General features: G+C 38.7%; 1 pseudogene; it reads right to left on the reverse strand.

The window, feature by feature from the left end:
• Positions 1 to 11,516: 11,516 nt before the first annotated feature.
• Positions 11,517 to 46,067, reverse strand: LOC132520796 (uncharacterized; annotated as a pseudogene).
• Between the last annotated feature and the right edge of the window lie 26,022 nt (positions 46,068 to 72,089).

The following is a 72,089-nucleotide window of genomic DNA, read 5'->3' on the forward strand; positions in this document are numbered from 1 at the left end:
AGAATGCTTTTATTCAAATGTAATTGTACATGGAGTTCAATTGATAAAGCACATAAAAATTCAGCTGCTCCAACAGAGTAAGGGGAGTCCAAGGGCACTGTACCTCTGCCTCTTTTTTCTCCTGCAGCTGCTCCTGTAGCCCTGCCAGGGAATCCTTGCACTCTGCAAAACGGAATTTGAAAAGCAAACATTGGAATGTTGCAGCTTCTATCCATTTCGTACTTTCATATATTTTAAATACAATACAGTATATTGAATACTATTAACTCCTTTTAAACTGCTAGACGTACACTAATAAGGTTGCCAATCTTTCTCTTTTCTTGTGTTCATGGTTTTGCCGACTGCAAATAGAGTTGAAAGACTAGCCAGTAAAAGTACAGGATTTGAACCAGCCCATCTCACACTTCCTGGTGTTCCTGCTGGGACTGGCAGGAGACAACTGTAAGTGAATGATGTGTAATATTCACACCAGTAATAAAATTCTTGCCTGACCTCATGCGCTGGTTTATTTGACCTTCTTATCACTTCTCAGATCCTTGACCCTGGGACAGTTGGTAATTTGCATTCCTTCTACTGAACAAGTCAGATACATTTAATATTTATCTTGAGGAGGTCAGAGACCTTAGGTGAATTCTGTATCTAGTTATCTGGAATGATTAATTCATACATCCCAAAGCGAAAGGGTGCTTTCTGTGCACTGTCTGCATCATTCTTTGAAACGCAGCAGGATGGTTTAATGGCTTAAATGCACTAGTGATGAAGGGGTGAGGAGGGCTCAGTGCTTCTGGTCCCATGAGGAAGTGTAGACACAGAATCAAAAAGGGCTATTTAAACCCTGCTTAAGCCATAACCAGAAAGGAAAGGTCCATGGCCCTGTAATTTAAATCATCATCAGTCTCCAGTGAGAAGAAGGTGGGTCTATGTCACTTCTGCGTGGATGATCTGAGAGGGGGAAAGCAGCCTATAATATACTTGGTGCTTAAAAAGAAACAGCTGTGGGAGTAAGTGTTGGGAGAAATACAGAAACTCAAACTCCTAAGCTTTTCGTGCCTGCAGCCTACTTTCTTATATGTAAAATGGGAACAAGAATAAGTATAAAGCTAGGTTAGGTTATTATTCAAGAATAGTCACACTTTTCCACCACTTTCGTGGGAGGAATAAACTTTCCCACCCCACTGATGATGGGTTTAGCGATGCAATTGGACAGGCCTCATCCTGGGCACAGTGTACTTCACCGTAATTTGGCTTTGTGCTTGGCCATGTAACTTGCATAGGCTCACAGGATATTGGTAGATGGGATGTAGTAGTAGTTTAATGTACGCTTGCCATGAGAAACACATGCTCTGGCTACTGGATAAGGAGGAGAGGCTCGTGGAGCAGACCTGGATCCAACTTGCAGCCTGTGCAACCAACCCCCAGCTGACCCACAGATATGTGTGCAAGAATAAATGTATTTTGAAGTCCCTGAGGTTTTGGGTGCTTTGTCACCCAGCAATAGCTAACTGATACACTTAGGTTATTTTAAGGATTAAGGGAGGTAACATATAAAAAATACCTAACATAAGGCCCATTAACCAATAAGCACTCAATAAAGTATTCTTGTTCTTATAAACAATGCTCACACTAGTATTTGGGTCAATATTTTTTCCTTCGAATGTTTGCTGATGAATAAGTGGGTAGCACAGTCTTCTGGCTGGAGTCCTATCCTGGTGGGGAGATTGATGATAGTAAGTTCTTTTCACATTGTAAGGCAAGCTCCCCTCTGTCCTGCCCTACCCTTGGGGTTCTTTCATATTCCGTGTGGAATGCTGAAAAGGTGACAGAATTAGACTCTCTTGGAGACTTTGTTTCTTTGGAAAAGAAACCTTTTCGTTGCAACCTACAAAAATGGTAGGCTTTCCACGAGCATTTTCGTGTGTTCAATGCTGAGGATATGAAAGATTGTGGCTCTGCCACTGGTTTTCCCATTGCCTGGGGAGCTTAACCTCCTGTATTACACTTCCCTGATTTACATAATGGGGCCGATTATAATTGCCAACCTCACAGGACTGTTGTGTGAATTAACTAATGTTTGTGAAGTGCTTAGAGGTCCATAGATGAAAGGTGCTCTATAAGCCTATTATTATGTCATCAAAAATGAAATTCCAATAAGATTACACTTTCATTTAAATTTCCATTAATTTTGTCATCATTCTAGATGAATTCTCACTGGTTTTCTAGAGCGAAAATAAATAAATAAGTAGGAGAAAAGGATGATATGTTAAAATACGAAGCATTCATATGGAAAGCAAATTAGCTAGAAAAAGCTAACACTTAAAAGTGATTTTTAAATTATTATCCTTTAATGAGCCCTGGTCATGTAATCAATATTATGTAAAACCTAGATATGGTCTCTGAGTTTACAAACTAAATTATGAACCTGACTAATTAAATAGCTAACATTTCCTATTTCAAGTGTGTGGGAATGAATGCTATATAAAGACCTCTAACTCAACGCATTTTTAAATTGGACTTCTTGTTATAGGAATAGCCTCAAAAGATTAAGCAAGATTATAAGTGTATATAGGGAGTACATTTATGAGGTTATCATGTGGTCTGCTTAATTCTATCTTGGGTCTGGTGTGAAATGGCACTGATACTCAGACTTCGTATGGTGACCTGTAGGTAATAAGTACCATAAAGTTTGAGTATAAACCCTCTCATCAGACCTGGAAACATTAGATCTCGAACTCTGGTTTAATGTCCTCATTTTACAGATACGAAAACAGAGCCGTTGAGTGTTTGAAGAATGAACACAAAGTCACATAGCTAAAGGTTGGCAGACATGAACCTCCAAAGACTCTGTCCAATCCTGTTTTCAGTACAGCTATTTATACCTATGAACAAGATGATTAGTTACTTATCCACGTTTTAATGTGAATTATTTCTTCCAGGCTTTCGGCATCCAGGGTACATTAGATGGATATTTCCAAACCTCATTGTTCATTGAATAAGTTTCTTGTATTAATACTAGTCAGATGTCTCCATTCATTGGCCAAGTGCTGATTTAAGAAAACTAGGCATTATTGGGTATCCCGAATATACACAAATGAGTCCTTTTTCCAGGATTCTTGGTAAGAGAAGGCAGACAGGACACTGGAATCTGTTTTCTTCTTTGGAAATCTAGGGAGTAGACTAAATACCATCCAGTCCCCCAACTCTAAATGTCTATGCATCTGAGATCCAGGTTCATTAGAAGCGGTGAATCCTGTGCTTGTAACAAGGAGAGTTCATTGGATTCCATTGAATTTTAATGGCAGTCGAAAGAGATGGATATTGTTGCTTCATTTTCCATTAGACAGAGGCTATGTAAAGATAATAAAGGAAAAGTCTATTTAGAGGCCTAACACACACTTATTTCTTAGGCTGTAGCATGCTGCTGACGTCTGAAGATGCAAATTTGCTTTTTTAAATTGGGAGTGAGAGTAGTGGCACCAAGTCCAAGTAAACTTCACTGGGTTATGGATGGGGGAGATTACGTTTCATAGGATGGCTGCAGAGCTGCCAAAAGAAACCTGAAAGACAAATGCCTGCCTTAAATGTTGAGACAGAGATGGATGGACTAGAGGAAGCACGTGAGGAAAATGGCAGCAAAGCCTTCTCGCTGGGAATCTCATTCCTTCTCTAGACTTGATTCATCTTTCTGCTCTGCTGCCAGTTTTATCTACGGTTTCATTTTCTGTCTCTAAGAAATTGAGAATGTTGGTTGCCTAACATTAAGGAGGACCATCATGGGAACTTACTCACTCATTCACCCGTTCATGCCTTTGGTCCATTTTGGGCACCTTCTCCTTGGTGGGAGACATTGTGAGAGGTGGTGTAGTGACAAATATTATTACTTATTTTACATCATGTTTCCTATATGTCACATACTGTTATATACACACATATATATACATACACTCACTATAACCTTTTGATGTTGTAATTATTATCCCCGTTTTACAAATGAGGAAAGTGGGACAAAGAAATTGAGTCACTGTATTAATCATGTTTTTTATTTTCTATATCTTACGATGTTTTGACATCTTTTTTTTTAAAGATTTTTTAAAAAAATTATTTTATTTTTTTTTGACATCTTTATTGGAGTATAATTGGTTTACAATGGTGTGTTAGTTTCTGCTTTATAACAAAGTGAATCAGTTATACATATACATATGTTCCCATATCTCTTCCTTCTTGCGTCTCCCTCCCCCCCACCCTCCCTATCCCACCCCTCCAGGCGGTCACAAAGCACGGAGCTGATCTCCCTGTGCTATGCGGCTGCTTCCCACTAGCTATCTATTTTACGTTTGGTAGTGTATATATGTCCATGTCACTAGCTGTGACAAAGACGTTTTGACATCTTACAAATCTTGCTGCCCCTCTCTGGGCTAGCCGGTTCTCAGAGAGAGCAAAGGCCTCAGCCAGGAGCAGGTTTTTCATATGCAAACCAACCAATCCAAGCCTCTCCTCCCAGGTCCCTGTTTATCTAATTCTCACACATCAAGCCCATATTTCCCCTGCCTTAAATCAACCCAGGGCCAGGTGTCAGGCAACTAGAGGCCATCCCCATAGCCTGAAAGCTAGTGGAATTATTCAAATTAGTCAATTCTAAAATGTTTATGCTGCCCTGCCTGGCCTTTCCCACAGAAACCCATGTGAAAGCTCTGATCAAGATTTACCCCTTTTTCCTCTTCTGCCTCCTGACTGAATCTGGTGTTTCCTCCTGTGGCCCTGAGGGGTGTGCCATGCTTCTCGTTTCTGTCAATGGCATTAACCTCTCCACTTCGGCACTCAGTCGCCTTTATAAATTAAGACCCAGGTACAATTCAATCATGAAGCTAATAAGGGGAAGCCGGGGGGTGGGCTTGGGACTCATTGGGCTGTTGGCTCCTGAGTCTGTGCTCTTAACACATGTGCTACATTGATATAAATAAGATACTCCCTGTAAAGGGTTCACCGCCTTGTAGGGAAACAGAGTCAGAAGCAAACAATGATAAGGTAATATGTATACACAATCATGAAGATACATGGTTACGGCTAGCTCACTCAATAATATTGTCAGTGTGAAAAGAAGGTATATCTTGGCTTTATTAGTATTTGGCTAGAGTTTGTGTGAACTTGCTGCCTGGTCCAATTCAAGACATATTTAAGCACCCACGGTGTGCAGGCGCTTTCTCAGTTACTGAAGATCCAGAAAGGGGCAGGGCTGGAACACACCTTTGAGTAGCAGAGTGGAGGAAATAGGCACCTAAACAAATAACCATAATGCAGTGCAGTAGGTGGAAAAGCAGTGGCAGTCAAGGGAGGGGGTCGTCAACTCTGTTCCTAAGAGGAAGTTGGGGCATGTGAGCTGCAAAATTACTGTGAAAAATTAGAAACTGGGGAAGTTTTGTGGGAGGTGACACAAGACAACGGGGTAGGAATACAGAATGTGGCGTCTCATTTAGTCGGAAGGAACAGAGTCGATGAGGACCTTGAGACAAGTCGTTAGGCAAGGCTGATGTACTGGTTTGTGTCTTTGAAGCTCTGGTTGTGTTGACCATGAAAAATGAGACCAGATTATATTCAGAATTTCAAGCCAGACCTTACTGTACGGCAGTAAGGAACAGTCAGAGTAGTAAATAGAGTGCTAGTTTGGGGAACTCAATAGGTCTGAGTTCAAATCCTGGCTTTCTAACTCACTAACCCTGTGATTTGGGGGTAAGCTACTTAACCTCTATGGACTTCAATGGGGGCAATTTCACCAACCTTAGATGTGCAAAATGCCTAGTACACAGTTAAGGAGAAAAAAGTTTTCTTCTATGTTCTGGACCCCTAATCAAAAGATATGTAGATATGTCAAACCCCCCAAAAGACTACATGAATTCTAAGAATATGGCAAAGGCTATGGTAGCAAAAACCTTGGTTTTTGTCAACACCCACTGCAGTGTGAGAGTGACAAAAATAAGCTGAACCAATCTTCTGTCTTCCTCATTCCCTTGACTAACCCTCTTAGCATCATTCCTTTCTTGGATGAGCCTTTGTGAATTCTTGGATTACAGGGGGCTAGGGTACATTGGTGAAGCACCACTTCTAAGAAGCAAGGATAATACATGAAAAGCAGAATTATGGATCAAATGGTCAGTGACTTGCTTTCATTTTCCAGTTCACGTTTTCCATTTGTTCTTCCTCAGCAAAAGATCAGATCCCAGCACGTCTTCTATGTCTTCCTTCTTGGTCGCTGTACCAGATTTTCCTAGAGAATGCAAATTCACCATTTTGTGAGTATCTACCATGTGACACGCTGTTTGGGACACTCAATATATACATATAGGTCTCAATGGCCTTGGTTCTCTGCTTGCTAACCACTGACTAATACATTTGAACTCAGCTCTTCTGGGCTTCCCTCTTGTCAACATTATGAACTAGATTGATCACTGGATAATCTTTACCAGTGATCAATATGGTAAATGATCATAATATGACACCTCCCTACATCATTCGCTCACTTGTCATTTGATCTCATGTTGTAGATCTACAGAGGTTGATTCATTGTGGATAAGCAGAGTGAATTCAACAGCATGTTTCCTGATGCCTCCTAAGGCAGAGTTTAATAGAGAAAGATCTGAAGTCATACTCTAAATTACATCCTGGGGCTTCCCTGGTGGCGCAGTTAAGAATCCGCCTGCTAATGCAGGATACACAGGTTCGAGCTCTGGCCCGGGAAGGTCCCACATTCCGCAGAGCAACTAAGCCCATGCGCCACAACTACTGAGCCTGCACTCTAGAGCCCACGAGGCACAACTACTGAAGCCCATGTGCTGCAACTACTGAAGCCCATGCACCTAGAGCCCATGCTCTGCAACAAGAGAAGCCACCGCAATGAGAAGCCCGTGCACCACAACGAAGAGCAGCCCCTCCTTGACGCAACTAAAGAAAGCCTGCACGCAGCAGCGAAGACCCAACACAGCCAAAAATAACTAAAATAAATTTATTAAAAATAAATAAATAAATAAATAATATCCTGACTCCCTCACATGCTAATCTGGTGACTTCAAGATAAGTAACTTAATTTCTGTGAACCTCAGCTTCCTCAGCCGTAATAGTGATGACCTCATGTAATTGTCACGGTAATTAAATAAGATAATGTTTAGCTCAGTGCCTGTCATATAGTAAGTACTCAAAAGACCTTAGTTATTATTTTATTGAATAGGACAACTCAACGAAATTGAATTGTCCTGTGATGTAGCAGGTTAGTCGCCACTAACCACATGTGGTTATTTAAATTTAAATTAATTAAAATTACATTTAAAACATCAGTTCCTTAGTTGCACCAGTCATAGTTTAAGTGCTCCATAGTCACCTGTGGCTAGCAGCTATTGGTACTGGAATGTGCAGATATGGAACATTTCTACCATCACCAAGTTCTGTTGGACTGCACTGACAGTGACATTGCTATCAAACTCTAAAAATATCATAAAAGAAAAAGGTACAATGCACCACATACATAAAAAAAAAACAACAAAAAACACCCACCTCATTTGTGTGCTCTGCAGAGGCTTTCAACTCAAAGAAATATCCCAAATACCCACCTACAGCATGTGTAAAGCTTTGGAAACAATTAGAGCATACACTGTTCCTTTTCACATTGTTTGGTGGTTGTTTCTCTCCGCCCCCTCCTCCATTTTCAATATCTGTCTGATGGAGTTACGTTCCATATGTAATATTGTTACAGGTGCAAAATTGTTTCTTTCAATCCTGAATGCAGTCGCACATGTGCGGCAATAGCTCTGAAGGCCAGCACACTATTACCGCCGATCCGGGCCTCTCTCACAGTGTGTGGGTCAACAGCGTTCTTCTTTGCTTGTTAATGCTTTATTGTCTCTTAGTATACATTGGAATAATAATGGTAATTTATGCAGATATTTTGTATGCATAGCAAATAATGAGAAACACCTGCAGAAATTTCCCTCCTTCTCTGAGTTCAGCAACTAATTATATTTTTAAATAATGGCTACCATTGAACACAATTATCCAAATCACTTTAAGTAATGGAATCTTTTTAAGGTGTTTTTGAAAATTTTAGCACAGTTTTTAAACACTCATTTTTATCTAGAAGACGGGAGGGGGGAAAAAAAAAGTTAGTGGGTGGCTTACTCACCCAAAAAAGCAGTTTCTGCCAAGAACAGATCCATCCTGGATTCTCGTCTGCATCCAGGTCTGGTTCCCAAGGCTATGCCTGGTGATGAAAACCAGATTTTCTCTAGGGTTCACCTTGCTGATTTTGGAGGCTTGCTCTGCCTTCCCTTCCCCCTTTCTTAATGCAATATAAAAATATTAGATTACCTCTAAACATTCTCTTTTAAAAAGCACAAGTTGCCACGTGATTTTTCCCCCCTCTGTCAATCCAATAGTTTGAGGGAAAAAGCACTGGCTATGGGGTCAGAAGAGTGGTTTGCTCTGCTCTTTGAGTCTCAATGTCCTCTTTTGGAAGATTGAAGCAGATAACTTCCAAAAGGCTTTCTAACTCTAAAGAACCACAAGCCCACGAGAGCCAAGGGCGTCTGAAATCTAGCCCTCAGCGATCAAGTTCACCAAAGACAATCTGAAAAATAGAAGTGGTCGGCCAAGAGCAAGACCCGTAAGAAATACATATTTCCTCCCCGTTTATAAACCACAGGTTGCCATCCTAATTAGAGCAAGTTTCCAGAAATTTTTTGATCTCTCTCTCTCTATAGATATACAGATACATACATATCTGTATCTGTATATAGATATCTATATAGATCTTATAAGTAGCCGGCCATTTTCAGTTACTATACTAGAACCTCTTAATGTAGACTTATCAGTACATTTGTAACTGGATTTCTTTCTCTTTTTTTGCGGTACTCGGGCCTCTCACTGATGTGGCCTCTCCCGTTGCGGAGCACAGGCTCCGGACGCACAGGCTCAGCGGCCATGGCTCATGGGCCCAGCCGCTCCGCGGCACGTGGGATCCTCCCGGACCAGGGCACGAACCCGTGTCCCCTGCATCGGCAGGCGGACTCTCAACCACTGCGCCATCAGGGAAGCCCCTGGATTTATTTCTTAATATACTGGAAGGTTTTGTTTCCTTAGACTAGTAAATTATCATACAGAGTTTTATTTTGAGTTTTTCTTTTTGTGCACTGTCCTCATGGCTATACTCTCCAGGGAACTTGTTCCTCTGGGAATCTTATTTAATGATGATATTTCCATATTGAAGTGAGGTAGGTGGGAATTAAAGTGAAAGGGAGGGAGATGATGCATTTATTCTGGATTATGTTTGACGTGTTAGATGGCTAAGTATTAAAAGCATCCAAATTAAATCCTTAGCAATCAGAACACTTGCTTTACTAGATTTTGCCAACTGCCAATCATGTTGGACTGAGCTAATCTGTTCCTCTTTCTGAAACTATTCAGGTAAATAATTAACAATAAAACTTCCTCTTATAAAGGCAAAAAAATATATAGATATCTATACAGATATCTATATATCCCATCATATATATGTACATATGGTGATGTCGTGATCAGGAGGTTGACCACAGAAAGAACAACTTGGGAAATTTACATCTTCTTGGGTACTTGCCCTCATTGCTAGCATGTGTGACTATGATCAGTTCTACCTCCTAACATTTCTAACCCTGTTTTAAGTGCTTGTAAGAAATTATTAGTCTTTCGGAGGAAAAATTGACTCTCGCATAAATCATATTTTCTTTTCCATTTGGGTTCACTTGACCAATTGAAATTTATGGAGTGCTTCTTAAAAAATATTTAAGTTATAGGAATTCCTGACTCCAAATACCAATCCAACTCGAAAGAAAATGAAGAAAATAAAACAAAGCATGGTGAGAGCTTAGATGCAGAGTTGTTCATTGTGATATGGGGAATTAAGGGGATCTCTTGGAAGAGGTGGCATTGGACCAGAGCTATGAGGGAAGAGGTAGGCGAGGCAGTGAGTCCTTGATGCTGGTCTGTGGACTAGCTCTACTCTAGGTTGAAGTTTAACTGATCTAATTGTTGAAAGCATAAAGGAGGAAAACAAGGAAAAGTAAAGTGATTGTTTTCTAAAGCTAAATATAGCCAGCATAAGAGGATGTCGTTTTCATTTTAAATAAGTGATGGTTAGACTAGATGGTTATTTTTAGCTTTTTAACAAAATTCTTTGGCAAAATTAAAAGCCAGAAAATATATTTTTGCCCCAAACGTTGAATATTTTGTTTGACATTTTCCTGAGCCTTTAAATCTAAAATCTGGGTGCCTCTGGGTTATAGTTCCCTCTATTTCCTTATTTGTTTTGTGAACTTTCAAGGACCTCTGTGTTCTCCTAAGACGAGGAAGGTGAAGAGGCAAATGGATTTTTATTTTGTACTTTTCCTGTGCTAATGAATTACACTGCTCATCTCAGAGACAGAGACAGAGAGTGAACAAGTACAGGGAGAGATTAAGAGTCTGAGGGAACATATTCTATAAAAACCAGTTGATGGTGATTTAAATATCAATCTGTCTATCTACAAGATGCAATAATTTTGCATTTGTAGGGGGAGATTGTCCCGGTGTTTCATTTAATTTTGTATTGTTATAGTGAACACAAAGGCGGAAAGAAAAGTCTAGGGCAAGCAGTGCTGGGCAACTGTTTGGGCACAAACTCCCTGGGGGACTCACATTGAACCTGGGGAGCGTGACAAAGGGTGTGTAAAAGGGGCACCTCCCAAGCCCAGTGAAAAGAGGAAGGGGGAGCAAAGAACCTCCATGGGAAACAGAAGTTTTCTTTTTGAAAGTTCACTATTGGAAGTCTTTTTTTTTTTAATTTTGGAATTTGGGCTAAACATTAAATCGATGCTCTCGTCTTATTTCCTGAATGTATAACTTTCCTCTGTTAGGTGAATTCTTATTTGACTCACTTCGCGGGTGGATAGTGAAAACGTCACTGCCTGAGCACGTCTACACTAGACGGGGGCGGGTGGTAAAACACGTGAGGTGGCCACTGGTCCTTGCTGCCTTGGACCAGGGAAGGGAAGAGACTTGTGAGGTGATGGCTGGGACTGGGGGGGCTGGGGGAGGGGAGGGAGGAGTTCACTGAGAATCATGTTCATGTTGTTAGTTATTATATGATCTCTAAGCCTTTGCTTCTAGGAAACTAGCTCTCTTTCGACCAGAAACAGTATCCATTTTCATCCTGAGCTTCAGTTCCTATGTTAAAACTTCTAAATAAATAAACTCTGTGGTGAATAAGAAGGACTGCGACTTGGAAATGGCTTGACAGATACGAATGCTTTCATCCTTTAAATAGGATCCTTGGAGTAGAATGGAAAGATGGCATTTTTATTACTGAGGATTTTGAAGTGTACTAAAAACGTCGCATGAACCTTGCGTGGACGGCTGCCATTCTTCCTAGATACTTACGCTCACGTGACCACAAGAGCAACTCCTTGTCTCTTGTTACCAGCAGCACTTTACTTTTACATTAAACGTGATCTGAAGGAAACAATCTACTTCAGGGACATCTCTTGTCTGTTGCCGTTCTGAGCATAGCCTAACACCGAAAGAAAGCATTCGTGGGCTGTTACAGTTGCTGTATCCGAAGAATGCTCTCTATCACAGTAATTTGGAGAGCGTAAGATGGTGGCCCCTGGGGAAATTTGACTCAAAAGAAATCTTTGAGAGCATATATCAAAGGTGCTTGGAAAGATCATCTTTGAGTAACTGGTTGTCAGGTTTTTGTTTTTGTTTTTTCTCTGCCTTTAGATGAACTTTGAGGATAAAACGCCTGAAAGAACAAGCAGAGTCTAGATTTAATTCTACACTTGTAATAATGTTCCCTCAGGAGATAATGAATAGAAATAAATAATAATAAAAATAATACATAAATAAATTTCCAGAGCCTTCAGTGAAAGCCGAAACTGTCTTTTTTCCCCAATATCCACATTATCATCTTGAACATTTTCCTAAAATGTGGCTACTACACCCCAAGGAAGGGTTGTTGCGTTTTCCTGTTTTTTGTTTTTCCTCATACTGCCAGCGGTAATCATCAAGCTGCTTGCCTGCTCTTCTCTCAGTAAATTCCAAAACTTGCACCTGGCTGAAAATAGGTAAGAAAGGCCTGGGAGACCTGGGAAGGCCTCCAAATACAATCTGCAAGTAGATTAATACTGTATGTTTCATCGTAATCCGTTTTAACATCTCAAGAGATTTTTAGCCCCCAACCCCGCCTTTCTCCAACCGCAGTACTCAAGCATCGCCACAAGAGGGAACCATTGCTTAAATGTTGGAAGGATTGGGTCTTTTGAGGAATTCATCCAGCTCAAATCTCGCTTTAGTGTTAAGAACTTGGTCAAAAGGGTTGAACAAAAAAGTAAAGGGACGGAAGCAATCATCGATGCAGTTCTATTTTTGATCGCTGAAGTGTTTCAGTTTTTTAACATTCAAATCATCAAAGGTGTTCCTAGGACTGTGACCTGGTTAACAGAAAGCAAGACTGGAGTCAAGCTTTTAATAGAAATTCATGTGATAAAGGAAGCACTGGTGTGTCTTCATTTTTTCCATTGGTCTCAGTTTGTCTAAGACCAAGGCAAACTTTTTTGGTTGTAAACAGAAAATATTGAAATATAAGGAGACAAAGACAAATCCAAATCCTTAGCTCAAAGTGGTGTCCATCAGATAGCAAATAACAGCAGTGACCAGTAACTGGAGAAGGGGACATGTGTTGTAAAGAATTTTTCCTCCCAGCCTTTTGAACCAGCACAGCTGTGGAATCCAGTTTTATGTGATAAAAGACATATAGAATGGCCTCTTGGAGGTTGCATGGTACCAGGCAGGCACAAGTCCAGTTTCTGCACTGAGAAACTACAGGGCAAACTGGAAAATACTTGATGCCAGTAGGGCGTTTATAGGCAAACAGATGACAGCTGAGATTATTAATCTTGACAGTTTCCTGATTTATTAGGATGTTGTCATCCTCTTCTTTTGTATCATTTGGCAAATGATCACAGTATTAGACTTCGTGGAGGAAGAACTAAGGCTCTCCCCTTCCGCAGCAGCGGGTAGGCAGCAGGTAGGAAGCAGTGAGGCTTGGGTTTAGGCAAGAGGTGGATGAAATGAATTTTCAGTTACATACTGTTGTTTCAGCAAGACTAAGTCAGTGTCTTCTTATGACTGTCAACCTAGATACAGCTGTGTAGCCAAAATGCATTATCTCAGAGAAATAAACCTTCTGTTTGTTTGATAAATCCAAAGCAAGTGTGACTAAATTTAAAACCAAGGTCTCTAGCAGTCAAGATTTGTTACTGTTTACCATGCAGGCAAGGTAAAACAAAGAAAACAATTAGAAAATAATAGTAATCTTTAAAAGCTAGTCCTCTGAATTGTTATACTCTGCAAAACAAAAATGTGTGAAATTTTTCCCCGTGAACGGTTCATGCAAAATCACTAAAACAATCTTGGGTGACTTCATAGTAGACTCAAAATTAGAAAGCATTTGACATATTTTATTAGTGTTCTCCTTCACCAAGATATTTTTATGTTCTATTTTTCATCATCCCTTGCATTTAAAATAGCTGCAACAGAAATTAAGCCTCAATAAAAATGTACAACAATTAAAAATATTTCCAACTAAATGGTTTTATCCTCAAGACAGTTTTATCAAAATATAAAATCCCAAACTTAAAGTGCTATAATTGAACACTTTTTTTAATTAAGAAAAGCCATGTCTTTACCTATGTTTCAAGACTGACATATTGTGCAATAAACAGCAATCAGCCTAAAGATGCTATATTAAACAAACCAAGTTTTGTTTTGCTAAACTAAGCAAAATTAGTTGAATGCCCTAAGTAATAGTTGCTGGTATTTTTTTTCTAAATTATTTCTCCACTTGTTTTTGTGTCTATGCATAAATTAAAAATCTGCTGAAATTTATTATTCATCTGAGATGTAATTAATATGCAAAATTATGCAAATTAAGATGCAATTAGGCTTCAATTCTCTAGTGGAATTTTCCATTATAATTTAATACAAAGTAATAGAGTAATTGGTGTCACGTGTAATTACGGTTACTCACGTGTACTTGCAGACGTGCAAATGATGTGGTATATGTTAGTTATCCTATGCAAATGGTTCCTGCAATCTCTTAATACTTGGGAATGAAGTAAACAAAGATGGTCTTCAGAAAAAGGGTGAGAGGGACCCTCTTTCTTCTCATGTGCTGCCATTTTGAAGAACTGTGTGAATAAGTGTAACTAATTTCTCTGCATTTATTTCCAAGAATTTTTAACTTGGTGTTATACAGTGCACTGTTTGTTACTTTAGAGAAATTATTGTTGGTAAAAAGGAATCTTTAAATAGAGACCTAACAGCAATTTAGATGCCACATGGGTGTACCCAGGATGAGAGCAAGCGAAGCAAAGCACTAACAGGGCAGAGGTGTTGTTGCGTCAGGCTCGAAAGGGTTCGTCTTCAAAAGAAATAAATAACATAGCGAGCTTTGCCAAATAAATCATTGTAACCGTATTGTGTTAAGTTCCTGATTGCAAAGTTGACCAATTTGCTTTGCCATCTCTTTAGAAGCCAGACAGTTTGATTTTCCAAATTCCTTCCCTCCTACTTTTCAGAATTCTGGAAGAATTCTGTGTCAATTCTTTCTGAATGGCTAGAGCACCGAGCGAATTAAACTATATAATTCTGTCCATCACTAACTCTGCCATTTGGTTCAAGGGACTCAGCCGCTAACTACGGTGTGTGTCTCCTTGTGTGTCCCTGGAGAAAGGGAGCTGGAGTCTCCCAGGCGCTTGTCCTGAGCCCGGAGCTGCAGCTTATAATTTCTCCATGAGAAATGATTACCGCTTGTTTTAAAACACCCATGCTGTGTTGAATGCTGCACAGAAAACATTATGATCTCGACACTTTCCTTCTCATAACTGAAGCACACACTTTAAGACGAGTATTTTATATTCTCAGCTCCAATTAACCTGAAGTGTTTCTCTTCCCTGTCTCCCCCTCAGCCCATCCCCTTCACCTGAATCTATCCTCCTACCCTTTTGTAACAGATTATTTTTCAGGGAGGGGATGTGTCATCCACTGCATGGTGATTAATAAGCGTGGGCAGGGAAGGAGCAGAAAGGGCGTGCTATAGAGTGGTGGATAATCGACTTCACGCTTCCCCCACTACATTCCCACTTGGTACCTCTCCTCCTCTACCTCCTCTGGCTGGTTGTTTGAGAGAACGGATGTAGACAAGAGAAAATAAACGTTGCATGTGCCCTGTCACAGCCCCACCCATCCATCCATATGTGGCTTTCCCATTCACTCCAGTAATAATACCAATTACTATGCAGCCAGGGGCATTCTTATTCACATTTGCAGCTCACTGTGGACGTTTATGCTACACTCTGAGCAACGTTCGGATCTTCAGTGATGTCTATTATACAGCTGTTGTACAATCACTGTAAGTGAAATATACAAAACCCTGTTCAGCTTGCAGAATCATTTGTAATCATGGAAGGTGGGATAGGAGAGGGCCGGCCTGATTTCTCCCCGGACACTGGCCTCATTCTCTAGGTTTTGACAGGTCCAGGGCTTAGGGTGGGGGGAGGCTGAACCAAAATGACGAAGAACCAAAAAGCTGAGGCAGTGTGGGTTTTCTCTCAGAGGAGGGACTTTGGGATCCAGGTTCAATGGACACATGGGGCCCCAGGACCTCAACATCTCAATGACTCTTCCTGGATTCTCAGTGGCCAGACCATCCTTGGTCAGACTTTGACTCAAACTTCCTGAGACCCCCCACCCGAGCTGCCAACTTACGGATATGTTGTCTTCGTTATCTTCTCTCTTCTCAGATCAAGATATCTTATTTGTTCTCAACTTCAACAGGTTACATCTGTGGCCAGAACAACAGTAAGGGTCTTTTGTTTTTACTTTTCTGAGGAGCTTTGCTGGTTCGACTTGCCCTTCCCCAAGAGACCCCGATCTTGACCCCTCCGTGCTGTGCCCCTTTCTTTCTGCAGGTTTGACTCTTCAACCCTCAGACTCTGATCGGCTGAACTGACATAAACACGACATTCTACAGGTGACTGTCCATTCGGCCAGGTGCTGTCACATGCACTCAATACAACCCAGGTTGTACCTATTTCACAGACAAAAAGATTAAGGAAGATTAAGGAAGATTAAGGAAGAACATACAGGTAATTCATGACAGAACTGAGACTTTAGACATGCTAACTTTTCCCCTCTATATAGATTTTATTTACCTTTATTTATCAAACCCTTTGATATTGCATTGCCTTCTAAGAGTTTTGCAAAGACTCTATTGGATGAAATTGAATGCACTATTTTATTTTTTTATTTTTTAATACGTAGGAAAATATCATACGATTGATGACATTTGGACCGCCACCCTCAGCCAAACAACAGTTACTATGTAGCTGCCAATGTTTGTATAGGCACAAACATTTTTTGTTGTTTTTCCTGGTGAATAACTGAAGACTGAAATCCTTTGAATGCTTAGCCAACAATCTTTAAATTGAGGACCATTTGGAAAAAGAATACAAGTCTTTCTGTTGCCTGGAAATTTTCCATTTGACATCTTCTGGTAAAATCAAGAAAGTGTTGGCATGAAAACTCTCACTAGGAGTGTCAGCAACTTGGGAGAAATTCCTGGAGACAATGGGGGAGCGCTTTTTAAAGAAATGCTACATCACCAATGTTTATAATAGCACCAAGAATAATATTGTGTGGAAAAACAGAGTTGAAAACTAATTCAGAGTTGTCAGACTCATAATGTAGAGAGGTTTTCAGAATACCAAACCACATTATTTCACTTATATTTTCTTTATATGTGTGCTCAGAGCAATATATGATAAAAAAATCTGTGCTAAAATAACTCTGAAAGAGCTCTTTCAGAAATTATAAGACAATAATGCTAAGTGATAAGACAGCATTGTGCTACGAGGTTAATTAGCCATCAACTTTTCTTTCTCTAATGGTCCATTTAACATTCAATAGTGTCTTAGAAACAAGGAAAGGTATTAGTAACTCATTTGAGCCTCAGACATCCTATGAAATGGGTGTTACTAGTCTCATTTTTCAGATGAAGGACGGAGGTATGGAAGTAACTTGCCTGAGGTTCCACGTCTCGTAAGTGATAGAGCTTGGATTTGAACCAAGGTAATTGGACTCTGGGGTACATGCCTAACCTGGGTTAAATCTGTCCTCTAGACAGGATTTGTTAGGTTTAAACCTTGATTTAAAAATAAAATACAAATTTAGATTTTGGTTTTGCTGTTGCTACAGACATTTAAAACTGGGAAATTTTGCACAGGAATGTGAATTTCCAGCTTTTCAGGAGAATTGAATCGAACGATGTTGGGTGTCCTTATTCTCACCTGGTAACAATGGCATGAGGGATTGATTGGCGGCCCCCCTCGCTGAGGCGTGCACTCTCCAGCTGCTACCATCCACTCCATTCATTTTTCTCACTTCCTTCCCCTCTGCAGGGATTTGGTGTTGTGATGTCAGCTGTGTTGCTGTGTTAACACTGAGACACCCCACCCCCAACAACCTTCTCATAAGCTGTCACTGCCACCCTAGTCTCCCCTTTCCCCACCCATATTCCACACAGCACAAGTGAAATCAGGCCAAGACAGGTTGCAACACCTCTGGCCCAAAGTCGTGAAACAGAAATCTTTGTTTTTGGCCATGGTGTCAGGTAGCATTTGATCAGAGGAGCAAATTCACTAGGAGTTACAGCGAATAATCGGCTTATCATAGGGCTGTGACCATTTTAGAATTCTGGTTGCTGGGGAAAGACTGTATGGAGGGCCACTGCTCTGGCATCTAGTTCTGGGCATGACATTGGCAGGGATGACAGTGGCAAAGGAAGATGGCTGTGAAATGGGGGAGGCAGGGGCACGTCGAGATCCTTGAGGACAAAGTAGAACCCACAGGGGTGTCATACATCCTCTAGGCCTCCAACTTTGTTAGCATGAGTGGTCTGCAGGAGAAGCCAGCTCCTGATCACAGAAGAAGACAGAATCCTGGCCCCGGCGTCAGAGAAGCCGAAAGGGAGACCTGGGGGATGTGTGGGGGGCTTCGGCTAGGCTGCTGGCCCCTGGCAACAAGGTGACCAGTGCACCTGCGATGGCGCTCGGGAGCTGCAGCTACCCCCGACCTCACACCAACTTTCCAGCAGACACACGACTGCTGTTTCTTCACTTCTGCTTTCCCAGCCCCTGCAGAATTTTCTGATGACCAGCCTTAGCCTAGAGCCAGGAACAGGATTCTGGGAAATGTAGCTCCAGCTCAGCTAAATGAACACAGTCCCAAACCACAATATACCGAAGTCGAGAAATTTCAGATCTCACAAAGCAGTTGCCTGAATAGCTTTGGTTTCCAATCTTTGAGTGACCAGGACAATCAGAAACATGCCAGGAATCAGGTCCCTTGGGTGCTGAGCTATTTAATAAGGTGCCTCTTTGTAGTCTACTAGTCTTACACGAAGTCTAGAAGACTCACCTGGCAAATCCAGCTTCCATCTTGACTGTCACAAACCAGTCCCTCTTCTTCCTGGACCAGTCTCACCTTAATCTAGTTCCTGCTCTGCTGCACTGACTCATGGGAATTCCAGGCCCATCCTTTGGGGTAAGGCTGATCCCAATCGCACAGCAGCCCCTCTGATCATACTGTTGCCACAGCCCGTTCTGTTCTCAGGCCCAGCTCTAGTTTCAAGAATTTTGGGCAGAGAGAACTGAAGAATCTTGTGCTGCACACAGCACAGGCCTCTGCCACAGACTGATGACATTGCTGTTCATCCCAGTGGCTCCCAGGGCAGGCAGGCAGCAGATCCCCTCCCCTCATGGACCACTCCACCATAAGACCGGGCTTCCATTTGTATAGCCACCTAAATCACACTCACGTGCTCCCCACGTCCAGGTTAGATGACAGTTCTAACTTTGCTTAACCCTGGTCTAGGTCAACAGCCGATACCTACCTCAAGCCTCATGATAAAATTCACTCTAGGGACCCTGAGTGTCTTCCATTTGCTTCCCAGCCTTACTTGGGGTCATCTTGATGCATGAGCCATTCTAATAATCTTGAACCCCTAAGGGAAGGACATTTCAATCTTGTCTCCTAAGGTCTTATTGGCCCCTTATCCAAACTTGCCCACTAAAAGGGTTCTGGTACCAATTCCAATTTTTGGGAGTGGGTTGCCCCAAACCACCAAGCAATTCTCTGACACCACCTGGGTGTCCTACAGTTTAACTCAATTCTGACACTACCTGGGGATATAGTCTACAAATTAAGATGTCAGTCCTACAAGACTATTCCCTACCCCCTAATTCAGACTCCAGTTGCAAGTCTAGGTTGTTACCACTGCTTCTGATCAACCAGCTATAAACTGGACGTTTTGATGACCCCCTCCAACTCAGGATGTCGGTTGCAGGTCCAGGTTGTTACCTGTACCTCTGACCAAGTGTCTATAAATCAGAGGTTCCAAAGACTCCCTCCTTGGGTTCGATTAATTTGCTAGAATGGCTCACAGAACTCAGAGAAACACTTTACTTACTAGATTACCCATTTATTATAAAAGGATATAATTCAGAAACAGCCAGATGGAAGAGATGTCTAGGGCAAGGTAGGGGGAAGGGGTATGAAACTTCCATACCCTCTCTGAGCACTCTGTTCTCCCCAAATCTCCAGGTGTTAACCAACCAGGAAGCTCTCGAACCCCACTCTTTTGGGTTTTTATGGAAGCTTCATTACATAGGCATAATTGATTAAATCATTGGCCTCTGGCCAACTGATTCAACCTCCAGCCCCTCTCCCCTCTCTGAGGTAGGGGGCAGGGCTTAAAGTTCCAACCCTCTAATCCCAAGGTTGGTTCTCTGGGTAACCAGCCCCCAACCTTAGGTGCGCTCCAAAAATCACCTCGTTAGCATAACAAAAGACATCTTCAACACTCAACACTTAGGAAATTCCAAAGGTTGTAGGAGTTCTGTGCCACACACTGGGCAAAGACCAAACATATATTCCTTATTATAAATTAAGATATCACATCCACCAGTCTACCATATTAAAAGTTTTGGAGTGGGAAGGAGTTTCAAGCTTTAAAAATTGTCCTGCTCTACTTAGACTTAGCCCAAGTTCCCCCCAGTGTAATATGAGGAAGCAGAAGTAAGGGACAGGCAGAGTGAAACAGGAAAGGTGGAAAAGCTAAGACAGGGATGAGTGTGCAAGCTGGCCACTGATCTGTGACTGCTGTTCATCCTGTGGGACTTTCTGAGAAGCCTTGTGAAATGCATCTCGGCCTATCTGCTTGGGGGATGGAAGAGGGAATAATTCATTTATTAATCCATTCACTCATTCACACTTTTGGTTCTGAGTGGGATTCTGTAGATGTCCCATGCTGCAGCATCAGAGAATCCCAGGGCATGAAGTGAGTGGTCATGACAAAACCCCAAAGTGAGACTACACCTGCATGAAGCTGATCAAAGCCCTTGTGGGACTGGTTATTGCAACAGGGACTAGAGAAAGAAGTCAGGCTGAAGAGAATTAGGTGGAGCACAGCAGGGTCCAGTACAATCCTCAGACTCCCTCATGCCTTCCATTAGAGTCATGTCCACAGATCTGGTTATGGGAGACTACTGTCTTCCTAAAATTCAAGGAGACTTCTTCATTTTTACTGGGAAGTAGGGGTACCAAGACCCCAAATTTCCACGGAGGAAACATAGGGCTTTCCTTTGTGATCGTCCCACTGGATGAGAAACATTAATAAGGCATTAATATCTGGTCATTCTTCTTTTTTTTCTTTTCGGGCATATGAGAGTCAATGTTTCCCAATCCTCTTGCAGTAAGGTAGGGTCATGTGACTAATTATGGCCAATGAAACTTAGGCTGAACTGACCTGTTCCTCCCACAATTGTCCAGTCTTTCTCATCTCAGCTTGAGTGGAAAACATGGCGGCTGTTTGTTGAGAGGACAGAACAACAGCAGCCTGGATTGCTGAGTCATCACATGGAGGAGAGCCTCCTGGAAGAGTCACCTGGCACATAGCAGACTTTGCAAGAGCAAATGATAAATTTATGTGTGTAGCTGCTGAGATTTGGGGACTGTGTGTTATAATTTCATAACGTATTCTGTCTAAAATACCCTTACATATTTGCAAATTCCTTGTGCATTGTAATCAAAAGTCAGGAGAATGAGTTATACAGCAATGTTATAAATTACTTATAATATGCTATAAGTGTAATCAATGCCTGGGAGAAATTAAAGTCCTAAGTGAGGGAATGTACTAGCTGTACAAACGTTTAGAGCTGATAGAAAACTTTGCAACATCTCCTGTCAAGTCAGAGCTCATTAAAATTGGGATGTTTTGGTTGAAATTGCCACAGTATGGTGTCTTCAGTTGAATTTTCTGAAGACCGTCATGTGTTCGTAGGCATGGGATGCCCAAATCTAGCTTCACCTTGTGTTCCATACCAAGTACATCTGTACCATTGCCCATTACAACCTCATTCTTTACCTAAGCAAGTTATACATATTTCCCTAGACATAAACTTTTGACTTCTCAGAATCCCACATTTGCAATGATGCTATCGTAATTCATTGTGAAGCCCCAGCATTGTAGTTGATAAATAGTTGATGTTTGCTGAATTAAGTCAAATTGAACTGACATGAATTAAAGGAGTAGGAGGAAAATTATATGATCCATGTGCTGCGGACATTGTATCTATTATGAGGTGCCTAATATTAACCCCTTTTTGCAGATGAGGAAATTAGAGAGATTAGGTAAATTGCCAAATGTCAGACAAATAGCAGTTGGAGTTGAAGCCCCTGAATTCTAAGACTGGAGATAAAACCTGCATTCTTCCCACAGTATCATGATGCTACCTTGAGTGAAAACAAATATAAATTGAATCAAAGTGAATTGAATTGAATGGTATTGAGCCAAAGTGGAAAATCTATCTCAATGCACAGATGTGGACTCGAGACTCTGTAGTGTTAATTATGGGATATCGTTACAGACAGCACCAATCATCCTATGCCTATTTCCTAAGGGTGAGTCTTTAAAATATTGAACTCTTAATATGTTTTTAATCTACTTTTATTAATAAAAGTTTTAGCTAATAAAAAAAGTTTTGAACCAAACTCTTGGGTGATATATATTGCCGTAATAACGCCTAACTCTTTCTTTGTGAGAATGGCTCCTTTGATCCAGAGTCGGGGTGGAGAGAGGCCTGATTAGCATTGGCTCATAATACTTCTGGTCTTATCGGACCTGTCCACAGGGTGCGAAGCTGTCTGGACTGATAATCACAGCAGGGCTATTCACTGGTGCAATAGCTGCCCAGAGAAGCTTTGTAAGAGGCAGGTGCCTGCTTAAGTCAACTCACGCTTCGAGCCAGCGCACTTAAGGAAAAAGCAACGACTTGCAATCCTCTAGCTGTGGAATGCTACTTACAGACTGTTTTTGAAATAGATCAGGTTCAACCATCTCATTTCTCAGAAAAGGGAACAGTGCTAATACCTCCAACTGATCTTACAGTTTATACAAAGTATTCACACACCCATTATCCCATCTGTTACATCATTTGAGACCTCAGCCCTAGGAGGTTAAGTAAATTGTCTAAGGTCACATGGGTAATTAGTGACAGAATGAAAATGAAGTGTCAAAAACCTGCGATGTATTAAATGTATGCTTTTCACTGAGTTATTTGCTTAGTAAATATATATTGTACAGTATCTCATAGACAATGGATTTAGAATGTTGCATTGGCATGGCAAAAAGAGAATGTGAAATAGCCAATAAATGCTGGATTGCCCTCAACCTGCAGACAATCTAACAGCAAAGAAAAAGAGTTGCCAGTACCAAGTGGGAAGTGACAAGTGCCTGATGAGTGGTTCTAATCATTTTCTAGGGGAGGTCAAGTAGCCCAGTGAAGAGAAAGGTGCTCGAGGATTTCTAAGGGAGGGGATTATTTGAATAGATTTTTAGGTAGGTAGGATTTCAATGTGTAGACCTGGAGCGTATAAAGCAGAGGGAATTGTTCTAGCTAGGGACAAGAGGCCGGACCCATGAGCCATGTGGAAAACAATGAGGACTCTTTCCTTAATTCTCAGTCACATTATCTTTTCATATTTTAATGTCTAGAATACCATGAGTTACCTTAGAATCAATTTCAGAAGAAACTTACCATCCATGAAGCTGTAGAGTAAGCGGTGTACAAAATGAATGACGGACTCTTCAATCAATGGTGCTTCCTAGTCGAGGACTTGCAAGTCATCTTGACAAAATCAAGGGTGAATGAAGAAAAGGAGCAGAAGCTTAGACTCAACATTTAAGTTGTGGAGAAATCGTGAAAGGCCCTTGCATAACATATTAAGCTTGTTGAGATTTTATTAGAAGGGCAGTCGGGAGCCATTGAAGGTTTTTGAAGTAAGAAGCAATAGGATAAGGATCGTGTTTAGGAAATTAAATTGACAGCAATATATAAGTAAGATGAGAGTAGAAAGAGAGTAGGGAGGTAGAATGCTGAGAGGTGGTTAACATAGTTCAGGAAAGAAACCATCTAAACTATTGATTTGATTACTGAACAGCAAACCATCCCCAAATTTATCAGCTTAAAACAACCACCAGAATTTATTCTTTAATTCTATATTTGGCAATTTGGACTGGCTCTATCTGGACAGTGCTTCTGGTCTCAGCTGGTTTCGGTGAATTATCAGAGGATGGCTTCAGCTGGGATGACACATCACTGCTGCCATGTTCTTTCTATCATCCAGCAGGCTAGCATGGGCTCGAGGACCTGGGGCTGGGAAGAGGTCCTGCAGAGAGAGACGTGCCTCGGCTTCCAACAGGTATGGTGTCACTTCCACCGAATTCTGTTAGGCAAAGCAAATTGCAAAGTCAGATCAGATACAAGGGGAGGGAAAGCAGAGTTCACCTTTGATTCATTAGCTGCATAGTTACATTGCAGAGGGGTGTGAATAAAAGGGAAGGTGGGAAATAAATATGGCCATTTTCCCCCAGCAATCTGCCACACACCCCAATTGATTTCATTCGTTGTTTTTTTGCTGTTGTTGTTTTTGCTGTTGTAATTTTTTTGTCACTCTATGTAAGATGTAGAGGAAAAAGCCATTTTCTGGAACACATCTTATTAGTAATTTTTATCTAATTGTCACTGTCCTTGCTCAAAAGAAACAGAGCAACGTTGTTCTGTCTCTATTTTAAAAATCACCCATTCTATTCTGAGGAGTCAGTTCTATTTGAAACATTTGAAATGTATTACACTATATTTAATACTATTAATGAATGTGGTTCTACGACTACATTTGCCTTCTTTTTTTCCTCCTATGTTCAAATTACATTATGGTAAACATATCATACTAGGCTTAGGAAGTAAAATGTATAAATCAGTGGAGACTTATAAAAGATATTCTAACATGTTAGAAAAATATTTGGTGCTTAAAATATTGAAATTGCTTTTGATCCAGAATTTCACTGATCCACTCATTTGAGGATTATTTTAGTTTCCTCTTTCTCACACCATTGGTAGGTCTGTATTTAAAGATCTTGATAAATCAAGGGAAACCTTTCTGATACATTTCACGGACTAAGAAGGGCAGGATAAAACATAATCACGTGTCTTAGGAAAATTTCTCTTCAATGTGAACCCAAAAGAAATAGGTTTTCCTTCCACATCTTTTTATTTATTTATTTATTTTTTTTTGCGGTACGCGGGCCTCTCACTATTGTGGCCTCTCCCGTTGTGGAGCACAGGCTCCGGACGCACAGGCTCAGTGGCCATGGCTCACGGGCCCCGCCGCTCCGCGGCATGTGGGATCTTCCCGGACTGGGGCACGAACCCATGTCCCCTGCACCGGCAGGCAGACTCTCAACCACTGCGCCACCAGGGAAGCCCCACACATCTATTTTATAAATATCTATTTCATAGAGATATGCCTCTGGTTTTCATCTAGTTGCCTTCTTGAAATTTAAAAATGTATAAAGCATATTGTTAGAAGTATCTAGGATCCCATTTCATTAGAGTGAATACTCTCACCAGATTATGTAACTTTGTTTTCTACCTACCTATTGAATATGTTCCTCAACTTCCTGGCTATTGCCATTTCTCCAGTTCAGATCTTTATCACCTCTCTTCTGGACAAATGAAGTAACCCGTTAACTGGCACCCCTGCTCTCAGTTTTGCCTGTTTTGCAATGTGCCTTTTGCTCCTTTGACCCTCAGAGTATTTCCAGTGGAGTGGTAGTCTAGCCAGATGTTCTTTTTTTTTTTTAATTGAAGTATAGTTGATTTACAATGTTGCATTAGTTTCAGGTGTACAGTAAAGTGATTCAGTTATATATATAATTTTTTCAGATTCTTTTCCATTATAAGTTATTGCAAGATATTGAGTATAGCTCCCTGTGGTATGCACATGTGGTTGTTTATCTATTTTATATAATAGTAGTGTGTATCTGCTAATCCCAAACTCCTAATTTATCCCCCCCTTCCCCTTTGGTAACCATAAGTTTGTTTTCTGTGTTTGTGAGTCTGTTTCTGTTTTGTAAATAAGTTCATTTGTATCATTTTTTTTTAGATTCCACATGTAAGTGATATCATATGATATTTGTCTTTCTCTTTCTGACTTACTTCACTTAGTATGATAATCTCTAGGTCCATCCATATTGCTGCAAATGGCATTATTTCATTATTTTTTATGGCTGAGTAGTATTCCATTATATATGTATACCTTATCTTCTTTATCCATTCCTCTGTCGATGGACAGTCAGGTTGCTTCCACGTCTTGGCTATTGTAAAGTGTAAAGTTCATATCTATAGTGCTGCTATGAACTTTGGGGTACATGTATCTTTTTGAATTATCGTTTTCTTCAGTTATATGCCCAGTAGTGGGATTGCAGGATCATATGGTAGCTCTATTTTTAGAAGTGTTCTTTAAAGGAAATGATCTGTGTTCAAATAAGTTGTAAAATGCTATACCATACCTTCCATGCTTGCAGTCATAAAACCTGTTAGCACCTTAAAACTTTTAGGAGTCCTGAGTAACATGAAGATAGTGATGTGCTTTTGGCTTCTTCCATTACCCATGATCACCACCCTGCTCACTCTGAAGCACCCAGTACCTTAGGGAAAATTAGGATAATTACAGCAGGGATTTGAAGAGAAAGAGTCAATATTCAACACCCAACTTCCAGAAGGGGACTATTAAGATCATGGCCAGAAAGTCTTAAAATCCCAGGTTTATTGAGAGAGAATGGATTTATAAATTCCAAAAGATATTTACATATTAAGACACAGGCTTAGTGGAATCATAGATAACTCAACTATTTTCTTTTTAAATTTAATTTTTTAATTGAAGTATAGTTGATTTACAATGTTTCAGGTGTACAGCAAAGTGATTCAGTTATATATATATATATATATATATATATATATATACACACATATATTCTTTTTCAGATTCTTTTCCACTGTAGGTTATTTCAAGATACTGAGTACAGTTCCCTGTGCTATATAGTAAGTCCTTATTGCTTACCTATTTTATATATAGTAATGTGTGTATGTTAATCCCCAATTCCCAATTTTTCCCTCTCCCCATTTCCCCTTTGGTAACCATAAATTTGTTCTCTATGTCTGTGGGTCTATTTCGTTTTTGTAAATAAGTTCTTTTGTATTTTTCATTAGATCCCACATGTAAGCGATATCATATGATATTTTTCTTTCTCTGTCTGACTTACTTCATTTAGTATGATAATCTCTAGGTCCTTTTAACAAAAATATTGACAGGCTATTCAGAAAGCAGTGGTGTATGAAGAATGCCTACCAGACAGAGAAAGGAACATGATACTTTTCATCATGGGAAGAGGAGGCATTTGGAAGGGATACATAGAGGATAGAGATGCAGCCTGGATCCTTCAGGGACCCAGTGCCTTCACCTCCATGGACCTTGATCCAAGGGGCACCAAAACTATGAGGTGAAAACTCCAGGCAGGTTGAAAGGAAAGTTGAAACCCAAGGCGTGTGCATTCTCTTTACTGAAGGCAACTCTGAAAGGTCACTGACTTGCAAGGTCACCTCTTGTGCCAATATAAGGTGGCCACAGTGGAAGAGAAAAGATGATACACATACTTAGGCAGAAAAACAGCAGGGAATTTTATCAAGGGAATCTCCCTTGACAGATGTCTGGTGTGGAGGGAATTCAAAATTCTTCCATGATGCCACTGAGCAACTGAAAATAGTTGATATGGATCTGCTATGGTTCACCACAGTAAATGACAAGGTGATCCCATTTGAAAAACAGTAAAGCAGAAAGACATTTTTGCTGAAAAGCAGGGTATTCAGAGTGGTGATTGGATGCTTTCAAGGCTTTGATTTTGCTGGGAGAACAGGCAATGAGTTACACCTTGAGAAGCAGATGCAGTTAGAAAAAAGTCCACTTCCCAGATTTAGGTGATCAGAGTTCAATAAAAGAACACCCAGATATCATTTAATTCCAATTCCAGACACCATTTTGGAAAGGAAATTACAGGAGACAATCTGGAGGAGAAAAATGGTTTGAAAGAGAGTTTAAATTTTAAATTGAGTGAGAAGATTTTAAACTGGAAAAGATTGAGTTACCTGTAACTGGAAAGTTTACGTTATTATTTTCTACCCATCATTAGAAATGGAGATTATAAAGGAATTTAGTTATATAGACATATCATAGAATTTTCTACAAGTGAGTTGTAGGTCTAAACCATCTACTCTATTACAGAAATAAATCTGATTTCTCTTTTAATCCAGAGTCCCCCAAGTTTATTTGTCCAAAAACATATTTTTAAAAAGTAAATACATTGCATTTTCTCTCAGAACAAGTATTGGATGGGATATCCTTTGGGAAATAAGGTCCTATGCTCTTATTAGAGTTATCTCTTAAAAATAATCTCCTTTCTTTTAAAATCAATCTTGTTATTTATTTGTTTTAAAAATGCTTTTTGGGTTTCTTACATGTTTGAAGCATTCTTCTAGGTGCCTGAACTTGAAAGATGACTCAATCCTAAATTCTGACCTCAAGAAAACCACAGATTTGCAGAGGAAGTATGTGCTTGTTTTGACAACATATATGCTGATATTAGAACAGTAGGGAGAGAACTAGCAGGAAACTTGTACCCAGACTGCATGAAAATTTATGAGGGGTTTCACATTTTTCTCTTTAAGGGTTTATACTTTCTCTTTAAGAGAATGATCAAGGCAAAGGTATTCTATCTCATCATTTCTGTTCTACATTGTAGTAGAAGTTTAAGAAAGTGAAATAAGGCAAGTGAAAGGTATAAAGATTAGAAGGAAGAATTAAAACTCTTAATATATGCAGATGACATGATTATGTGATAAATCCTGAAGAATATACAAAACATCTATTAGATATAATAGTGAATTTAGCAAGATCATAGTATACAAAGTTAATATACTTGAAGCAAATATTTAGGAAATAAAAGTTTAAAAGTTCCGTTTAAAATAGCACTGAAAACATAAAATACATAAGGATAAATGTAGCAATAGATTAAAAACCTCTACACTGAATCTGAAAAAGATTAATGAGAAGAAAGAAATCATGAATAAAGTGTGAGATGTACCATGCTAATGGATTGGAAGAGTCAATGTTGTCAAGACGTCAACTTTCCCCAAGTTGTTGTACAGATTCAGTATAAGCCAAATCATAATCTCAGCAAGATTTTTTTTTTATTTTTGGAAATTGACAAGCTATTCTAAAATTCATATGGAAGTGCAAATAACCTAGAATAGTGAAAATAATCTTGAAAAAGGAAAATAATATAGGAGAGCTTACATTTCTAACTTCAAGACTTACTTGCTATGAAGCTACATTAATCAGGACAATACATCCACACTCACATAGTCAATTGATTTTTGACAGTACTACTGGGGAATTTCAATAAATGATGTTTGGATAACTGAAAATGCACATGGAAAAAAATAAACTTTGGCTTCTACATCATGCCATAGGTTAATTTGAGATGGATCATAGACCTAATCTTACAATCTAAAGGTATAGAGATTATAAAAGAAAAACCTAAGAAAATATCAAGAAAAATATCAAGAAAAATCAGGAAAATATCTTCATGACTGAAGATTTTGGGAGAAACTATTTTCAAAACATATTTGCCAAAAAACAAATAATTTGTATCCTACAATTCAATAATAAAAAAACAAACAATTCCATGAAGAAAAACCTGAACAGAGACTTCACAAAGGAAGAAATATATATGGCCAATGAGTAAATGAATAAAAGGTTCAACATCATTAGTCAGCAGGGAGATGCAATTAAATCACAAAGCGTTATCACTCCACACTTAGTAGGATGGTTAAATTAAAAAAGACCAATGATGCTAAATGTTGTCAAGGATATGGACAGCAAGCAGAATTCTCATACACTGATGATGGAATGTAACACAGTGCAACCAGTTTGGAAAACTGTTAAGTTTTTTTCTTCTTCAAGTTGAGCATATATCCTCCAAGATCTAACAATTTCACTCCTAGGAATTTACCCAAGAAGAATGAGAATATATTTCCACGCAAGACTTTATGGGAAATGTTCATAGTAGATTTATTCATACTAGTCCTAAATAGAAAGAACCCAAATGCCTACAATGAAAGAATAAAGAATTTTGATATATTCATATACTGGAATAATATTAAGCAACAAAAATGAAAAGCTCTTCACTCATACAACAACATGAATCTTTCAGACAATATACTAAGAAAATGAGGCCAGAAAGAAAACAAAGTACACTGTACGATTTCATATGTATGAATTTCTAGAAGACGGAACACTAACTTACTAGAGCAGGGTATTTACAAGGAAGAGGGAACTTTCTACAATGATAAAACCTTCTTTCTATGTCTTCATAGCAGTGTGAATTACACGGATGCAGGCATTTATCAAAATTCATTGACTTGTACACCGAAAATTTATATATTTTACTGTACACAAATTTGACAATAAAAAAAACAAATATTAAACTGTACTTAGTAGGAATGAATTTCACAGTGGTACGGACAAACAATTCTGAAACAACTCTCTGTGTGTCCTGTGATTGAGCAGATAAGAAAATATATGAATGAAAATGGGTGCCAGATTTTCCTCTGTAAATATGGAAGGGAGGCAGCTAGAATAAATAAAGAGATGTGTGCACTGGAATTGGAATTATCAGGTAAATTCATCGTTTTTAATACATAGATACAGAAATGTGTGTGTGTGTGAATTTGCTGTTTCCCCCTAGCTCTGAACACTGAAAGAGGCTGCAAGCAATGAAATATGAATAGCAATGAGCACAGCTAGTACTCAGATACTGGCTCCTAAATACCATTCTCCACTGAAAGGTACCAGGGCTCTTTGGAGGAAAGATTAACACCAGACCTAAAGCTTAAAAAAAATACAAAATGTGTTGTTCAGGGAAGTAAGAATGTACTCAAAGAATATTGGAGACATATCAAAAGGACAGAAAAGCCTGATGTCCAAAATCAGGAACAATTTGAATATCATATACATAATGCTAGAAGTGGATTATAATCCACGGAAGAAAATAAAAATATGCAAGTCCAAAGTGATATAATAATAAAGGAATGAATAAATACGTCAGGTGGTGGGGTGGGGGAGGGAAGGACAGCCAGGGGAAGGCAGGTGTCTCCGTCGGGGGGCACGTCTGCTTTTCCACAATCCTCCTTGATGCTCTTGCTTCCCGTCTGTTTGGAACAGCCTTCCTTTCCCTCACAAGCTTGGTGTCCGCTTCCCTCACACCTCTTCAAGGCACAGCTATATGTTATCTCCTTTGGGAAGGTTTCTTGAATTCTTAGAAGCATCTCAGTGAAGGAATTATGACCACTTGTTGTCCAGCTTGCTTTTTATTCTCTCTTCTCTCTCAGTGTAGGTAGCAGCAATTCTTTTTATATTTTGTAGAGCTCTCTTTTCTCTTAGGTTTATGTTGTGTTCTATAGTCCTGTTTCCATCTTCCCCACCCCCACTGGTGGGCACTTAGGTTTTGACTCATTTTTCTTGATGCTTTTCTATGAAGAATGCTATAACATGAATTGCATTATATTAAATTGTATCCCATCAACTGGTGGTGAGCTATGAAAATGAAAGTAATAGGGGTCAATTAAGTAAAAAAAATTAGTTTATCTTGATGCCAGCTGTGAAAAATGCATAAGACTGGCTGGGAGCCAATCACAGAGACCCTGTAAGGTACATCCTTCTACCTGCTTGCAGAGAAAACCTTATTCAAAGGAAAAACTATCAGCAGATGACTGCAGTTCTTCTGTCCTGTGATTCAGAGCTGGCTTTTGTTTTGTTCTCTGACTGGACAGCTCTGAATTGGGTTCCCTGACAACAGATGGCTCTGTCACTCGTTGGGCCAAACGAACCACAGTGATCCCCACAACGATGGGTGTAAAGCAGCCATGGAGGTATCAGGATGCCTGCTCACCCAGGACCAGAAGGAAACCTTGTGCTGGACTCCAGGACTCCCTTCCCCTTTCCTTGGCTCTTGTTGAATATAAACTTACAGAAGCCACACAATCCCTTCCCCAATCCATCATTCTTTCTGAAGATTAGATACAAAAATAAGAGCCAGATCCAAAAGTAGAGCCCTTCTGAGGAGGGTAGGAATTCCCCAATGTGGGTTAGACTTTAGGGCTCAGGCCGGTTAAAACACCAGATAGAACATGTTACAGGTGATAACCTCTCTGCTGCTCACAGATCTACAGGTCATTAGACAGTTTTGCCTTGATGGACAGCCATTGTAGCCCTAACTAACTCAGCTGGTTGAGCCTGGTCACATTACTCTAATGACAACTGACTTGCACACTGAGGCTAGAGGAGCACCTGTCTGAGACAAGACCCCAGGAACATACAGTTCCTGAAGGTATGTACAGCCCCAGGGAAAGACCATGAGGGGCCTTGGGAAACTACCATTCCCAGTGTTTTTCTTTGTATTTTTAGTGGCTCCTTCCGATCTGTTTGCTAATATTTCATAATCATAGGAATTACTATATATTGTAAACATTTAATTATAATTGATATCTATATGGTCATTTCTAATTTACACAATGGGATCAGATCTTCAATCTCAGCATATTCTCATTATAGGGTCATAAGTATATAATACTTATTATATTTTAATATAATAATTTCCATTTTATAGATGAAGAAACAGAGACTTGGAGAGGCAGAAACGTTTTCTATTATAAAAGGAAGAGAATTATGTAATAATGGGTTGAAAAATAAGGTGTTATTAACAGAACACTGAGCGGCCAGTAAACTGTATCTTGAGTATTTAAAGAAAATGTAATAAAATAAAGGGGAGAGGCATAAATGGGTATTATTTGGCCAAATGTGGCAAAGGTGGGGATAGGTTAACTCCACACCCTATTACCTATAGGATTTGGACTTGAGATGTTCCAGGATGTTGCTGTGCTCTGTTCGGGGAATGGAGATGTTACCGGTGGAATGGCAATTTCCTCGGGCCTTGTCCTCTCAAGGGAAAGAATTCAGATGAGAGACAGAGAGCAGTTCCAAGCAACAGGAGTTTTATTAAGCAAAGCAAGAGTACACTCTGGAGAAAGGATGTGACAGGGCCGTCTGGAAATCAGAAGCAGCTGCAGTGAAGGTAAGGTTGGGTTTTTTAGAGTGGTGGTCCCTCCCCGCATCCTACCTCATTTGACTGACAAGTTGGCAGATCATTTTAGGTTATATATCCTTTCCCTTAGTGCGCGGGCGCTTACCCATAAGCACCCAAGAAAAACCCACAGCGCGGGGCGGGGCGGGGCGGGGGGTGGAGGGTAAAAACTACAATGCTAATGTATTACAAATATGGCATAATGAACCCCAGGTTACTTTGAGTCACCTTTTAAGTCTTGGTGCTCCTGAGCCAACCTGTGCTGGCCGTTTTATCTTGCTTGGTCCTGATAAGGCTGGGAACTTAGCAGTGGTCCTTGACTAGAAGAGGGAGGATCTCTGGGCATGCTCTGATTCCTAGCGTCCTGGGAAAGATGACTCCACGCAGGATGGGGCGGGACCCGCTCATGTTTGACTAGCTACCTGACAGAGATACTCCTCCCCAAACTCATCCAGATATGTTGCAGGTTCTTGGGACCCGGGAGAATGGGAGACTTGATGAGACTGTAGGTGACTCAAGGCACTTCTGTCATGTTAACAAAACCATTTCCCAACTCATATCCACGTAGGATACTATTTTTTTCTTTCCTCTGTAATTCCTTACTCCACGTTCAGGCATTGATGACTTCTCATTTAGTACTGATTACTTCAAGGGAGGAAAATGCACTAAACCTGGAGAAAAAGAAAAGTTTGGACTTTCTGAAGCCGTGTTTTAGGCTCCAGATAAAAAGAATTAGAATAAGAGATCAGTTTTCAGTTTTTCCTAACATCGAGGGTAAAGACTTCATGAAATGGGAGAATGGTGAAGACAAATGGGAGAGTGCAAAAGAAAATTGATAATGATGGATCCCAGCAAAGGGACCTTGAGTCTTTCACTCTGCTTTCTCCATGCTTCATCTCCCACTATGTTTAATCCCAGGGGGCATAATAGAATACCCAGAGAATTTGCGGATTTGAATATAAATTAAAACTATGTAAATTTTCATAAGATCACCCAGGATAGATGTAAGACCTAAGTTTCCCTGTGCCCAGATGGTGCAGGAGCAGAAGAAATCTCTATGATCAGACAGCAAATCAGAGAATATTTTACTCTGAGGTCAGCCTATTGTCCTGCGGCCCTTAAAGAAGGGGGTTGTGTGCTGGCTTAGGCAGAGAGTGGGTCAAAGTTCAGATATTTGGGGGGAAGGAGAGAAATTAACCAAAGTTTAGTTAACAAGCGTTTTGTTCTCATTGATCAGTGTGGCTTTCTTTGGCAAATGGGAGACCAGCTGATGGGATCCAAGTAGAGGCTTGCAGTGTGCTTGCGCAGAGAGCGAGCCCTCTGTGCTTCTGCCATTGCCATGAAATAACAGGTCTCAACTGGCCCGCTGGCTTGGGCAGAGAGTGAGAGATACACAGAGCAGAGCATCACAGGCTGACTTGTAATATGGAACAGAGCTGCTTCAGCCACCAAAGCCTGGAGAGGAGCTGCCCTGGCTACCACTGAAGTTCAAGAGTGAGGGACTGCCATGAAGGTCTTGTGGTTGTTTGCTATGTGGTATTACTATGACAATATGGATTAATTAATTAGAAAACAGGATAGCAGTAAATTTTATTTATGTGTTTATTTTGGAAATTAATGGGAAAGTAAACATAAATGGCTTTAAAACACACGAGAAGACTCTCAATCTCACTTATAATATGAAAAAATACTCATTAAAACTACACTAGAACATCTTTTGTTAACCACTAGATTGGAAAAATTGAACAGTTTGATAGCACCTTTCATTTGCAAAGGCAGTGGACTAGATATGGTGAGAACAGATATTGACTCAAACAGATATGATTGCTAAGTAATTTGTCAAAATTATAAATACTTTCACCTTTGACCCAGCCATCATATTTCTACTATTTATTTATTTTGCATACTTGTACATGTGCAAAATAATGCATTCAGATTGCTATTCATGCAAGATGATACATGCAGCAGCTTTGCTAATAGAAAATGTTTGGAAATCACTTGACTATCCACCAGTATTGAACTAGTTAAATAAATGATAATATATAATTTTACAAAGGGATATAATGCAGCTGTATAAAAGAATGGGGAAACACTTTGTATAGGTATATATAAAGGTGACTAGGGTAGATATATGCTAAAGGTGTGTGTGTATTAATATATTTTTATATATTCATATGTTTATTTTTAAGTAAAAAGTGGTTTTCTAACAATAGGCTTTAAAAAGAAAAATGTGCATTTATCATACAATATTTTGACTATAATAGGGAACATAAGAATCTGTGTGTATGTATTTACTGGCTTGCTTACAAATATAGTAACATTGGTGTAAGCACCAAAACCAGTAATAAAAGTTATCTGTCAGGGTATGGGACTCAGGATGGGGACTGGACACATAAAGGCTCTCACTGTATATCACTTTATATTTTCTTTTCTTTTTGAACCACAAGAATGTATTATCTATTTAGAAAACAAAAACAAAAAACCTCAGTGAAGAATAAACATAACAACCAGAAAAAAAAACATTGCTGGGGAGGGGGAAATACATCAAACGACAACAAGCAGACTAACAGATGAGTGTGAAAGAGGGAAGGACAAAATCAGTCTCATAAACTTTGACATATTATGTAGTTTGGGGATCAAAATCTGGTGCCCCACTGGCTGAATTTAGCACACAGATGTGTTTTTCCTGGCCAGTACACTATTGTTTTAAAATGCAAATCTTAGTGTCTGTGTGAGCCCGTACTTTTCAGTTAGCTGTGGTCACTAGCCATTTATTATTTTGTACCAGACACTGAAAATCATTTGAGTTATAATCTCTGATTTAGTCACTTGTGACCAGATATTCTCATCATTGGCTGTAGACAGCATTACCTTCTCCAGATCAATCTCTAAGAGACTTTTCACCATAGGAGAGATATTAGCTCCTACAACTCAAACTTCTAAGTGATCCTCTAACCAAGGTGAGAGATAATCCTTTCAAACCTACTTCCTCAGGAAGTAGTTAGGGGACCTAGGCAGGTTGGGAAGGAAAATCTATGTTGCTACCACCTGTAACATATTTGACCTGTTTGTGAAAAGCTATTCATAAGAGAACCAAATGTTCCCCTTAACATTTACTTAAAAAATTAGAAAATGCGTTAGTAACATCCTTATCTCCCAGATTTGCACAGGAAAGGACAACATGACCTTTTAAATATTCTTTTTTAGTTAATTCTTAGGATCAAGATTGAAAAAAGAAATTGAGAATAAATATTGGAAAAATATGACTATTAAACAGCCAAACCTGGAAGAGTGGGTCCCACAAAAGGGAAAGTAATTGATAGATGAATAATACAATGTGTAAAGATGTATTAGCGTTTTCATTATTTTGTACTATTTCTATTCAGTTGGAGCTGATTTCCATAGTAATATAGTTAGCTAAAAATCTGCCTTTGTGTATAAGGTCTCCACAGAAAAAGCAAATATGAAAATGGCAATTTTTAAAACAATATCCCTTTTTTGTTTAATAAAACTAATGTTTTCAAATCTGCTTTTATTAAAACACAATAAATACCATCAATTTTTGACATGAAATCTTATTATATACTGTAAATATTTATCACTTTCTAGGGGGAAGATTATGCAGTAGATGACTTCTCACTGATTCACTCATAAAGCTGAGTTAGAAGTGAAGCTTCTTTTTATTTTCATAAAAATAAAAGGGACTCAGAATTTGACATCCATTCCATTTGGACCAGATAATCAGACAAAGCACAGATGGTGCACTTTTCAAGAGCATTTTTTTTAGCATTAGAAAAATTATAAAAATAATGCTAATATAAAAACCTTCAAGGTAAAATACATGGAAAACAGACAATAATGCTACTGCAGAGATCACATCCTCTACTGTTATGGGATTTATTTTCTTACTAAAGTATAATTTATACTGTTCTATGTTTATAGATCTGACAAGAAAATTTTTAGAATCAAATGATGGCTTAAGGTAGAACACAAGACGCATGTATGGTCTTGATGTCAACCACCCCAGGACTCCCTGGAGACCAACATAGCTCAGTCGTTGATCAGATTTCTACAGACTTATAGATTCTTGGTCATTGATCATTGCTGTCAACAAAGTTATAGGTCTTTGGGGTCTGACATAGATTTTGAGAGCCTGATGACAGCTAGAAATGCACGTACATCTAGAAAGTTTTGGATTTAAATTCGAGTGAGTCACTGACCTTCAGAAGCACTCCCATTAAGGATCCACGGACCACTGGTTAAGGGTTCCTGAAATAAATGATCTCTAACATACTCCAAACATTTTTATCCATTTATTATTTGGTCACTTACATTCCCATTCTCTTCTCTAGAAATGTGTGAATCATTGTCTACTCTGATACTCAAGATTTAAACTTGATTCCATCATTAATAGTCTTTTACATACAATACTACCTCTTAGTTCTAGTCATAAATCTGTAGTTTCAATCCCACTCCTGGAGACAAAAAAGAGTTAGAATTTATTAATTTTATCTTTTCTTCTTTCTGAGCTAATAATGATGGGAGAGGGGAGAAAAGTGAGATTTTATCATATTTACTGAGTAAATAAAACTCAACTTGTTCCAGACTTCAGCTAGCATGTTAACTTTTGGATATTTATCCTTTTACCTCAGTGCACGAGTTATCCTCTCAGACAGTACCACATAATAGTTTGGTGTTTCTTTATTGTACCTGGAAAACATTTTATAAAATTAAATAATTTATGATCAAAACATTGACAGACAAAACCAATTAGGCTTAGAATACTATTCTTTATTTTTATTATTAAATGCTTACTTCATTTTTTAAAAGTATTATTATTAGGTAAAGAAATGTTAACATATCAGAGTTTTCAAAATTATTCTGACTCTTTTATGATCCCCTTTGAAGCTCAGTTGTTTTGTGTGTGGATGCAACTTGCAGATGAAATTACTCATGTGCAATTAAACAATTTTTCCTTTAAATATAGTGGCTTTTCAATACTCAAATGATGTATTTTTAAAAGGGACTAAATATCCACATTATGAAAGCAATTATTTAATTATTCTGGACAAAAAAAAAACCATAAAAAAATAACAGCAAGTATAACATCCCAGACTCAGCCAAAGTCCATTTCAAATGCTGGCCTTTTCTGTTCTTGGCCAACATGCTTATAGCATTCTGGTCAGACTCCAGGACTTTAAAAATAATGAACTGTATTGGGCTTGAACTTGGTACCTAGAGTATCATTCTCAAAAAACTGTATCCTTGAATGTGTTATGGGGAAACTGGGTTAAGACAGCAAACTGAGAGCACATATCTAACTTCCCCCTGCTCAACATTTGATTTTTTAAAAGAATTAAATAATTACTATGTGTAAAAAAACTGTCAATGAAGCAGAAATTTCAAGAAATTCTTAAACAAATATAAAGGAGATAGAATTGGATACATGGCAATAATTGAAGATCAAGACATATACAGAAGCCTGGACAGTTTTTCTATAGACATTCAAAGCTAAGAGTCAAAGATTCAGTAGGAGGAGGGTGCACAAGGACAATAGTGAATGTGATAAATTGGGGAAATATGTCCTGCATGCCTGGGTAGCTTACCTTTTCCCTTCTGACCTGGTTCCGTGGGGCAAGTTAAAATAGCAAGTGATTGGGAGAAGCTGATAAGTATCCAGGTATATGACAACTTTCAGGAGGACTTTAAAATCTTCCACAATCAGAATTACAGGAACTCTCTAGCTGGGAGTATATCTTATCCCACCCTTATATCACTGTCAGAGAGATAGTTATGAATCAGGGTAGTTAAACAGGGTAATTCTCCTAAATTTTTTTTCAAAATAATAAGAGATAATATAATACTTCTGAAAAGTCATATTAGTCATAGACTAGAAATCTAAAAATTTCAAGAGAAATTCCATCTAAATTTTGAAATTATAATAGAGGAGAAAATAATGGAGGAGAGGAAATTATTAAGAACAAGAGGATATAAAATAATTTCAAAGCTAATAAAATAAAAGAGTTTTTAGTTTTTGAGGTAAATTTAGTATGAAGCAGAATGTATGCAATAATTTCACTTCATGGGAGAAATTTTAAAAAACACTGAGGATAATGAGAAAATTTAGTTTCCAGAAAGATAAAAATAGGTTTTCTACAAAGCAATGAAAATCAAATTGACATCATGCTTCTCATCAAAAACCATGTATATTAGAAAACACTGGAGCAAAATGTTGACTATTCTGAAGGAAATGATTTTGAACCTAAAATTCTATACTTCATGAAAGTGGCATGAAACTTGAAAGGCCTACCAAAGACATTTAGAATTAAAATCTCTAAAAAAATTTGCCACACATAAACTCTAAAAAAATCCTTAGAAAAAGACCTTAAGTATAAATACACATATGTACAGACATACATATACACAATAAAATCATGAGATAAAAAGGGCAAAGAAACTAGGAAATAAGGAAGCAAAATTTCAGTCCAAAGAAATACATAAAACATTTAGTTAATTCTAAAAATTATTTATGCACAATCTAATAAAAAAATAACCTAACCATCTGGATCTCAAATCCCAGATGATCTCAACATGTAATGTGGCAGGGGCTGGGAGACTAGAAGGATGTGATAGGTACAAATGTTTAAAAAAGGTGTGAGAAAAAGACAAAATGAAAAATATGAGAGGAAAGATAAGACACATAAAGACCTATTCTAGAGATTCAACATGCAAATAATAGAAATCTCAGGATAAGAGAGCTAAGAAGATGTAAGAAAAAAATTATTAAAGGAATAATAGAGGGGAAATTTCCAGTACTGAAGAATGACATGAGAAAAAGACTCGTGACTATTCCAGAAATCTTCCATTAAAATCAGCAAGTAAACCAAGAGAGAAGAAGACATGGATCTGGAGAACAGTCAATAGTGAGTTGTCTAAAAGTACCAATGATGATGAAAATGATAATTAATACCTGTTGAGCTATTTAATACCTGCCTAAGAAATCTACATTACTTATATCATACTATTCTTCCAAAAAATCTAAGTAGTATTATGTAAAATAATTAAGGGAATATTTAAATTAGAAATTTCTAAACCTTATATTTATGTATATTTGATGGATCAAGGAACAGAGATAAAAATAACTATCAGAGATATGATATTACTATTAGAAAAAACTAAAACTGGAATTATAAGAAATGTCATCTGGAGAATGGGGAGTATAAAGTCAGGAGATGGATTTTTCTCAAAAACCCTTCTGTACTACTTGATTTGTTACTAATGTATGTATTAATTTGATAAACACACACACACACACACACAGAAGCAAAAAAACCCAAAAATTAAACCATTCAACAAAAAAAAAAAGGAAAAAAAGAAAGTGTTATAAATAGAAAATATTAAGTATGGTTACAGGAATAATCCCAACATCACAATAAATGTAAATGTGATAAATTTCTCTATTGAGGTCCATGCTCTCTGGTTAAAAAGAATCCAGCTATTATCATTTGAAAGTGACACACAAAAGTAGGCACTTGTCTTTTTGTGGAACATTCATCTTTTTTGGACAGCTTTCGTCTTTGGAGACTCTCCCCATTATAAGTCTCTCATCCACAGGATAGATATTCCCAGCATCCCTTGAGATTATGGCAGATATATGTGACTAACTGGGAAGTGAGAAAATAACTCTCAATCTTTGGGCATTGGCTTTTCACAAAGATTGGCTTTGGCATTTCACAAAGATTAGTTGCAGTCTGGCATCCAGCTTCTAGTGGGATTTGTGAGATTTGGGTGTCTGTGCCAAAAAGAAGCAGCACTTCTATTCTTCAGTAGTATAGCCATTGCATTGTGGCTTAGTTTTTCCTGTAAAGTAATCCTTGAGCCTGAGTATCTGGTTGTTCTCTGTGAACATTCTTTGTGAGCTATTTAATACCCTTAAATAAATTTATATTCTGCTTAACTAATTTCCAACTAGTGTTAGTTTCATCTAAAAACCCTGAGATACACACACATAAAAGTAAGTGATAAAGAAAGATCATGTAACAAGATGCTAAAATGGTTTTAGGTAAATTACTGAGACCATGCATATTACATTCCAGGGTGAGGTGCTGGGTCAGGATGAGATTTTCAAAGGAGGTGACCAAAGTCCAATTATATGACCCTTCCATCCTTCGCCCAAAAGAAAGGTATAAAAAGGTTGGATTTAGAGATGAGATATGTAGAGAATTTTTGGAGAACCCTACCCCACAAATGAAAAAGGCTTCAACAAGACCACTCAAAGAACTTACTTTGAGTGAGAAGAATTTCCCCAAAGAATTTAGGGGACCCAGTGTATCTGAATCCATCCTGGGAAATCTAAGTGGCAAGAGACTAATTTTTTAGGTGCTTTAAGGATGGAGTAAAGGAACAGGCTTTGTAGTATGGCCTATACTTTTGGAACTTATCATAGAAAAGGATAACGAAGTGTATTCTGAGGGTTCAACTGTGGGCCATGGAAAAGAGAGCTGGCATGAAGTCATTTTAGGTCCATCCAAAAAGACTCTGGAGGAATGGCAGACCATATATAGAGAAACAACAGATATTACTGAATGCCTGTAGATCCAAGAAAGGGGAAGTAACCATAAAATAGAGACAGATTTGCCCACATCAAAGAAAATGTACCTGAGAGAGTCTCCCAAGATGCACTCACAACCATGCTCCAGGAAGGAAAGAATCAGATTTAAAGATCTTCTGAGTCAACAGAGTTCTGTTGGTAGATCACTACAATAGTATTAGTAAGTCAGAAATTTCCTGCTCCCTTGCATCTGTCCTTTCCCTTTACTTCAAGTCAGAGACCATCAATAATAAGACAGAGGAGCATGAGTAGAAGGGCTAGAAGGAGAAGAAGTAAAGAAAGCCCCACTTTCTGATGGCAGGCTTCCTACCAACTCAAAGTCTGAACTGGATAAGAAGTAACAACTATAAGGAGATTGAAAGTTGTCTCCTACCCACAGAAATGGACATTTAAATGACTAAAATCAGACTGTGTTTGAAACCTGCAGGATCAAAGATTTTACTACTGAAGAAAATTTTAAAAATATATGGTGTGCCTGAGTTTTCATCCAGGAGCAGGGGATACCTTAACATATATTTAAAGGAATATATAGAGAAAAGAGTTGTTTTGTAATTATATGTCAAGAGCCATATTTATTTTAGATATTTCTATTACATTTTTAAATGGGGACAAGAAAAAGATCTATCTGACAACTATTTAAAAAAGATCTATCTGACAACTATTAAAAAGCAAAATTCATCAGGAAAATATGAGTTACAAACCTCAAGGCACCCAACAACATAACTTTAATATATATTAAACTAAAACTAATATAAATTCAAGAAGTAATTGAAATAGATGTGTAAGACTTTATATATGCTTTCTATTCCACTCAAAATTTAATGAAGTATGCCCCCAAATTGACCCTCTATTAGGCTTTGAAGAATACTTCAACAAATTTCCCAAATCAGAAATCATGCAAGCTGGATTTTCTGGAAACAATACAATTATGCTATTCTAAATATCTGTAGTCATAGAGGAAATCCAAATACAAATTACAAATATTTAGAAATAAATAATGACAGCAGTGTGTGTGTGTCTGTGTATTCACATCATATAAAGTGGTACATGGGTGAAAAATTTTAATAGTAAGTATATTTGTTAGGAAACCATAAAAAAATGGTTTATGCATTCATTTTAAGAAGGTAGAAAAAAGACAATAAAATATACAAAAAAGTAAAGGTAACAAATTAAGAGAGGAAAAGAATTAACTATATAAAAAACAAAAGTGTAAACCAGATCATTAAAACAAAAGTTGATTTTTGGGAAAGTCCAATAAATACAGTCTTTGGTAAACCTGATCAAAGAAATAAGAGTAAATGTCACAACTTTTGACAAATGCATAATCTCATGCATCTGTCATTACAATGCCATACAGAATAGATTCACCACCCTAAAAATCTGTATTCCACTTATACATATCTCTATCCCCCTGAACTCCTGGCAACCACTGACCACCTTTATAATATCACATAGAGTGTTTTTACTACCCTAAAATTCTTCTGTGCTCTACTTATTCATTTCTCCCCACCCTGTTGAACAATGACCTATTCATTGTACCCATAGTTTTGCCTTTTCCAGAATGTCATATGATTAGACTCACACAGTCTATAGGTTTTTGGCAAGACTTTCTTCTTTCACTGGCAACATACATTTAAGTTTCTTCCATATTTTTTCGTGGCTTGAGAGCTCATTTCTTTTATGCTAAATACTATTCCATTGTATCTATTAAAGAGCTTGGTGCTTCCACGTTTTGCAATTATGAATAAAGCTGTTATAAATATTTCTGTGCAAATTTTTGTGTGAAGATAGTTTCAACACATTTACAAAAATGAATGGAATTGCTCGATTGTATGGTAAGCCTGTGTTTAGCTTTGCAAGAAAGTCCTGTGTCATTTTGTATTCCTGTGAGAGTTTCTGTTGCTCCACATTCTTGCTACCATTTAGTGTTGTCAGTTTTTGGATATGAACCATTCTAATAGTTGTGTAATGGTATCTTATTTTTCTTTTAATTTGCAATTCCCTGATGACATATGATGTTGAACATCTTTTTATAGGCTTATTTGACATCTGTGTGTATATATATATATATATATATATATATATATATATATAAATGTGTGTATATATAGGTATATATTTTGGTGAAGTTGTCAATTCAGATCTTTTGCCCATGTTTTAACTGGGTTGTTTGTCTTTTATTGTTGAGTCTTAAGAGTTCTTTGTACATTTTATATACCATTGTTTTTTATCAGATGTGGGTTTTAAAAATATTTTTTTTTCTATTTTGTGGTTTGTATTTTTATTTATTTATTTATTTATTTATTTATTTATTTATTTATTTTTTATGAGGGCCTCTCACTGTTGTGGCCTCTCCCGTTGTGGAGCACAGGCTCTGGACGTGCAGGCTCAGAGGCCATGGCTCATGGGCCCAGCTGCTCCACGGCATGTGGGATCTTCTCAGACCGGGGCACGAACCCGTGTCCCCTGCATCGGCAAGCGGACTCTCAACAGCTGCGCCACCAGGGAAGCCCCTGTATTTTTATTATTTTAAAAGTATATTTCAAAGAGCAGGATGTTTTTTTTAAATTTAGTTTTGGCTGCATTGGGTTGTTGCTCGCAGGCTTTCTCTAGTTGTGGAGAGTGGGGGCTACTCTTCATTGCGGTGCACGGGCTTCTCTTTGTGGTGGCTTTTCTTTGTTGTGGAGCATGGGCTCTAGGTGTTTGGGCTCCAGTAGTTGTGGCACACAGGCTCAGTAGTTGTGGTACACAGGCTTAGTTGCTCCATGGCATGTGGGATCTTCCTGAACCAGAGCTCGAACCCATGTCCCCTGCACTGGCAGGCAGAGTCTTAACCACTGTGCCACGAGGGAAGTCCCCAGAATTTTTTCTCCTTTAAAATAAGTCAGACATCAACTTTATTTCTTTCATGGATTGTGATTTTGGTATTGTTTCTAAAAAGTCGTCTTTAAACTCAAGGTAGATTTTCTCCTATGTTATCTTCTAGAAGTTTTATAGTTTTTCATTTTACATTTAGATTTATGATTCATTTTGAGTTCATTTTTAGAAAGGTGTAAGGTCTGTGTCATATTTTTTCCCTGTAGATGTCTCATTTTTCCAGTACCATTTGTTAAAAAGATCATCCTTTTTTCCATTGAACTGATTTTATTCCTTGTCAAAGATCAGTTAGCTATATTTGTGTGGCCCTATTTCTGTGCTTTCTATTCTGTTCCACTGATCTATTTGTCTATTATTTTACCAGTGTCACACTGTTTTAATTACTGTAGCTTTATAGTAAGTCTTGAAGTCACATATTGTCAGTCTATAGACTTCTTCTTCAATATTATTTTGGCAATTCTGTGTCTTTTTCTTTTTGATATACTATAAACTGCAGAATCAGTTTGTCAACATGTACAAAATAACTTGCTGGGATTTTGTTTGAGATTCCATTGAATCTTTAGATCATATTGGGAAGAACTGATATCTTAACAATATTGAGTTTTCCTTTGCCTCCTGGATCTGTCAGTTACTGGTAGAGGAATGTTGAAATCTCCAACTATAGTGAATTTGTCTATTTCTCCTTGACATTCTGTCAGTTTTTGCCTCATATATTTTGATGCTCTGTTGTTAGGCACATACACATTAAGTACTATTACGTTTTCTTGGCAAATTGACTCCTTTATCATTATGTAATGACTCTCTTTATCCCTGAAAGTTATCCTTGCTTCTGAAGTCTGTTCATCTGCCATTAATATAGCCACTTCTGCTTCCTTTGATTCATATTAGGATTGTATATCTTTCATCCCTTTACTTTAAAATTTTTTCACAGCACAGTGAATTTTAACATTCCCCCCTTTGGGGAATGAGAAGTGGCAAAGCCCACATTTGGAAACACTCAAAAAGTTGTCCAGCACTTTGGTAGAGAAAGGATTTGGTCCAAATTCTTTCTAGTTTAGGAGGTGGAAAGGCAAATAAAGTTGGTAGCGCTAACCACTCTGTCCTGGGGTGAAGTTGAAGGTGGGCAGGGAAATGGTCTGAGACAGATGGGCAGAGCATGAGTGTGAGCTCAAGTTCTTTCCAACAGAGGTAGTTGGTCCTGGGTGGATGCTAGGGAGTCACAGCAGCCTGAGGGTTTGGGCTGAGTAGATGTTGCTGTGGTTGCCTTCCTTTGCCCAGTCCACCAGCTCCCTGCTCCTGAACCACAGATGGATCTCCCTCTGGGCCCCTACACAAGGCACTGGCCTGGATGATGTTCCCACACACTCAGGAATCAGTCCAGATCATTTCTGGGAGCCTCATTTTCCCACCAGTCCTTGTGTGTTAACCCCTCTTGCTGTCTTCTGATGTGGAGGCTGAAGTCACCCTGGAGTCTTCCCTGATGGTGCCAGGGGCAGCCTCAGCAGAGTTGCTGTTTCCTATCATGGCCCTTGTGGTATAGACTACATGGGGGTCTTGCCAGACCATAGGGACCAGGGGCCAGAGCTCATGTAGCTGATGAGGGCTGGGTAAAAGGGCTTCCTCCTGGTAGTGGTAGGCCTCAGCCAAGACACTGTCTGGTGCCTGCAGTGTCTTTGTCCCCACCAGCCCGAGGACCCTGCTCTCAAAGCCCTGGATCACAATCGCAAGGAGCCACTGCTGCAGGCCATCTGGCTTCACTTTGACCAGAATCGCTCCAGGCCCAGGCGGGCCCGTCAGAGCTGGGACACACAAGCAGGTGTGGCCAAGGACTGGCAGGCTGCACACCAACCTCCGCAGCCTGGTGCGCCCCATGAGAGGCTGCCCATGAGGCCTGGGTGCTGGCTGCTGGATAAGCACTGCAGGGAACTCGCCCCAGCCGCCGCTGTAGCCCTTTTCATCCCTTTACTTTTAATCTATTTTTTTTTAAATAATTAAAGTGAGTTTCTTACTGAGCAGTCATGTAGTTTTTGATCTACTCTGAGAGTTTCTGTCTTTTACCATTTAGACCATTCACATTTAAAGTGATTATTCATACAGTTGGATAGATGTCTACCATATTTTTAACCGTTTTACTTGTCACACTTATCCTTTGTTACTTTGTTATCTTCATATTGTTTCCTACTTTTTCTGATTGTAAATCAGCATATGATTCCATTTTCTCTCCTCTCTTAGCATATCAGTTATACTTGTTTGTAGATTATTTTAGTGGTTGCTCTAGATTCTGCAATACTCATTTACAATTAACCTAAGCCTACTTTTGAATACACTATGTCACTTCACAAGTACTGCAGGGACCTGCTAACAGGGTGTGGCCAATTTCTCTCTCTCATCCCTTCTAACTCTTCTTTCCTTCATTTCATTTATTCATAAGTGATAATTATCCAATACATTGTTGCTACTATTACTTTGAACAGCTCTCTTTTAGAGCAGCTAAGAATAAGGAAAATATAATACTTTATTTTACCTTCATTTATTCTGGCTCTAATGCTCTTCCTTCCTTTATGTAAACTTTCTTATCTGTATCATTTTCCATCTCTCTGAAGAACTTCTTAACATTTTCTGCAAGTCTACTGGCAACCAATTCCCTCAATTTTTGTCTGAGAAAGTCTTTATTTTTTCTTCATGTTTGAAGGATAATTTCACTGGATATAGAACTCTAGGTTGATGATTATTTTTTTCTTTCAATCCTTTAAATATTTCCCTCATTCTCACTTGCATGGTTCTGAAGAGAAGTCTGATGTAATCCTTATGCTTTTTCTTCTGCCTTTTTTTATCAAAGTTTCTCTTTTTTGTTAGTTTTCTGCAGCTTGAATATAATATGCGTAGGTGTAGTTTTATTACATTCTCTCCTTGGTGTTCTCTGACCCTTGATCTGAGGTTTGGTGTCTGTCACTAATTTTGGAATATTCTCAGTCATTGTCACTTCAAATATTTCTTAACGTTCTTTTCTTTCTTTACCTTCTGGTATTCCTACTACATGTGTCTTACAACTCTTATAATTGTCCCACAATTCTTAGATACCTGTTCCTTTTCTTTGGTCTGTTTTCTCTTTGCTTGCAGCTTGGGATATTTCTATTCACATATCTTCATATCTTATATCATTGATCCTTTCCTCAGCTGTTTCTACTGATGAGCCATCAAAGGCATTCCCCATTTCTGTTACAGACTTTTTTATTTCTAGCATTTAGTTTTGATTCTTTCCGTCTCTCTGCTTACATGATCCATCTGTTCTTGTATGTTTTTTACTTTTCCACTAGAGCCCTTAGTATCCTAATTATAATTATTTAAAATTCTAGTCATTTCTGAGTCTAGTTCTGGTGCTTGCTCTATCTCTTGAGACTGTGGGTTTTTTTTTTGTGTGTGTGTGTTGTTTGTCTTTTTAACCTTTTATCATATCTCATAGTTTTTATTGAAAGCTGGACATGATGTATTGAACAGAAACACTAGTGAACAGACCTTTACTGTCAGGTTTTATACTTATCTGGCTAGAAGTTAGGCTACATTTACTGTTTGCTGTATCTGTAGGTGTCAGAGGTTAACATTTCCTTTACTGACCTTGTTTTGTATCATTTGCTGGCCCTTGGTCTTTCTTAGAGTCTCTTTCTTAAGTAAAATCTGAGCATTACAATTCTTTCAGCTATAATCCCCTGTTATTATGAAGGAGTCCTATTGATGTGGCAGTAAGTGTGAAGGGGAAGTGTCCTATGACTCTGTTACCGGGTCTCTGTCTTTTCATGGGTCTGTACCCTGGCCTGTGACCCTTACAACTACTTGTTAACTTTTCTCCCTTTCAGTGAGACAGGAAGGCACTGGAGTTGTGCATTTCCCTTCTCCCATATGAAAAGTTAGAAGGAAATGGAGCTGGACATTTCCCTCGTCGCGTATCAGCTAAGGTCTGGTAAAATCATTTCTCTGGAAAGAAGGACTTTGTTAAGGAGAACAGAATGCTTTGGGCATATTTCAAAATAGTTACTTTTCCCCTTCCTCTGCCAGAAGCAGCAGGGGATTTTTCTCTGATCTTCACTGTGAGAAGCTGGTGAGGCTCAAGAGGGTAAAACTCACAGAAGTGTGGGGACCCTCCTACTCCTGGGCCCACAGGAGCCTTTTTTATATCTTTTTTTTTTCTTTTCTTTATATCTAAGCGGGTCCAGGCTCAGTCTCCAGCAATTGGTCAACTACCACTTATGTGTTCCTACCAGTTCCTGGGCCCTGTGGCTTCTGTTCCCAATAAACAGTGATTCTCTGTATTTATCTGTCTCTCCAGTTTTGGGGGCAGATGTTTGCTCTGTTGCCTCAATTCTCTGATGGATCTAAGAAGAGTTGTTGATTTTTAGTTTGTTCAGCTTTTTTGTTATGAGAACAGGACTGATGGTCTCCAAAATTTTCACATGTTAGACCCCGATGGTCTTACCAATGAACTTGACTAAACTTAAAAAACAGATACAGAGGTGTAAAAACTATTAAATATCTTTTAAAACGTGCAATGTTTTCAACATAAGGTACAAGTCTTTTTACAAACCTTCTATAAATACCAAAGTTAGTACAAAAATTGAAAATTGTAGGTCTACCTCTCTTTTGAATGTAGAGGCAAACGTCCTAAATAAAATATTTAAAGGTGATCCAACAGATTTTTTTTGGACATGTGGCATGAGGGATCTTAATTCACTGACCAGGGATCAGTGAATTCCTTTCCTGCCCCTAATCCTTCCCCTTGCAGTGGAAGCACGGAGTCTTAACCACTGGACCACCAGGGAAGTTTCCAACAGATTTTTTATAATTTCCTTTCTTGTAAAAAACATTTTTGGAGAAGCATCTTAGCTTTTCTGATAGCTTCATTACCACAAATGAGAAGTTTTTTGTTTTTAATTCGCTGAACCATTTATGGAGGACAGTGTTAGGCCCCAAACAGATATTCTATATATGTTTTCAGTGAATGGATGAATATAACATGCAAAGCTTTCTAAGGGGAGTTGTGAGAAGCACATAATGAAAGGGCAAGGTCGCTGCCCTTCAGGAGCTCACAGTCTCGTGGGGAGTCAGCCATAAACGTAACAGACTAACCCAAATCGGATTGTGATAATTGCCGCTATAGAGAAACAATCACAATTCTATAAGTGTGTGTGGGAAAGAGAGATTAATTCTAAAAGGCAGTGTTTATTTAGATCATGGTTTAAGAAATAGAGGGAAATGAAGCTTTCTGACTAAACTTAATTTCACAATTACCAAGAATCATAGAATCAGATTTGCACCGTGCTCTAACAGAAGCTTAGTTTTATTGCCAATTAGATCATAGAACCGTTTTAAAATGCTTATTCTGGATTCCAAAAACTTCATTGTAGACCCTGAGTTTTTCAAAACTTTATCACTCTAAAGGTAATACCCTGTCACTGTTATGGCAAATAGAAAATATCCTTGGTATTTTGTCTCAATGTGCATGACTTAAACACTCCAGCCCCTCAATGTCTCATTCACTGTTTCTGGAGATCCTCAGGAAAATTTCATATGAACATGTATATAGTCCTTTCTGGATCTTTTGCCCTGTCCTTCCTTCTTACTGTGTGGTCCACAGCTCTAGAAGCCTTGTACGTAAGTGTCTCACCTTGTCACGGCTGCTAGAGCCTCCTGGACCCTCAGCAGTGTTGCCTCTCACTTCTTTCCTACAACAAAGTTGTTTTATTCATATAGAAGGGAAAAGGGCTGCCCCCCACACTGCATGGCCCTTTGTGAAATGGGCACTGGTGTGGCTTGTGCTTCCATGCCCCTGAATCACACACACACACACACACACACACACACACACACACCCCTTCCATTCTTTTTAGCTTCTGCATGAACCTAAGGAGTTAAGAAAGGGGACTGTCTTCCAAGACATACTCTTTTTTCTTTTCCTATTCCCCCATGAACTTTCCCATTACTCTCTCTTTCAGGCAAACACTCTCCTCTCACAAATCAGGCAAAAAAAAAAAAATCTCTTCCAAATCCTGTAGGCTTTTTTTTTAAAACATCTTTATTGGAGAATAATTGCTTTACAATGGTGTGTTAGTTTCTGCTTTATAACAAAGTGAATCAGCTATACATATACATATATCCCCATATCTCCTCCCTCTTGTGTCTCTCTCCCACCTCCCTATCCCACCCCTCTAGGTGGTCACAAAGTACAGAGCTGATCTCCCTGTGCTATGTGGCTGCTTCCTACTAGCTATCTATTTTACGTTTGGTAGTGTATATATGTCCATGCCGGTTTCTCACTTTATCCCAGCTCACCCTTCCCCCTCCCCATGTCCTTAAGTCCATTCTCTACATCTGCGTCTTTATTCCTTTCCTGCCCCTAATCCTTCAGAACATTATTATTATTTCTTTTTAGATTCCATATATAAGTGTTAGCATATGGTGTTTTTTTTTCTCTTTCTGACTTACTTCACTCTATATGACAGACTCTAGGTCTATCCACCTCACTACAAATAACTCAATTTTTTTTCCTTTTATGGCTGAGTAATATTCCATTGTATATATGTGCCACCTCTTCTTTACCCATTCATCTGTTGATGGACACTTAGGTTGCTTCCATGTCCTGGCTATTGTAAATAGTGCTGCAATGAACATTGTAGTACATGACTTTTTTTTTTTTGCGGTACGCGGACCTCTCACTGTTGTGGCCTCTCTGGTTGTGGAGCACAGGTTCTGGACACGCAGGCTCAGCAGCCATGTCTCACAGACATGCTCCGCGGCATGTGGGATCTTCCCAGACCAGGGCACGAACCCATGTCCCCTGAATCGGCAGGCGGACTCTCAACCACTGTGCCACCAGGGAAGCCCATATGACTCTTTTTGAATTATGGTTTTCTCAGGGTATATGCCCAGTAGTAGGATTGCTGGGTCGCATGGTAGTTCTATTTTTAGTTTTTTAAGGAACCTCCATACAGTTCTCCATAGTGGCTGTATCAATTTACATTCCCACCAACAGTGCAAGAGGGTTCCCTTTTCTCCACACCCTCTCCAGAATTTATTGTTCGTAGATATTTTGATGAAGACCATTCTGACCAGTATGAGCTGATACCTCATTGTAGTTTTGATGTGCATTTCTCTAATGATTAGTGATGTTAAGCATCCTTTCATGTGTTTGTTGGCAATCTGTATATCTTCTTTGGAGAAATGTCTCTTTAGGTCTTCTGCCCATTTTTGGATTGGGTTGTTTGATTTTTTTGATATTGAGTGGCATGAGCTGCTTGTATCTTGTGGAAATTAATCCTTTGTCAATTGCTTCATTTGCTACTATTTTCTCCTATTCTGAGGGTTGTGTTTTCATCTTGTTTATAGTTTCCTTTGCCGTGCAAAAGCTTTTAAGTTTCATTAGATCCCATTTGTTTATTTTTGTTTTTATTTCCATTTCTCTAGGAGGTGTGTCAAAAAGGATCTTGCTGTGATTTATGTCATAGAGAGTTCTGCCTATGTTTTACTCTAAGAGTTTTATAGTGTCTGGCCTTATATTTAGGTCTTTAATCCATTTTGAGTTTATTTTTGTGTATGGTGTTAGGAAGTGTTCTAATTTTATTCTTTTACATGTAGCAGTCCAGTTTTCCCAGCACCACTTATTGAAGAAGCTGTCTTTTCTCCATTGTATATTCTTGCCTCCTTTATCAAAGATAAAGTCTCCATATGTGCATGGGTTTATCTCTGGGCTTTCTATCCTGTTCCATTGAGCTATATTTCTGTTTTTGTGCCAGTACAATACTGTTTTGATTACTGTAGTTTTGTAGTACAGTCTGAAGTCAGGGAGCCTGATTCCTCCAGCTCCGTTTTTCCTTCTCCAGATTGTTTTGGCTATTTAGGGTCTTTTGTGTTTCCATACAAAATGTGAAATTTTTTGTTCTAGTTCTGTGAAAAATGCCAGTGGTAGTTTGATAGGGGTTGCATTGAATCTGTAGATTGCTTTGGGTAGTATAGTCATTTTCACAATGTTGATTCTTCCAGTCCAAGAACACAGTATATGTCTCCACCTGTACCATCTTTAATTTCTTTCATCAGTGTCTTATAGTTTTCTGCACACAGGTCTTTTGTCTCCTTAGGTAGGTTTATTCTTAGGTATCTTATTCTTTTTGTTGCAATGGTAAATGGGAGTGTTCCCTAATTTCTCTTTCAAATTTTTCATCATTAGTGTACAGGAATGCAAGAGATTTCTGTGCATTAATTTTGTATCCTGCTACTTTACCAAATTCATTAATTAGCTCTAGCAGATTTCTGGTGGCATCTTTAGGATTCACTATGTGTAGTATCATGTCATCTGCAAACAGTGACAGATTTACTTCTTTTCCAATTTGGATTCCTTTTATTTATTTTTCTTCCCTGATTGTTGTGGTTAAAACTTCCAAAACTATGTTGAGTAATAGTGGTGAGAATGGGCAACCTTGTCCTGTTTCTGATCTTAGCGGAAATGGTTTCAATTTTCACCATTGAGAATGATATTGGCTGTGGGTTTGTCATATACGGCCTTTTTCATGTTGAGGTAAGTTCCCTCTATGCCTACTTTCTGGAGGGTTTTTGTCATAAATGGGTGTTGAATTTTGTCGAAAGCTTTTTCTGCATCTATTGAGATGATCATATAGTTTTTCTCCTTCAATTTGTTAATATGACGTATCACATTGATTGATTTGTGTATATTGAAGAACACTTGCATTCCTGGGGTGTACCCCACTTGACCATGGTGTATGATGCTTTTAATATGCTGTTGGATTCTATTTGCTAGTATTTTGTTGAGGATTTTTGCATCTATGTTCATCAGTGATATTGGCCTGTAGTTTTCTTTCTTGTGACATCCTTGTCTGGCTTTGGTATTAGCATGATGGTGGCCTTGTAAATGGGTTTGGGAGTGTTCTTCTCTCTTCTATATTTTGGAAGCATTTGAGAAGGATAGGTGTTAGCTCTTCTCTAAATGTTTGATAAAATTCGCCTGTGAAGCCACCTGGTCCTGGGCTTTTGCTTGTTGGAAGATTTTTAATCACAGTCTCAATTTCAGTGCTTGTGTTTGGTCTGTTTATATTATCTATTTCTTCCTGGTTCAGTCTCAGAAGGTTGTGTTTTTCTAAGAATTTGTCCATTTTTTCCAGGTTGTGCATTTTATTGGCATATAGTTGCTTGTAGTAATCTCTCATGCTCCTTTGTATTTCTGCAGTGTCAGTTGTTACTTCTCCTTTCTAATTCTATTGATTTGAGTCTTCTCCCTTTTTTTCTTGATGAGTCTGACTAATGGTTTATCAATTTTATTTATCTTCTCAAAGAACCAGCTTTTAGTTTTATTGATCTTTGCTATCATTTCCTTCATTTCTTTTTCATTTATTTTTGATCTGATCTGATCTTTATGATTTCTTTCCTTCTGCTAACTCTGGGTTTTTTTGTTCTTTTTCTAATTACTTTGGGTGTAAGGTTCGGTTGTTTATCTGAGATGTTTCTTATTTCTTGAGGTAGGATTGTATTGTTATAAACTTCCCTCTTAGAACTGCTTTTGTTGCATTCCATAGGTTTTGGGTCGTCATGTTTTCATTGCCATTTGTTTCTGGGTATTTTTTGATTTCCTCTTTGATTTCTTCAGTGATCTCTTGGTTATTAAATAGTGTATTGCTTAGCCTCCATGTTTTTGTAATTTTTACAGATTTTTTTCCTGTAATTGATATCTAGTCTCATAGCATTGTGGTCAGAAAAGATATTTGATATGATTTCAATTTTCTTAAATTTACCAAGGCCTGATTTGTGACCCAAGATATGATCTATCCTGGAGAATGTTCCATGAGCAGTTGAAAAGAGTATTCTGTCATTTTTGGATGGAATGTCCTATAAATATCAATTAAGTCCATCTTGTTTAATGTATCATTTTTAACTTGTGTTTCCTGATTTATTTTCATTTTGGATGATCTGTCCATTGCTGAAGGTGTGGTGTTAAACTCCTCTGCTATGAATGTGTTACTGTCATTTTCCCCTTTTATGGTTGTTAGCATTTGCCTTATGTATTGAGGTGCTCCTATGTTGAGTGCATAAATATTTACAATTGTTATATCTTCTTCTTGGATTGATCCCTTGATCATTATGTAGTGTCCTTCTTCGTTTCTTGTAATAGTCTTTATTTTAAAGTCTATTTTGTCTGAAATGAGAATTGCCACTCCAGCTTTCTTTTGATTTCCATTTGCATGGAATATCCTTTTCCATCCCCTCTCTTTCAGTCTGTATGTGTCCCTAGGTCTGGAGTGGGTCTCTTGTAGACAGCATATATATGGATCTTGTTTTTGTATCCATTCAGCCAGTCTATGTGTTTTGGTTGGAGCATTTAATCCATTTACATTTAAGGTAATTATTGATATGTATATTCCTATTATCATTTTTGTAATTGCTTTGGGTTTGTTATTGTAGATCTTTTCCTTTTCTTGTGTTTCCTGCCTAGAAAAGTTCCTTTAGCATTTTTTGTAAAGCTGGTTTTGTTGTGCTGAATTCTCTTAGCTTTTGCTTGTCTGTAAAGGTTTTAATTTTTCCGTCGAATCTGAATGAGATCTTTGCTGGGTAGATTAATCTTGCTTGTAGGTTTTTCCCTTTCATCACTTTAAATATGTCCTGCCACTCTCTTCTGGCTTGCAGAGTTTCTGCTAAAAGATCAGCTGTTAACTGTATGGGGATTCCTTTGTATGTTATTTGTTGTTTTCCCCTTGCAGCTTTTAACATTTTTTTCTTTGTATTTAATTTTTGATACTTTGTTTAATATGTGTCTTGGTGTGTTTCTCCTAGGATTTATCCTGTAAGGGACTCTCTGTGCTTCCTGGACTTGATTAACTATTTCCTTTTACCTTATTAGGGAAGTTTCCTACTATAATCTCTTCAAATATTTTCTCACTCCCTTTCTTTTTCTCTTCTTCTTCTGAGACCCTTATAATTCGAATGTTGGTGCATTTAATATTGTTCCAGAAGTCTCTGAGACTGTCCTCAATTCTTTTTATCCTTTCTTCTTTATTCTGCTCTGAGTTAGTTATTTCCACTAATTTATCTTCCAGGTCACTTATCCATTCTTCTGCCTCAGTTATTCCACTATTGATTCCTTGTAGAGAATTTTATATTTCATTTATTGTGTTGTTCATCGTTGTTTGTTTGCTCTTTAGTTCTTCTAGGTCCTTTTAAAACATTTCTTGTACTTTCTTCATTCTATTTCCAAGATTTTGGATCATCTTTACTAACATTACTCTGAATTCTTTTTCAGGTAGGCTGCCTTTTTCCTCTTAATTTGTTTGGTCTGGTGTGTTTTTACCTTTCTCCTTCACCTGCTGTGTGTTTCTTTGTCATCTCATTTTACTTAATTTACTGTGTTTTGTGTATCCTTGGGTATCTGCAGGCTGCAGATTTGTAGTTCCCATTGTTTTGGGTGTCTGTCCCCAGTGGCTAAGTTTGGTTCAGTATGTTGGGTAGGCTTCCTGGTTCCTGTGTTCTGGTGGATGAGACTGGATCTAGTCTTTCTGGTGGGCAGGACTGCATCTGGTGGTGTGTTTTGGGGTGTCTGTGACCTTATTATGATTTTAGTCAGTCTGTCTACTAATGGGTGGCATTGTGTTCCTGTTTTGTTAGTTGTTTGGCATAGGGTATGCAGCTCTGTAGATTGCTGGTCGTTGAGTGGAGGTGGGTCTTAGTGTTGAGATAGAGATCTCTGGGAGAGCTTTTGCCATTTGATATTAACTGGAGCCGGGAGGTCTCTGGTGGACCAATGTCCTGAACTTGGTTCTCCCACCTCAGAGGCGCAGGCCTGACACTCAGCTGGAGCACCGAGAGACCCTGTCAGACACACAGCTCAGAAGAAAATAGAGAAAAAAAGAAAGAAAAATAGAAGTAAAGTTATTAAAATAAAAAATAATTATTAAAAATAAAAAAATTAAAAAGTAGTAAAAAAAGAAAAAAAAAAAGAAAGAAAGAAGAGAGCAACCAAATGAAAAAACAAATCCACCAATGATAACAAACACTAAAAACTATACAGAAAAAAACAAACAGACAGAACACTAGGACAAATGGTAAAAGCAAAGCTATACAGACAAAATCACACAAAGAAGCATACACATACACACTCACAAAAAGATAAAAAGGAAAAAAAAATATATCGTTGCTCCCAAAGTACACTGCCTCAATTTGGGATGATTTGTTGTCTATTCATGTATTCCACAGATGCAGGGTACATCAAATTGACTGTGGAGATTTAATCCACTGCTCCTGAGGCTGCTGGGAGAGACTTCCCTTTCTCTTCTTTGTTCGCACAGCTCCTGCGGTTCAGCTTTGGATTTGGACCATCCTCTGCTTGTAGTTCACCTGAGGGCATCAGTTCCTCCTCAGACAGGACGAGGTTAAAGGAGCATCTGATTCAGGGGCTCTGGCTCACTCAGGCCGGTGGGGAGGGAGGGGTATGGATGCGGGCCAAGGGCAGCAGAGACCAACATGACGTTGCACCAGCCTGAGGCATACTGTATGTTCTCCTGGGGAAGTTTTCCCTGGATCACGGGACCCTGGCAGTGGCGGGCTGCACAGCCTCCTGGAAGGGGAGGTGTGGATAGTGACGTGTGCTCGCACACAGGCTTCTTGGTGGCTGCAGCAGCAGCCTTAGCATCCCATGCCCGTCTTTGGGGTCCGTACTCATAGCCGCGGCTCATGCCCATCTCTGGAGCTCGTTTAAGCAGTGCTCTGAATCCCCTCTCCTCGTGCACCCCGAAACAATGGTCTCTTGCCTTTTAGGCAGGTCCAGACCTTTTCCCAGACTCCCTCCCAGCTAGCCATGGCGCACTAGCCCCCTTTAGGCTGTGTTCATGCAGCTAACCCCAGTCCTCTCCCTGGAATCTGACTTCCAAAGCCAGAGCCTCAGGTCCCAGCCCCTGCCCGCCCCGGCGGGTGAGCAGACAAGCCTCTCGGGCTGGTGAGTGCCGGTCGGCCCTGATCCTCTGTGCGGGAATCTCTCCGCTTTGCCCTCCACACCCCTGTTGCTGTTCTCTCCTCCGCGGTTCCGAAGCTCCCCCCTCCACCACCCGCAGTCTCCGCCTGCAAAGGGGTTCTAGTGTGTGGAAACCTTTCCTCCTTCACAGCTCCCTCCCAGAGGTGCAGGTCCCTTCCCTATTCTTTTGTCCCTGTTTGTTCTTTTTTCTTTTGCCCTACCCAGGTACTTGGGGAGTTTCTTGCCTTTTGGGAAGTCTGAGGTCTTCTGCCAGCGTTCGGTAGGTGTTCTATAAGAGTTATTCCACATGTAGATGTATTTCTGCTGTATTTGTGGGGAGGAGGGTGATCTCCACATCTTACTCCTTCTCCATCTTGAAGGTCTCCTCCCTCATTGTAGTTTTGATTTACATTTCTCTAATGCAAATCCTGGAAGCTTAACTCATCAGTTTCTGAGACATGTCTGATCACTTCTAACTCCCAGTATGGGATATGAATCGCCATTCACAGATTCAGGAAGACAAGAAAAACCTTTTTTTTTTTTTTGATATTCAGGTCCTTCCTGCAAGGTGATTCTCTGGGGTTTCATGCTGTGTTTCAGATATGTCCCGAGGGCTTCCAGAATCCCAATATCCAGACAAACCACTCTTCTCCGGAGACTTGCTGCTTCCTCAGGCTACTGTCAAGGAGACGCACACAGCACCCCCTGCCTTCTTACACCTTCAGATCTTTCTCTCCTTTCCCTCCATTCCAAACTCAGTCCAGAGGATTCTCCTTCTAGTTTTGTGTGTGTGTGTGTGTGTGTGTGTGTGTGTGTGTGTATAGGGGGCTGTCCCTCTCCCACTCCTATATTTTTTCCAAGTTCCTCTGCTTCTAGAAAGAAGCTACTTTGTGTTTTTTCTTCTACCTCTCCAAAAGGCATGTGATTTTCTAAAGGCTTGGGCACTAGAGAACTAAGGCATTGTCTGGTTTCAGTCCTTCTACATTCCTCCTCTGAGGCAGCATTCAACAGAGAAGGCTGTGCTCTCAAGGAGAGGAAAGGAAAAGGCAGAATATGCGGATAATCTCATCCTCAAAATTACCTCAAATATTATCCAGTTACATGAGCTTCAACTTCAGCCTAGATCTTTCACTACGTTTCAAAATTGTAAAGACCTTTAGAGATGGCCTTCTTCTATTCTTGATGAAGAGGAGACTCAGAGAAAAGGTGGTTTAAAGGTATAACTCTAGTTACCCATTGCTGTGTAACAAACCATCTCAAAATTTAGAGGCTTAAAACAATGACAATGTTAATTATTATCATCATTTTTATGTCTAATGGTCCTGGAGTTGGCCGAGCTCAGCGAGGCAGTTGTCACGTGGAGTCTCTGCATGGTTGAATCAGACAGTAGTGACCTGGACACCTGAAGGCTTGTTCCTCTACATGTCCCGGGGTTGATGCTGCCTGGTGGCCCCATAGTGGGACCTGAACAGTTACAGCTCTTCCAGCTTCTTTCTCTATCTTTATGTAGTCTTTTTACCTGGTCTCTCCAACATAATATTTTACTTTGTGGCTTGGAGTTTCAAAGGTACATGTTGAAAAAGAGAGAGAGAAGGCTGCATCTCCTTTCCTCAGCTAGGCTCTGAAAGTAGGTCACTAAGACCAAGACCAGCCCTTCCTATATTCAATGGTGAAGAATTAGACTTTACCTGTTGATGTGAGGGTCAAGTAATTTTCAGACATGTTTTAAAACCATCACAGTTTTATATCTTCTTCCACGATGTTTATCAATTCCATTTCTTTTTTAAAGTTAAAAAAATATTTTTTATTTTTTTATTGATGTATAGTTCACTTACAATGTTGAGTTAGTTTCAGGTGTACATTAAAGTGATTCAGTTATATATATATGATATATATATGTATACACATATATATTCTTTTAAAATTCTTTTCCATTATAGGTTATTACAAGATACTGAGTATAGTTTCCTGTGCTATATAGTAGGTCCTTGTTGGTTATCTATTTGACATATAGTAGTGTGTATCTGTTAATCCCAAACACCTAATTTACCCCTTTTCCCCTTTGGTAACCCTAAGTGTGTTTTCTATGTCTGTGAGTCTATTTCTGTTTTGTATGTAAGTTCATTTGTATCATTTTTTTTTTAGATTCTATATATAAGTGGTATTATTTTTTACCATCTCAAAGCATATCTAGCTTTGGATCTCTAGTCTATTTATATTTCTTTAATATGTGTTATGGTTAATTGTATGTGTAAACTTGACTAGGTTATCAGATACCCAGATATTTGGTTGACCATTATTTCTTGATGTGTCTGTGAGGGTATCTCTGGAAGAGTTTAGCATCATACTGAGTAAAGAAGATACCTTCTCCCATGTGGATGGGCATCATCCAATCTATTGAGAGCCTGAAGAAAGCAAAAAGGCAGAGAGAGGGAGAATTAGCTTTCCTTAGTTTTGGACTGGAACTTACACCATCAATTCTCATGGGTCTCAGGCCTTCAGGCTCAGACTGGAATGACACCATTGGCTTTCCTGGGTCTCCAGATTGCAGATAACAGTGTGTGGGACTTCTCAGCCTCCATAATTCAAGAGACGATTATTTATAATATTTCTGTCTCTTTCTCTCTCTCTCTCTCTCTCTCTCCATATATCTATCTATCTATATATAGATATAGATATATGTAGATATATGTGTGTGTATATATATATATATACTATATATATATACATACATATACATACATACTTATTTATTTATTTATTTATTTATTTATTCTATTTCTCTGGAGAACCCTGACATATATTTTTCAGACTGGAAATTTTCTCTTCACTTTTATAGTCAAATGTCTCATTGGCTTCTCCATTACCTAACATATAAAGTTCAGCCAGCTCCTCTCATTTTCTTGCCTTTTCCACCTCCCTGCCATTTTCTCCAGCTCTAGCTAGCCTTATACATTAGAGCTAAAATTATTTTCCAGACTCTTAGAAAATTTCATTTATTCATTTTTAGATTATTTTTAAAGATATATTATTACATTTCACATTACTATAGAAAATGATTTTTGTAGTTTGAATAAGGCACAATAATTATCCAGGGACACTGAGGGTCTGACCTAGGAGAGTCAGACTTCTGGTAAGATTCTAAGCTCCGTTTTCCTTGTATGAGAAGTGAGATATTGGATACCAAAGGGAATCTTGGGAGAGAGACAGCTAGGAGTCAACTGAAGATTCTCTAGAAGTGAAAAGGGACACAGAAAAGTGTTACAACCCTCTTTTTCCTTAACCACGTTGAACATGGCTAATCAGTCTTAGCCCTGCACCTGGAAGCAGCCTCAACACACTGCCCTAGGAGATAATACAAATAAATTTATCCAGATTGATGTACAAGATAAAAATCTTTTGCCCTCTTGGATCCATAATCTAGAAAGAAAGAGGTGAAATGAGGTTAATGTTAAGAAGACTGTGGGTGTGGATTTTGCTCCCAAAACTTACTGATGACAGAAGACATATTTATAATAATGTGTAACGGTGGTTTTCTGACTAGCATGAGTCAGTCCTGCCAAAAGGTCCATCCAAGAAGATATAGTCAACAATCACTAGTGTTGACTGTGATAGGTGACACCTTCAAATTACCGTGTCCTCATCCTCCAAGAGATTAATCGCTTTGGGTACACATGGGGACATAGCTTTCTGTTGTTCATTGGTTTACTGAGGCCTATACAAGTTGTCATCATAAATGACACAGAAATCTTCTAGCAGCAAATAAATTGATGTCATTGTGGTAAATATGATTCTGTCCTCAAGACACTTCCTTTCCAGACTCCCTTGACTTCTCAGATTTCTTTTACTTCTCCACATCCGTACCTCTGGGTAGAATTTAGCACACCGAAGAGGTACAAAATCAATGATGATGATGTGACACAATGATTTTTAATTCTACATGCTTCAATATACTGCAGAAAAGTCAAAAGAGAAATTCAGAAATGTTTTACAAGGCATATTGCATGTGTTATTCTGGGTGCATATATAGTCCTGATGCTGCAGACAACTGCTTAGTTGTTCATTTTATTAAAAAAAAATCACAAACAAAACTAGAGTCTCTTAAGAGCTAAAACTGAACCACATTTTGATTTTAATATTTAGAAAATCAAAAAGAATATTTTGCCAAGCTTGTGATTATTTCTAATTGCCTTAGAGAACTAGCGTTCTGGGGAGGGGTTTGATAAGAAACAAAGCAAAGAGAATTGATTTTCTACAGTATTAAATTGGATACCAGTGCCACACTCAATACAGGACCGTTCTGTGTCATGCTAGCTCCTCCTACAGAGGGCACAGCAGAAGAAAAGAAATGCCTGGGCAACTTTGTGGGCCAATCCCTGTGGAAGGGCTCAGGAACACATGCTATCTGGGCATGCACATTTATCAAAAGATTTACACAAATTTTTTCTTAGCCTATATTACAGACATGACACAATTACTAGATTTATTAATTCCTTGTTGCAGGGACTAGAGATTTCCCCATGTAGTGGACTAATACATATTCCATTAGCTCTGACATCTGGGGCTCTACACCCACCAACTTCAAGAGATTAACAGAAACACAACAATACAACTTTCCCTTTGTCTCAATACGAGTCCCCTCCCTCCCTCCCTCCTTCTCCACATCTTTCTCTTTCTCTTGCTCTCTTAAGCACTCAACAGGATTTTCTCACCAAGGAAAGCAAGAAAATGTTTGACTGACAATCTTATTTTGTCTCCACTTGTATTTCACCTTCCATCTTCACATTTCTCATTGAAACCAGGATGAGTGGGGGGAGATGTATGGACTATTTTCCTCTCAGTCTTTCAAGTCTTTGTAGAAGCACCAATAACCATTCAAGTTGTCAAGAATTCTATCAAGATCTAGGAGCAGGGCTCACAGGAGCACAACAGCATAAGGTTCTTACATTAGACCTGGGGTCTGGGGGCCACTTCATCTTTCGGTGGGGCTAAGAGAACAGAGAATAAGATGGTCATATGCCTACTGGGATCATTGTCTTCTCATCACACCTGCTCAAATAAATGCCTTCTGCCATCATGATTCTTGTTGCCTGAGATCTCTGTTGGCAGCACTGTTCTGTTGCTACCTCCCACTTTGTTTTGTTCTTGCTCTTCAACCTTTGTGCCCTAGGTTCTTGCCCCTAAAGCAAATGTCTAAGGCAGGTGTTTCAACATCTTAGGGAAAGCTCTCAGTCTCAGTTATTGGTAAGGTTGCCTATGGAAGCAGGCCAAGTTTCTAAAAAACAATGAAGCAAGCTCTGTCATATAGATGGTAATGGACACACAGCCTCAACATCAGAGAGACAATGTCATAGTTGTCATGAACTGGTTACTCATGTCCTGACTAAAAGGGACAGCCATAATCCTAGCCAATCTGTTACCATATAAGAATATGTGCCCATGGGCTTCCCTGGTGGTGCAGTGGTTGAGAGTCCACCTGCCGATGCAGGGGACACGGGTTCGTGCCCTGGTCCGGGAAGATCCCACATGCCGCCGAGCGGCTGGGCCCGTGAGCCATGGCCGCTGAGCCTGCGCGTCCGGAGCCTGTGCTCCACAACGGGAGAGGCCACAACAGTGAGAGGCCCACGTACCACAAAAAAAAAAAAAAAGAATATGTGCCCTAATTTGCCAGATCTTTTTTTTTCAAAAGAAGCCAGAAATGCAGATTTCCATGTAAACTCTTCCTATTTATGAACACTGGCATCTAATTCACATTTTAAAAAAAGCGTAGTACAAGGCAAACAAAACCCATTCGTAGGTGTGATTATCTCCATGGGCTGATAGAGTGACACTTCTGGTTTAGGACTCTATTCCCCAACTGATATGTCAGGAAATGCCAGAAAATCTTGTCCAGAAGTTCAGACTTTTTGAGTAGCTTCTCTTTTTCTCAATCTACTTTTGCCCAAATACTTTTACCCTCTTACACGTCTCCTCATCTGTTCAATGTCAATTCACCAAATGTTTAATTGAGTATCTCTGATAAGTGAGATACCATACAGGACACAGTAAGAAATGCAAAGATATTATTGAGAATGGATTAGACTGCTACAAAATGGACTCAAGTTCATGGTGGCTTAAACAATGGGGGTATTTATTCTTCATGTCATGCTCAGGAGTAAATAGATAAGAGGTGGTATAATACCTCCACAATGTCAGCGACCCAGAAACCATCTATACTGTGGCTCTGTTATCCCTGAGGTGTTGACCTTGACTGCATGGCCCGAGATGGTTCATTATCTACTCTAGTCAAGTAGCTCCAAGGTCACTGTGGCAAAAGAAAATAAATGGAGAAGACACATTGGATTTTATTTGGCTCTTTCTGGAAGTGACATAACTCATGCTTCAATCACATTCTATTCATAAGAGAGAATCACTTGGTTCCAACTTATTGGCATGGGAGGACCACAAATACAATTGGTGATTACTAATATTCTTTGCTACACCACCATATTCATATGCCATCTGGCAGGAATATGAATTGGCCAAGGTAGGGAATGCCCAGAAAGTACATAACCAGCTCTCCTATTCCACTGTATGAATCTTTATCACATGGTTACTCTTAGCTACAAAGCCAGTTGGCTGAGAAATATAGTTTTAATTCTGGGTGGCCATGTGCCTAGCTAAAACTTAAGGTTCTATTGGGATAGAAGAAGGAGAAAATGGATATTGGAAGGCAAGTAGAACATTTTGCTATAATGAGCTGGATACGGTCTTTGCCCCAAAGGAACTTATTGTTTTGTGGAAAAGGTAGTTGCGTACATAAATGATTATATTGAGGTTAATTTTGTTCTGTTTTAAAAGACCAGGTCTCCTATTTTATGGGGAGAGGTAATCCACTGATGATAACTTAAAGGATCAAACAAGTATAATGAGTTAGAGAAAAATGTATTCTTCAGAATACGCTGGGGTCCTAGGGAAAGTCCACCACTCCAATCAGGCGAGCTTCAATGCTGAGGAGACAGAATTATGTTTCCCACAAGAAGGAAGTGGGAAGTGTCACACATTGGTAAGAAAACCTATGTTTTGTTTTCTTCCACATGGTCCAAATTTAAACTTATCATTCCAGTGTAGTATTCATAGCATATTCTTCCAATTTCAAAATGCCCTGGTTTGAGCAAAAATAAATTATGTGGTCACTCTAATAATTAGAGACTGGGCTTTAGGCAAGTGGGAGAGAAGGTGGGGAGAGGAGCTAGGAAATGGTAAAATGTTGTGTGATGCTCAATGTGATTTCTTCCCAAGATCTTGTAAGTGTTCATTAACATTATTGACTTCAGGATATCATGAGTATGACTGGGCTTCTTATGGAAAAGAGTGAATGGGCTGAAGTCAGTGTACTAGATGGAATGGAATCATTCCAAGATGGCAGGGGACAAAGAATCAAAAACTGGGCAGTAATAGCTGGATGTCCAAAGGATAAGGATGTTCCAAGCATCATCAGTGTTATATCCTACACTTTTTAGTAGATACCATCTGAGCAGAGTCCTGAAGGATACTTTATCCACTGAACTGGAACTCCAACTGGGATCTTCATTTCCACGGGCTAACAAGCCCCCCCTCAGACCCTCAAATAAATCAGCAACTCCCCTACAACTTTTCTTTTTATGTTCATGATCATTTTAAGAGCATACCCTAGAGCCTTCTCACTTTCTCCCTTTCCCAAATAAGATTAGACAAGCCACCCCACACCAATGCTCACTACTAGTAACTTCTTTCTCCACTGCTCACTCTTATCATAGCTGATTTAGACAATGGAATGAAAATGAGAAAGCACTGGTTTGAGACAGGTTTGTCTACAAGCCACTCAATGAAAACATGTAAACAAACAATGAACTGGCATACAGGATACCTGGGTTGGGTTTTAATTTGGAATCATCCACACTCTTTGAGAAAGTCACTTCACCTCTTTGAATTTGAATTTAAGTATTCATGAAATGATGTTTGGAGATCAGATCAGGTCTTGACTAAATGTATTCCACAAAATGCTTATTCCAGGAGATCCTGTTCTTTTAGTAGAAAAACATTTCCATTGGAGTACATGGTGAACCCACTTCATACATCAGAATTCCTTGAGAGAGTTCTTGTTCTAAGAATTTCTGCTTAATTGTGTCACATCTACCATATCCCAAACAAAATATGTCCCTATTGATATTTCACACTGACAGAACAAAGCTGGCTCCATCATTTGGATGTTTTCATGGATCAGATATTCTTTCTTTTCACCCACTTCCACTCATCTGTATCCATATTGGTTTATTTCTAGCTCTTGCTTCTTCTGGTTATGCCTAGGATAGGTTATGTCCAAAAATAATTACCTGGGTGGTGCTGGGATAGCTTCATCTAAAAGCTTTAGGTTTCTCCCTTCTCAAGGTCACCACTACTCTGGGCCTTCTTCAACTCAACATTTAGAGTGTGCTTTTGAATTTTCAACTTTATTTCCTGGATTATACCTTCTCATGTTGAAAAAGGATTTGCCTATCCTTAATTTTGTCTTTTAGAATTTTTTGGAGGGGTTTGAATCCACTCTAAGCTTTTTTTTTTTTTAACCAATATTTTTCTTTTTTTTTCCTTTTAGTTTTCCTTCCAGCTCTTGTTTCTGTCAATTTTTTTCTCCTTGGCTTAAATGGGACTCCTGTTTGGTTCTGTTACACAACCGCAGTTGACATTTTTATATCTTGTTACATGATATCAGCTATTTTTGGGGCAGGGGATGGTGGTCGTGGTGGTGGATGGTGTACTTCATAGACTATCACATTACTTTTCCCTTCCAAGCAAAGTCTCAAAGGCATTTTTGGAAAGACAGATGATGAATTCTTGAAAACTTATTTGGCCTCTTTTCATAATACACTTATTATAACTAAATGCTTTGTTTTTGTTTACCAACTTTATTAAGAGCTAAACTAATTATTGATTAAGGGCATGTGAGAGTTTTAATCACCTTTACATCCAGGGGGTCTTCCACCAACTTAGATATGTAAACAAAAGACTTTTTAGAAAAAAACTGCCTGTAATCTTCTGGTTTGTGAAGATATCACATATGCTTATTCAGAAGATCTCCCCCTCAAGTTGGCCTCAGAGAAAACTTTGAAGAAAGGTTTTAGAAAAAGCATGGGCTTGTGTTATTGCAAACAAGTTATCTAACCTTTGATCTTCATTTCCTCAACTGTATAATGGGTATAATAATACATTTTCATTTTTTTTCTACTTTGAAGTGTTTTATTGAAACTCAGAAATTCAATAGCACACATTACCTAACACAAGTTGTGCTATATTTTATTTTTCCTCTTTCTATAATTAGCTTTCTAACTTTTTTTTTAAACTAATTTCTAGGTCCTTTTACTGAAATACTATTACCTTTAAAATCTGTTTTCCTTACATTTTCTATAAAATGAGCTATTTAGTTTTATTCAATTACTGATTTTAACCACTTTTGATCTGCAAAAATGGCAATTTCGTATTTTCAACCCTGCTCCTAATAAAATGAGCCAGTATAAGTCATTAATACAAGTCTATTCTCTTAGCTTGCACTACTTCCCCTATCATACTATTTCCCCAGCTCTTCAGTACTGTACTGCTCTTCTGTGCTCCTTAGGTTCACATATTTTCTCTATTCTCTTCTATCAAAGCTCAGGAATAAAAGACTGAAAAAAAAATGTGAAAATCATGACTCACCTACTATATTTTTGTAAACATTTTTTCTCATAAAAATTAAGTGCATTTTCTGTAGAAAATTAAGAAGGTACAAAAGATTAAAAAAACCCTTATAATTAATCATCTTCTGTCAGCCCCTTCCAAATTCATTACTAATGTTTCCTAGGTAAATAGAAAGATATAGAAATATAACATGCTAATATATGGGGGAGGAGAGTGTTTTCATTTTAGTTTTTAAAAATAAGTTTATTTTATAGCCACTATTTTGTGTCATTTCTAAATTTCATATATTATTAATATTTTAATGCCATCAATTATTTTATATATCTCAACATATTTTTAAATGTTGCATGATATTTCATCTTAAGTGGTCATTAAATTTAGTTAAACAATCCCCTGGATGTTTATATATGCTTTTTGGTTGTACAGAATGCATCATGATGAGAATTCTAATAAACCAATGTCTGCACCAAGCCACAATTCTTTGTTAAGAACAGACTACTACAATTGGAAATTTTTGGCCAAGGTTACCCAAATGTTACTAGCTTTGATAATTTAAATTGCCCTACAGAAAATTTGTACCAGTTTACAAATCCAAGGGCAGTTTATGCAATTCTTTCCTTAGACCAGCAGTTCTCACAAGTTTTGGTCTCAGACCCCTTTACTCTGAAAACTTATGGAGATTCACCAAAGTTCTTTGGTTTTAGTGAGTATTATATATATTAATATTTAGCATATATGACATTAAAACTGAAAATATTGTAAATGGTTATATATTAATTGATTTAAAAATAACAATAATAAACTTACATATTAATGAAAATAACACTATAAAAATTAATTGCGTCTTTCAAACTAAAAAATCTCTTCACTATCTGGCTTAATGGAAGGCTGCAGGATTCTCATACTTGCTTCTATATTCAATCTGCCTTTGGTTGAAATATATAGAAAGAAAGTTCTGACTCACACAGAAATGTGGCTGAAAGAGGGGAAAGTATTTTAATGACCTTTTCAGATAATTATAGCTGTTTTTCTTTGATACTACCTGAAATTCAACAAGTGGAAGTTTCTTAAAGGTTAGTTGTGAACTGGAATCAGAAGTCAACGTTCCGTACTCTGTTGAGTTAAAATTCAGTGGTCTATCTTGACTTAAATGGATCTTTTACTCATTCATGATTATGTAAAATCATGTGTTGAAAAATCTTGTTTTCCAAAGTTATGCAGATCTTCCAATTTCTGAAACATTTAATTATAGAATATAAAAAAAATCACATATATTAACATCATCATTGATCTCATCAGAAAAGTCTTTAAATCTTGGGGAGCTGTCAAAGCAGTGTTGCTTGCAAGCTTGAATTTTATGATTGGCCATAAATACTATCAGTTGTTTTTCTTGAAACCACAGACTCCATTTATTTTCAAGACAATATCTGCCAAAGATACAACTCTGAATACCCACAGTTTGTCTGTCCATCATTCTTTCAGGTAAAAATGGTGGTCCTTGAATAAGAATGGCTAGTGCAGTTCACATGTCAAATGATCACACAAGTGATTTTTTCGCGAAAATTGTCACACGCAGTAGAAGGGCTTTAATGTTCTTCCTATTTCATCACAGAATATTAAAAAGACCCATACTTAAGGGTTGAGATGTAATGAAATTAGCATTTTTAGAAATTCACTAAGGACTTTCTTAAATGAAACTGGCTTTATTTTTTCTGCAGCGTATAGTCGGTAAAGAATACAATTACCATCAGTACAGTTTTTTTCCCACGGCCTTAATTTGTTCTAAGGCATCATTGCTTTTGCACAATTAATACAAGTATCAGCACAGTGATAAGGCAAATAGTATCTTAGTATTACTATGAAAATGATTTTCCTTTTCCCCTGAAAAGGAAAGAGGGGCTCTTGCTATCATATTATTATTACCATTATTAAAATTATTCTTCCTATTCCCCCTTAAATCAATGGGGATAGGAATAGATTAAAAGAGTTATTTTTTGCCCCCTTCCCAGCAATATTTACCATTTAATTTTATCGAAGAACAAAAACAAACTTCTCAATTGATGGCAAAAATACACAATAAAGACAAAGGCTTTCAGATTCAAAGAGAAGCAGGAGAGAAAGTAAACATACATTTACTTAAAAAAATGATTATTTATGTGTTTAAAGTACAAATTAGTTTGGTACAGGACATCTCATGTCTGTTTTATTTCCATATCCCTCAGACTGACAATGGGATGCCTATCAATTAATTCATTTAGAGAGCCATACACCACAAGAAATAAATTATTTGTCCTCTGGAGCTTGTCACAAGGGGATTTTTAAAAAACCATTAAACAGAAAGACAACTGTTCATCTTAGAAAGATGAAAGACCAGTTCCTCCTCCTCAGCTGGTAGTTTCTTTGTAAAAATGGTATCTACCTTGTATGCATGTTATAAAGTATGTTCATATACAAGTTACTTAGCTGTTTTTTTTTTGTTTTCTGTTTTTTTTGTGTGGTACACGGGCCTCTCACTGCTGTGGCCTCTCCCGTTGCGGAGCACAGGCTCCGGACGCGCAGGCTCAGCGGCCATGACTCACTGGCCCAGCCGCTCTGCGGCATGTGGGATCTTCCCGGACCAGGGCACGAACCCACGTCCCCTGCATCGGCAGGCGGACTCTCAACCACTGCGCCACCAGGGAAGCCCTACTTAGCTTCTTGTAAGCTCACTTTTCTTATATGTGAAACTGGATTAGTAGCAACACTTTGTATTTAATAAAATAATGCTTATGATACGTTTAGCACTTTGCCTTGCACCTACTAAGTTCTCAGCCACTGGTCATGGTGGTCTTAATAGTAGTAGTAGGATCAGTAGAAAAAGTAGCAAATGCAGGAGTTGGTGTTTTAGGAATTAGTAACTGAGGTCTGATAATGTGAAGGGACTCTTTCATGGTCACCCAGAAAAGCAGAGATGGAGTTGGTCTTCAAACGCAGGCTATTTTCACTCCATGACCTAAATTCTTCCTTCCGTGGTACAGCTGTACTTCTGGGGCTCTAAGAAAGTGTTCTCAGCTCTCCTGTTGATTTGATCTCCTAACACCTGATGGTGGGCTTCTCTCAAACAACCTATATTCCAGGTACAGTCACCCCTCAGTATTGGAGTATTGGTTCCAGGATCACCCTCGGGTACCAAGACCGCGGGGATGCTCAAGTTCCTTTTATAAAATGGCGATTGAATTCCATCCGTGGTTGGTTGAACCCGCGAATGCGGAACCCGCAGATAAGGAAGGAAAATTCTATCTCTACACTGGGCCCCTCTTCCCCATACATTAGTTCCGTATTTCCATAGCCCTACAGAAATGGTGCATTTACTTGTAAACCTGGAGTAGTGCAGTGTTAACAGCATGAACTTTGGAGTGAGCAAACCGAAGTCAGAATCCAGCTTTCTGCTTCCTATAAACATGATACTGGGCAAATGAAATCATCCCTTCCTTATCTGTTAAAAAAAAATGTTACTAGTCTTGCTTGATGGAATCGTGGAAGATTGTTAAAGGAGGTAGGATCTGGTAACAGATTAACACAGGCACACAGAGCCAGGCACACAGTGAATGGTAAATAAACAGCTATTTGACGTCTAACTCTCACAAAAAAATTTGCTCTTCTGGGTCCTGCTTTTTGGTCTCCTAGACTAAATATCTTCACTATTTTCCTCCGTCTTCAGTTCCCAGACACATCACAGAATTATAAGAATATTAAAAACTCAGGACTATACCTACACAGAATTTTCCATAACCTTCTTTCTGCTTTGAGCTCCTAAAGCTATTTCATAGAAAAGTGACCTTATTTTTAAATAGAGGGGGCAATTGAAAATCAGTGAACGGACCTACCCCCTAATGATTTTTTTCTCAGACATAATTATAATAATTAGCATTATAAAGTGCTAATTATCTTTGGACACAGAGGACCTGCACACCAGAGACAGAGGTCCGCATTAAGTAAAGTGGATTTCACTTTCCTCAGTTAGGAGATTTCTCTATTTTCCTCTTTGTAATGATGCAAAAGATACTTAGTCCACCAAGCCTCATTTAAAAACTTTTTCCAGTTAAGGAAACTGTCTGCTGGCCATCCATGGCCAGTCTCCATATTGAGCCTGTGTAGATACAAAGAAATTGTTCTATACGCATTGCTTTTTGTTCAGTGATTGTTCTGTAATTGTGGGCCAGTACCTAGAACCTGGGAAGAATCCAAAGCTGTAAAGATCATGAATTTCTTGCTTAGATGGCAGGTCATTCTGATTAGCAATATGAATTGGCACCATCCTACTCCATCAGTCTTGGAAATTGGAGGGGTGGTTGTTGAATGTGTCAGGTGTATAGGAGAGAAACTCAATGTGTGGTAGGTAAAAGTTCAAGCTCAACAGGACTTAAGCAGTCATGTATTTCAACCATTTAATTTTACAGAGAAGAATTGAGGTACAGGACTACGTGATGGGAGAACCAGAATTGGAAACTCGAGCTGCTGATGCTTTCAGGTAAATTTTTATCACACTGCTTTGGGCTTTAGGTCAGAGGACTTTTATTAAGTCAAGTCAGGTCATGTATTAAAGTGTAGAAAAGGGATAGACTAAGGAGTAAGGCATTGGTGTAAGGCAATGAAGAGCCTACCTCTGAGCTCCCCTTTATTACCTGGTGTCAGCAATGGAATAATTGTTAATATTATCTAGTCCTCACTTCATTAACATGGAGACATTGGATACTGAGGCAGAATTTAAAACAGAATATTAGCAATGCAGGGCCGTAAAGAGCCATGCACGTTTTCTGAGGGCCCCAGACACCTACATCCTTATTCAAACTTGTTCTCTATTCAACATAGAAACCTGTCTCTGGTTTCAGCCTAGAGATAAGATACTCTGTGATCCTTAAGTGGGGTCAGTCTTATTCCCAGACAGTTTTATTCAATTGGAAGTTGGGTTAGGTCAAAATCTACCTCCTCAAAATGACCATTCACTGAAACTGTTCTGAACATTGAAACACAAGCAAATAAATGTCTTACTTTAAAAAAACCTTTCAATTATTTTAAAATATAAACATGATCCCCTTAAGTTTTCCCTAAGCCAGTGTTTTTCAAACTGAGCTGTGTCAGAATCCCCTGGAGTATTTGTTGAAACACCCATTGCTGGCTCGCAGCCCCAGAGCATCTGATTCAGTAGGTCTATAGTGGTATCT

The sequence above is a fragment of the Lagenorhynchus albirostris genome, chromosome 5, assembly GCF_949774975.1.
Source record: "Lagenorhynchus albirostris chromosome 5, mLagAlb1.1, whole genome shotgun sequence".
Lineage (NCBI taxonomy): Eukaryota > Metazoa > Chordata > Mammalia > Artiodactyla > Delphinidae > Lagenorhynchus > Lagenorhynchus albirostris.